A 72089-nucleotide genomic window follows, 5' to 3' on the forward strand; every position below is an offset into this window, starting at 1 on the left:
CAGAATGACCAAGTCATTCAGAATCTGTCAGGCCATGGCAAGAAGTTTCAACAATGTTCTAAATATAATAGATGCTTATTTAAAAGTGATTGGATTATCCATGGCTACAATGTGGAAAATGGACCGAAGAGTAGAAATTAGAATAGAAAAGAGGCTATTGTAATAGACAAGGCTCAAGATGATTAGTATTATCCTGGGGTATTAGCAGTAGTGGCATACAAATAGATTAATTTGAAAATTACTTTGGATGTAAAAAAGCACAGGACTTGGTAATGTATTGAATGTGCTTAAAGATAAGAGAAAGGTAAAATAAAAATAACTGAAAATCTTCTGTTTAGTGTTAACGATGTATGATTGCTCCAACATCAAATAAGAGAACACTGGAGATGTAGTTTGTGGTGGAAGATTTAGAGAAAGAAGATCATGGATACTCAGGTAGGTCTATTGAATTCGAGTACCAAAGTTGGAGTAGACATGTCCAGAGAAAGGAAATGAGCATGTGCACGTGACGAAGAAGAAAGAAAGGGATAGGGACAGAGAGACAGAGAGAGAGAGAAGCTTGAGATCCCATTAAATATGGCGAAAAGGTAGGTTTTTTTGTTTGGTTGGTTGGTTGGTTTTGCAGTTTGGTTCCATAAGTCTACAAATCTTTCCAAAAATTCTTATTTTCCAGTTTGTAACTTTCCATTACTTGTAACCAAAGAATCCTGGAATAACAATCAAGAGGTCTTTCCCTCATTAGTACCTCAAAGTCAAAATAATCATATAGCATTTATAATAGGAATGTTTCAGTAACAAGTGACAAAAAATGAAATTAAATTAAAAGTTCTAAAGTCAAAATGTTAAAAATAAAAGTTAAAAATAGTTAAAAATAAAAGGAATATTAACCTATGTTACTGAAAAGTTAAAACGAGGCTTGATTTCCCACCTCAAATAAGATTTCCCAGGACTTTCTATCTCATAGTCGTTCTACTCTGCTTCTCCGTTAGCTGTATTACCACACTGCCCTGTATTAGTCCACTGGGAGTTCCAGAGTATTCCTCAATTTTTGCAAACGTTTGTAGCAACTCCAGATGTCAGACCCTCACAGAAAAGCTCTCAAGGAGGGAAGAGTCTCTTAACAGTAGAAGCTGCTGTATAAGTCCTGGGAATCACTTCCTCTAATTGGCCTGAATTGGACCACATGCCTTTGCTTGAAACAATAACTATGGCAACAAAGTTACAATACTCTGGATAGGCTTTTAGACAGCAAATGCTCACCCCTAAAGCAAGTCATATATTCAGTCTTTCCCAAGTTGCTTGATTACAAAATTGGAGGGAGCAAATTTCTCCCTCAAACATAAAGATATTCTTGGCTAATTTACATTCACACCAACAGTGTAAAAGCATTCCTGTTTCTCCACAGCCTCACCAGCATCTCCTGTTTCTTGATTTTTTTAATAATCACCATTCTGACTGGTGTGAGATGGTATCACACTGTGGTTTTGATTTGCATTTCTCTAATGATCAGTGATGATGAGCTATTTTTCATATGTTTGTTGGCTGCATAAATGTCTCCTTTTGAGAAGTGTCTGTTCATATCCTTTGCCCATTTTTTGATGGGATTGCTTTCCTTCTTGTAAATTTAAGTTCCTTGTAGATTCTGGATATTAGCCCTTTGTCAGATGGGTAGATTGCAAAAATTTTCTCCCATTCTGTAGGTTGCCTGTTCATTCTGATGATGGTTTCTTTTGCTGTGCAGAAGCTCTTTAGTTTAATTATATCCCATTTGTCAATTTTGGCTTTTGTTGCAATTGCTTTTGGTGTTTTCATCGTGAAGTCTTTGACCATGCCTATATCCTGAATGGTATTGCCTCAGTTTTCTTCTAGGGTTTTTATGGTTTTGGGTTTTACATTTAAGTCTTTAATCCATCTTGAGTTAATTTTTGTATAAGGTGTAAGGAAGGAGTCTAGTTTCAGTTTGTTGCATATGGCTAGCTAGTTTTCCCAGCACCTTTTATTGAATAGGGAATCCTTTCCCCATTGCTTGTTTTTGTCAGGTTTGTTGAAGATCAGATGGTTGTAGATGTGTGGTGTTATTTCTGAGGTCTCTGTTCTGTTCCATTGGTCTGTATCTCTTGTTTTGGTAGCAGTACCATGCTGTTTTGGTTACTGTAGCCTTATAGTATAGTTTGAAGTCAGGTAGCATGATGCATCTAGCTTTGTTCTTTTTGCTTAGGATTGTCTTGGCTATATAGGCTCTTTCAACCATTGTGGAAGACAGTGTGGCAATTCAAGGATTTAGAACCAGAAATACCATTTGTCCCAGCAATCCCATTAGTGGGTATATACCCAAAGGAATGTAAATCATTATACTATAAAGACACATGCACACATACATTAATTGCAGCATTATTTACAATAGCAAAGACATGGAACCAACCCAAATGCCCATCAATGATAGACTTGATAAAGAAAATGTGGTGCATATATGCCATGGAATACTATGCAGCCATAAAAAGGAATGAAATCATGTCCTTTGCAGGGACATGGATGAAGCTGGAAGCCATCATCCTCAGCAAACTAACACAGGAACAGAAAACCAAACACCACATGTTCTCACTCATAAGTGGGAGCTGAACAATGAGAACACATGGACACAGCGGGGGGAACAACACACACTGGGGCCCGTTGTGGGGTGAGCAAGGGAAGGGAGTGCATTAGGGCAAACACCTAATGCATGAGGTGCTTAAATCCTAGATGAGAGTTTGATAGGTGCAGCAAACCACCATGGCACATGTATACTTATGTAACAAACCTGCACATTCTGCCCATGCATCCTGGAACTTAAAGTAAAATAAAATAAAATAATAATAATAATAAAAGATATTCTTGGCTTAAAAAAATAGTAAGGGGAAGAGAGAATACATGCCAGAAAGGCAAGAAAAAATATCCTTCAAAATGATTTCCAGGCACCACTCTGTAATATAATATCAAAATCGCTGTCTAGAGACCGGAAGTCTTACTGATTACCGTATACTATTTTCATCTTTGGATTAACAAAAAATAACAATGGAATATTTTTATTTCCCTATACTGCACAATGAAGTAAAGGCTTGAAATTGTGGTAATGAAAATTAGCATGCAAAGTCAGTGCACTGAATATATTGTCTATTCCCATCTTTCATTCAAATTCCTTGCATATTTAGCAAGGGTCACTCAAAAGTACCCATGCAAATCAAAAAGAAAAAACTATGGTGTGGCACGCTATAGATGGCCCCTTTTCCTGGATGACTAAACAGCATTTAAAGTTACTTGACTCCTTTATTGCACCCAAAACCCTGCAGGTGTGTTAAAGGATTAGTGTTCCTAAGACAGAAAAATATTAGTGAAAATATGTTGATTTATCACACTCCTTTACGAAAAATATAGTTTTTACATTTTTAAAATTAGAACATTTAAAACTACTAATACTTCCAAATAAGTGCATTAATAAAATTACTTTGTTTCTTAAAAGGGTTAGAGGAGCATTATTACAAATTGCACTCTTGGCTTTGTCTCTTTAAATGCACAAGGCATTCACACTTGCTTCCTTTATGCAGTCAGATGAACAGAAAACTGTAAAACCAGACTATATAAAAATAGATCTTACTTTTAAATCATGTTATAGTCAAGTTTGTCATTAACAATTTTATAAAAATATACAATGTTCATGTTTCACTGGCAAAAGTATGATATAAAAAGCACTATATGCCAATTTTCCAATTTGTACTTATAAGTGCTATACTAGATAAAAAAAGAATTAACAGTAATGTACATCACTATAAATATTCTGTAATACTCTGCTCCAAATAACTATGCCACTGCAATGTAGATTTTATAAATGTATTCTGGTTCATCATTCATATGATTTAGTCAATAAATTTTATTTTTAAAAAATAAGTTCATTAAAAGCACAAATTTTGTTACTGTTCTTAAGTTAAAATTAAATGCTACAATATTTCCTCCTATGAGTTTAAGGTATATTTCTGACTCATATTTACCTTGCTTTAGAGGAAAACTTTAATATGCGAAGTTTAAAGAATTCTATCTATGTAAACTCCGCTGTAAAGTTACTTGGCTTGAACTATGAAATGTTACTGATTCATCTGAACAATAACCACTCAAGGGAAGAATAAATGTGATCCACCAGTGCTCTGTATACAGAACCAACCAGGGCAGGAAAATAATAATGATAGTATAAAATTATTTCATTGGTAAAAATTATTAAGCAATCCTAATATTTGGATTCATATCACAGAGTAAACAGATGATTGACTAAAATATCTAACTTTCTCTATTCTGATGTCATAGTTTCCTGTAATTCCTTCAAAATATTTTAAACTGTTGCTATCACATTTCAGTATTTGATCTACATAGAATTAATTATGGTGCTTGGTTAGGGACAGGGATTCACAGTTTTCTCTTCCATATGGATAATCAAAGGTCTGAACACTGATTCACTGGTGGGCGGTATCTCCTTTGCCATCTATCAGGTTTCCACCTGTGCACTGCCGCATTTCATCTCCCTGTTCAGTTCCACAAGCTTATCTTTCCTAGAACAATGTACACTGTCTTTATTGTTTATGGGTCTATATCATTTATAGTTTATAATAAGTAGTCGTATATGTTAGAGGAGTCCTCTTATATTGTATTTGTCTTCAAAAATTATCTTGACTATCTTAACCATTTGCACTTTCATATATTTTAAAATCATCTTGTCAGGTTACAAGGAGGAAAAAAAGGCTGGGATTCTGACTGAAATTTTGCCTTATTTTGTCTTATTTTATTGGCTTAGATATCCAGTTTTGAATGGGGGTTCGAGGAGTGAGATTTTTAATCATCATTTTGGTCTTTTTCATCACAAAGAATTAGGTTTATAATTTCTTCTTGAGTCGCCTAGCTATATGTCTCCAAAAAATTGAAAATTTTGCTTGTTTTCAATTTTAAAGGCTTAAAATTGTTGTATCTTCTTCTTAAAAAAAAAATCTGCTCTTCTGTTTCTGGGGTTATGACACTACTCTTTTTCACTGCTAATATTCTTGAATGGATTCTCTTTTTCTGCTGTTGTTCTTACTCAGACTTGCCAGAGGGTGTCCATTTTATTAAACTCTTCAAAAAGTGAGTGGCTTTGTGGGCTCTCTTTATTTCTTGTTTTTCCTATTTAATTAATTTCTTTTCTTATTGTTATGTTATGATTTCATTCTTTCTACTTAGTTTGAGTTTATTCTGTTGTTTTTCTAACTCCTCTAACTTTGGTACTTAGATTACCAAATTTCAAACTTTATTTATAATACAAATAATCAGGGTGTTAAAACTATTTTAAGTAGTGGTTTACTTATATCCCCTGTCTTTCAGGGTGTAATGTTTCTGTGCATTTTCAGTTTAAAATATTTTCTAATGTCCATTATGGTTTTTTCTTAGGACCAAGAATGATTTGGAAGTGTATTTTATTGTAATTTCTAAATAGATTTTAAGTTAGCATTTTACACTTCTAAATTAAATACTTTTTTTCACAAAGATAGCATCTCACTTTATTGTACAGGCTAGTGTCAAACTCCTGGCCTCAAGCGATCCTCCAGCCTCTGCTTCCTAAAGTCTGGGATTACAGGCATGAGTCACTGCCCCTGGCCTCAATACATTTTTAAAGAAAAGATAATATATTTAACAAAAAAAAACTGATATTTTTTGATACCTGACTCATGTTCTAGAATATACTCAGTTCTTACAAATGGTCCATGTGTATTGTGAAGAATATACATTCTCTAATTGTTGGCATAGAGTTGTAGGTGCCCATTAGATCTTGATTTGTTAATTGTGTTGTTCAAATCCTCCATATCCTTACTAATGTTTTCATCTGCTTTCTCTATTATATATTAAGAATAAGTTAAAGATTTCTTATGAATGTTAATCCATTAATTTCTCCTCACAATTTTGTCCATTTTTCTCTCTCTCTATATATATAAAATATATTACATTTACAACAAAACAGGTTTAAACTACGTGGATCCACTTATACACAGATTTTTTTTTTCAATAAATGCAGTTGACCTTCCTTAACTGTGGGTTCTGAATCAGCAGTCAAATGATGATCAAAAAATCAATATTTGTGGGTTATGAAACCCATGGATAGGAAGGTCCAACTTTTCCTTTATGCAGCTACCATAGGGTCAACTTCAGGACTTGAGTATGCAAAGATTTTGGTATCTGCAAAGGTCCTGGAACCAAACCAATTTTCTGTGGATATTGAAGGAGAACTGTATATACAGATATAAAGACTATGTTTTTATGAGCTTATAAATTTATATTTTTTTGTATTTTCCTGTGAGAATTGTACCTTTCATCATTAAATATTGACACTCTTTACCTCCCAAAAGAAAGTTTTTACTTTGAAGATAATTTTCTCTAATAGAGATCTATATATCTACGTAGTTATACCAGGTTATTTTGTTTAGTATTTGCCTAACATACTTAACCTTTAAGTTGGAACTTTTATGTGTCTAATGCACAGGTATGTTTTAAAAATAGCGTATACCTAGATTTTACTAATTATCTAAACTGAGAATATTTATATTTTGTCCTGCATATTTACTCCATTGACATTTATTGTGTTTAATAGTACATTTTGAGTTATTTCTACCACTTGGTGCTCTACATTTATCTAGCTATTTCTCTGCTTCTTTTTCTTTTCTCCTCTCCTGCTTGCTTTTGAATTTGTCAGGCATTTTACATTCTATTTTCCCCCACCAATGGCTAGGTAGTTACATAATACATGCATTTGGGTAGTATAAAACCAGCTTTTGTAACCAGTCTTCATGTTTCAGTTGCTTAATATAATGTAAATATGTTCCTTAGACATCTGTCAGCCCAATGCAAGTGTTCCTAACCTGCAAATGGCTTTCCTTTATGGGATAAATTAGGAATCCAGGTCCTTTCGCTCTTGTGCCTTCATCATCCCCAGGATGTAGGTAATCTCTTAATTTAATAGAGTAAGAAGCCTGAGTCCCTTCTTAAGAGCCATGGCTGCTGGGTGACCACCATCATTACCTTTTATATTTTACTGGATACAATAACAGTCTTTGGTGGACAGCCATCCCTCCCAGCATCAACTCTATACTATGTCTGAGAACAAATTCTTGGTGCATGGCTAGCCATGTCTACAACAGCATATTTAACCAAATCTGAAGTTTTCAAATCTCTATCTCTACCCAAACATTATAAGGTTTTCAGAATGTTTTAAACTTGGTCATTGCCTCCATTTTTACAAATTATAATTTTTTTTTAGTATTTTAGTTTTTTTAATTTTATCAAATCATTCATTATTATTGTGTATTTAGTTGTATACAAATAGACCCTGTTTATAGCATTTTATCAATATTAGGTCATTTAAGCCTCATAGCCACCCCCTGAAGTTTTAGCACTTATGTAATAGGTACTATGTTCTCCTTATATTTTGGATATGAGAAAGTTGAAGTAGAAAGCAGTTAATGAACTTGCCTTATGTCACCCAGTTGTGACCACTTAGTTAAGTGGTGAAGCCAGGATTCAAAGCCAGTCAACCTGGCTCCAGAGGCCGCTCATGACCCTGCTTTACACTGTCAATAGTTGTTTATATTTATCCACATGTCACTGTTCCCTGTTTAACTATACAGAGATTTCCCATGGCAAAACTTTTCTGTATAGGATCAGAGAGTAAATATTTAAGCTTTGCAGACCATATGGTCTCTGTCACAATTTACTGTACTCTGCCTTCATAACACAAAAGTCGCCAGAGTCAATAGATATGAGACCAGCACTTTAGGAGGCCAAGGTGGGTGGATCGCCTGAAGTCAGGAGTTCGAGACCAGCCTCACCAATATGGTGAAACCCTGCCTCTACTAAAAATACAAAAATCAGTCGGGCATGGTGGCATGCGACTGTAGTCCCAGCTATTATGGAGGCTGAGACAAGAGAATTGCTTGAATCCAGGAGGCAGAGGATGCAGTGAGCTGAGATAGTGCCATTGCCTTCCAGCCTGGGTAACAGAGTGAGACTCTGACTCAAAAAAAGAAAAAAAAAGCAGAATGAGCATAATTCAAATAAACCTTCATTTGTGGATGCTGAAATTTACATTTCATGTAATATTCATGTACCACAAAATATTATTCATCTTTTATTTCAACCATTTTAAAACATAAAAAACATTCTTAGAGGACTTCTTATTTCAGATGAGACTTATCAAGAGTTCTAAAGTCATCACTCCTACCCTCATAACGAGTTACAAAACTGAATATCAACAATTCCTTTTAGATCCATCAGAGAATTGAGGACACAGAACATACCACCACCTGGAAAACTAGAGAGAGAGGGCAATATAAGAATCACAACTTGGCCGGGCACGGTGGCTCACGCCTGTAATCCCAGCACTTTGGGAGGCCGAGGCGGGTGGATCACGAGGTCAGGAGATCAAGACCATCCTGGCTAACACGGTGAAATCCCATCTCTATTTTAAAAAATACAAAAAACTTAGCCAGGCGTGACTGCAGGCGCCTGTAGTCTCAGCTACTCTGGAGGCTGACGTAGGAGAATGGCGTGAACCCGGGAGGCGGAGCTTGCAGTGAGCTGAGATCCCACCACTGCACTCCAGCCTGGGACAAAGCAAGCCTCCGTCTCAAAAAAAAAAAAAAAAAAAAAACACTCACAACTTACTGGGAGCTGCAGCCGGTAACTGGTTGGAATACTTAAATGGTAATTGACGAATTGTTGGAGGCTGAGTGTGGACTAGCTTGAGAGTTAAAAATTCCTGGAGGTCCAGTCATAGGGAGATCCCTATACCCTTGTGAGTTTTATTTTCAGGAACCCAGACTGGAGGAAAATCTTCTCCCATTTTTTGGCAGGAGGAGAGAAAAAGTAAACATTTTGAAATATGCCCAGAGCATTTCATTTTTCTTAGCAAAGCCCTGGCCTCAAGGGAAACTACTGTAACAGGAATAAAAAGGACCGTTACATAGTGATAAAGGGGTCATTCTCCAAGAAGACATTAAAATCCATAATGTGTGTATTGGTAGAAGTATGTATATACATATGTATGTATGTCTGTATGTACACACAGTAATGTGTATGAGTATGTGTGTGTATAGGTGTATATATGTGTCTGTCAATATTGTTTCATCAATTTTAACCAATGTGCCACACAAATATAAGAACTAATAATACAAGAAACTAGAGCAGAGGTGGGGAAGCGTATATATAGGAACCCGCTGTACAAGCTCTTTACCTTTTCTCTAAATCTAATATTGTTATAAAATATAAAGTTATTTTTTCAATATTCTTAGCTCACAGGAATTACAAAATCCATCTGTAGATTGGATTCAACCTCTGAGCCATAGTTTCTTGACTTCTGATCTAAGAGATCTTCATTTTGAGGTCGGTTTTTATCTTTTTGAAGCATTTTAGAAATATCTTTGTGAGATATGGCACATTCTGTTGGTGGTAAACTCTATTTTTGTTTGTCGGAAAATTTTTTTATTGTATTCTTTCTTTGAATAAAGTTTAGCCAAGGAATTCAATTTTAGGTTGACAGCATGTTCTCTAAGTCTTTTGAAGATACTATGCTTCTGTCTTTCTTTTGTCTGTGAGACATCTGCTGTAATTTGTATTTTCTTTCTGACCACTTGTATTACCTCTTGTTTGCCTCTGGTGTTCTGCAGTCTCTGCAATAGGCCTGATTGCGTGTTCAAAAGGAGATTTCTCGTTATTCCTGTTTGAATTTTGGGAAGGATTCTTGACACTGAAGTTTTCCATCTTTTAATAATTTTATATCTTTTAAGTATATATATAATTAAATTGCACTTTATTTCTTTAAACATTCTTAGTGATCAAATCCTCATATTCCTGCTCCTAACCCTTTGACATTCACCTCTACATGCCAAAATCTGTTAGCTGGATCTTGCTATTCTCTGCCTGATTACTTTTTGCTTGATCCTAAGGGCACACTCAGCCCAGGCGCAAAGAAAATTCAAAGGGTGAATGCCAATGTTTCCAGAAACATCCTTTATTTAATGATGGATAAGAAGTTGATCAATAAGCATCCCCAGCTTCCTTATATCTTAGTTGGGATAACTCTGAAGCATGTTCCACCTCTGCTAGCAGCGTTCCCAGTGATCCTGAGAGGTGACAACACACTAGCAGCCCTCGCTCTCGCTCCCAAAGCCCACTCCGGCAGTGCTCGAGGAGCCCTTCAGCCCGCCACGGCACTGTGGGAGCTCCTCTCTGGGCTGGCCAAGGCGGGAGCAGGTTCCCTCTGCTTGCAGGGAGGTGTGGAGGGAGAGGTGCCAGTGAGAACCAGACCTGCACGTGGCACTCGCCGGCCAGCGCAAGTTCCAGGTGGGTGTGGGCTTGGCAGGGCACGCACATGAAGCAGCCGGCAGGCGCTGCCAGCGGGTGCCACTGGCCCCAGGCAATGAAGGGCCTAGCACCTGGCCCAGCAGCTGCAGAGGGTGCCTGGGGTCCCCCAGCAGTGTCAGCCCACCAGGGCTGTGCTGGAATTCCCACCGAGCCTCAACTGCCTCCCCATGGGGCAGGCCTTGAGACCTGCAGCCTGCCATGGCCGAGCCTCGCCCCCACTGTCGTGGCCCGAGTCTCCCAGACGAGTGCCGCCCCCTGCGCTGCGGCAGCCAGTCCCGTGGACCGCCCAAGGGCTGAGGGGTGCAAGGCACTGGATTGGCAGGCAGCTGTGCCTGCGGCCCCAGTGCGGGATCCATTGGGTGAAGCCAGCTGGGCTCCTGGGTCTAGTGGGCTCTTGGAGAACTTTTATGTCTGGCTAAGGGATTGTGGATGCACCAATCAGTACTTTGTGTTTAGCTCAGGGTTTGTAAATACATCAATCAGTACTCTGTATCTAGCTAACCTAGTGAGAACTTGGAGAACTTTTCTGTCTAGCACTCTGTGTCTGGCTCAGGGATTGTAAATGCACCGATCAGTACCCTGTCAAAACGGACCAATCAGATCTGTGTAAAACGGACCAATCAACTCTCTGTAAAATGGACCAATCAGCTCTCTGTAAAATAGACCAATCAGCTTTCTGTAAAATGGACCAATCAACAGGATGTGGGTGGGGTCAGATAAGGGAATAAAAGCAGGCTGCCTGCGCCAGCCCTGGCAACCGCTTGGGTCTCGTTGCAGGCTGTGGAAGTGCGGTTCTTTCGCTTTTTGCAATAAATCTTCCTGCTTTTATGTTTTGGGTCTGTGCTGACTTTATGACTTGTTTATGCTTGTAACACTGATGGTGAAGGTCTGCAGCTTCACTCTTGAGGTCAGTGAGACCACCAACCCACTGAGGATAGTGAGACCAGAACCCACCGGGAGGAACGAATAACTCCAGATGCGCTGCCCTAAGAGCTGTAACACTAACCGGGAAGGTCTGCAGCTTCACTCTTGAAGACAGTGAGACCACAAACCCACCAGAAGAAACAAACTCCCAACACATTCAAACATCAGAAGGAACAAACTTCGGACACAGCATCTTTAAGAACTGAAACACTCACCACGAGGGTCCACAGCTTCAGCGAGACCAAGAACCTACCAATTCCAGACCCAATGCTGAGATTCAATTGTCCACAGTAAAAACCCATTTGATAATATAGATCATCTACTGACTTTTTTCTCTTTTTGATGTAATTTTCCCAATCCTTTACTGATACATTCTGGGACCATCTACTACAGAAAATACTTGCATTTGAATCCTTCCCTTGCAGTCAGCTTCTGGAGGGAAACCAAAATTTTATTTTACATTCACCGTTTGATACTCCCATTGCATGATGCTCCCGAAGAGTACATTTGCTGTGTTTTTTTCCCCTCTTGATTCATGCTTTTGTTAGCTTATTACTGTGTGTGTATGTTTCTTTTGTTGTTTCTGTTGTTGTTTAATTGTGAATTTGTTTTGCATAATTTATGAGACTCTTGCAAGATTTGGGTTTTGAGTTTATTTGGGTTCTATTAAAAGAGATTTGTTTTTCGATTTCATCAGGCTTGCCAGAATGTTATGAACAAAATTATGATAATTATTTTAACTTGAATTTTCCAAACAATTGGTCATAGTGGTTTATTTGAATCCAGAATTGGTTAAGGGAGCCAGGTCTCCGTGGGTGCAATTGGTTGGGCCTGGTCTCCAGATCTGCTACGGCTCCAGTGAAAAGTGTAGCAATCATACAGAGGCTGGCAGATAAGGTGGTGGCAGCTGTGTCTGGTACAGAGGTAGCAGCCAGGGGTCCCACGAGGAAGCAGCCACCAGGCTCCCAAGGTGAGAAAGATCAACCAAATATGAGATTGTACATAAATTGTTTCCAGTGCATTGTGTCAAAGGTATAAATTGCAAGAGGGGAAATTTCTTTTATCTGGAGCCCAGGCTAATATAACTCACCTTCCACTACCCAACCCTCTGGCCCCCTCCTCACCTTTTCATTGAGGGAAGGCTTTCAAGTGCCTGTCTTTTCCGGGGGGGGGGTCTCAGTTCCAAGCCTTCATCTTCCACAGTTCTAGGACATTTTCTCCATTAGGCGTTGGGCCATTGCCACCCAACACTGGCCCCGGTGCATCCGTAGCGTTAACACAAGCCTAGAAATGTGTCTTTCAGCTCTTTTCAGTTTGATTTCTGGCAATTTCTGCTGATTTCTCAGAAATTCCTCCTTGTATTTATTCAAAAAGGGCTTTTTGATAGCAATTTCAGCTCTTGTACGAGGATTTCTATCATATTGTCAGGAAACAATAAATATCTCTTCTTTTGAAAAGATTTATTTTTGTATAAATTTGTTTTAATTTTATAATTAGAAAAATTTTATTTAAAAGCGTAACTATACGAATACATACATTTATATATATATATGCCACCCAAGAGCTGTGAACCAAATTTACGTGAATAGTGGTTAATTGATCAGCAATGTTAACCTACAACCATGGTTCTTAACCTTGGCTGCACATTTAAATTGACATAGGAACTATTAAGAAACCATAATGTCAGGATTTCACCCACAAGAGGTCTTATTTCACTGGTCTGAGGTGAAGCTCAAACATAGACATTTTCGTGAGCTACTCAAGTACTTCTATAAGCATTTCTGTTTAAGAACCAGAAATGGTCTAGACCCGTTAGAGAGACTCCTCTGTAAGGAAAGAGGAGTGATTAGACTTAGAAAGGATAGATTCAAATAAGACACAGAACGTTTACAACTCAGCATCAGCATGAGTGCCTTAAAGGAGAGATCCAGTACTCTCTACAACTAGTGACTTGGATCTCCTAACTAGGACCTTCAGTCTAAGCTTTGGAACCAACCCGGTTCCAAATCAGGTTCCTTTCTTGCTCCTATAACTTAACCTCTTCCTCATTTTCTATTTAAGAAAATGAGTTTCCGATACCTTCCCTTAAAAACAGTTTTTCGCTTCAATAACCTGTGTTATAATAACTATTCCAGCACCCTCTAGGATTGGAGCTCTATTTCTATGCTTGTTGTATGCTTTACAGATTCCTACATTGTAGTCATTAAGAGCCCAGATTTGAAGTATGACCAACCTGGGTTTAGCTCTCAGTTCTGTCACATACTAGTTCTGTGTCCTTAGGTAACTAACCTGACTTCTGTATGTCTTTATCTGTAAATGGCTATGGTAATACTGCCCGTATTATAGAGCCAATGTGATAAGAAAATGTGATGCTGAATGTAAGTTTTTTATTATAACACCTGCCAGATGGTAAACTCAAAATGTCATTGTTGATGTATTATTATTATTATTTAGTATCCCTTCCAAAAACTCAATTTCCCATGCTGCCTCATCTCATTCAGGGTAACTCTCAGGTTAGTCACTTCATATTGCTTAACTCATGACACCCTGACACCATTCTCCCTCTACTTCTACCTGCTCTGGCAACACCAGGTACCCCCTGACTTAGACCACCCATTCATTTATCCACTCAGTGTTTATTGAGTGCCTAATGTGTGCTAAGACCTTTGACAGAGCTAGGAATACACTGAGGAGAAAAATCTCTCATAGCCTGGAACGTCACTTCCCACATCTTACCTTATGTCCTGCATGGAGAGACAGAAATGTGTGAATTTGAAAAATGGCCCCCTAGCTACTGCTGAGTGATGCCTGCTCACCTCATCCCCCACCTCCCCTCCCCTCCCCACACACACGTACACTGATTATTGGTCCAGCTGAACATTTTCTCCCATGGTAAGATGCTGATCTTACCATGTGAAAGGGTCTTTCCTTATCATCCCCCTAAGTCCTTTTAAGATTTTCTAAAATTCTAGGCACATAATTGGCATAATATAAAACATATTAAAATTTGCCCACATCATACAATAAATACATAGTATAGTAACTTTATATAAGTTGGGCTAAGCTTCAGTGAAGCCAAAATTATTTTTTCAAGTCTCAAACCTCATTGTAGCTCTTGAAATCTTGTAGGCCCTTGACACTTTGCCTACACGCCATTACCTTTGCCCACTCACCTTATCACCATTTCAATTCTCCTTCTGCTCTGACTTAGTTTTCTGGAGAGAAAAGGGAAAAAAGAAATGGATAGATAAGTTGCTCATAGGAAAGTTAGAAATATTCAAATTCTGCCTTCTTTGCAATTTTGTCCAAGTCTCAGATAGCAACTGATATCAAATGCATAAATAAAAATATGCACATATATTTAATAAAAGGGAAACCTACATTCCCTTGTCAGTCCAATCTAGTGGGAACAATTTTCAGCTTTTATATAGTGCTCAACATTGAAAAAGTATCTTCATTTACTTAACATTAAAAACAAAATATAATTATAATCACATATCATGGTGAAATTGAAAATCAGAGAAGGAATATAACTTGCCCAGGATAACACAGGCAGGAAGAGGAGAGCTAGGATCTGACCTGTAGGCAGATGTGATGTCTGGAAATCCTGATTCCTTATTCTGTGACCAACTTCCTGCATAATGCACAGTGATCCCAAATAGAACAGGACACCTCCCTTGGAGGGAGCATATGCATATGTGTTCTCAAAGTACCACTTCAGTCCTCTCAGAGCTTTGAGACTACATCCCTAAAACGCAAGTGGCTGCTGATTCTAAGCCCTGACTGAAGTGGAGCTGCACCCACATGTGCCTATTCAGTGCCAAGATGCTGTTTTACTGCCGCTCCCCTGTCTTTAGCAGCAATCTAAGAACAAGGACCTCTAATCCCATATCAAATTTGCACTGCATCAAGGTCAGTATCTCTTTGTTACCGAAGTAGTAAATGCATTCTTCACAGTTTAAACCAAATAATAACCATTCCATATAGACTGAGTCTGGCTTCAACATTATTGCTTTTTTTTTTAAGGTCCATAACTGTCTTAAATTACTGTTCCTTCCAGCATCAGCAATGCTGTAATTTTCAGGGACAAGCCTTTACTGCCTCCCACCTCTTCCTGCTTTATTGTCAGTTGCAATTTTAATTCATTTCATTTCTGTGTCACTGTCACTCCAACTGCTATCTTCAGCTCTCTGTGGTGTCCTGAAGTTCAGAGTTAATGTAGAAACCTTTGCTTTAATAGAAAAATCATGTTATTTGACTTTTTCTTTAACATTAATAGAGAGTCAGCCAAGGCCGGCTCCAAAATTCTGCAAAATAAAATTCTTTCCAAATGCTAAGGGACTGTTACACTGTCTTTGAAAGAGTGCTAGTGAGGCAAGAATTACCATGGACCTGAAGCAAAGAAGAAAACAAGATTTTAGGGAATAAATGGAGTGGTTTTTCTGAGGCCTGGCTTTAGTTTCTTGCTTTATTGCTCATTGGATGAACCTGTGATTCCAGAAGAACATCTTAATCTAAGGTTCTCCCTCTCTCCTTCTCGACCCCTTTGTAAAAATTGAGATACAGCTATTGCCATTTATTTTCCACTCAGAGATGCTTTAAGTTTCAACCCAGTGGAAAACACACACACACACACACACACACACACACACACACACACGGCACAAATCGTTACTGCTGACAATGGATCTGATCTTGTATTGAGCTAAGATGAACAAAATGCTCTCTGGGGAAGAGAAAGGTTCACCTATGTGAAGTAAATGAATTCTTCCACAGCTCTAGGGAACAGTGAGATTGTTGTATGGTATACTGATGCCCCAAAGAGTTTATTATCTTTATCCTGTTTGTGGATAACTTGCCCCGACTTGATATAGAACCCAGTCAATAATAATGTCTTTTTTGGATTTACACAGAAAAACTGGATACTATGTTTAGTACTTTTTTATTTTTGTGTCAATAAGTACCTTGTAGCAGAGGCATAGAAAGAGAGGCAGCTATTTATCAGAGCCAACATCCGCCCCCTCCTTGTTCCCCACCACAGTCTAGGTTTGTGGGAGGATGGTTACCTGAGTTGGCACACAAAATTGAAAATGAGGAGTAAAGAGGAGGGAAACAGAATAAATGTTGATAGTAGCATTTTCCCATCCCCAGATATCTTTTCCTTATTTTCTGTCTCTGTATGACAAAGGCATTAGAAGGAAGGAAATGTACCTTCCCTAAGGAAGGTAGGGGATTTATGAAATTGTAATTATTTCTGGGCAACTGGTAGAGTTTCTGGTAAAAAAAAAAAAAAAAGAAAAAGAAAAAGAAAGAGATGAGTCATATGACTTATGGTCTTTATGTTGTGTGATACTTGAGTCACTGAAGTAGAACTGAATGAATCAATCCATATTAGAAATGGGGTCTTTCCTGGAAAATTCAGCTATATGACTCCTTTACCTCTGACCTGTATCTGAAATTGAAAACTTATCACTTCTGGCTTCTACTTCTCTTTTCTTGCTAGAAAATATGTTAAACAAATAATTACATCATGGTAACAATAGGCCAGGAACTTTTCCAAGCATTTGGCAAATTGTAAATCAGTAATTGATAGAATGGTTGATACTGAAGTTTCCCAGTCTCCAGGATTGTCTATTCTTTAATTCTGTAAGCAAATAGCTTTTCCTTTTCAGACTTCACAATTTCCACAGTAAAACTGAAATTCTAAGAAAAGCAAGGTAACATTTTTTCTGTAATCTTATAGATGGATTTTTGTTTGTTTGTTTGTTCTCTCAAGAAAAGTTTAACCCCTGTTTGACATATGTAGAAATGGTAGATTTCCCACTTCCTATCCCACTCATCTCAGAAGTGTGCCATTCTCAGATGATGTGGAAATTTTATACTGCTAGAAGTATTCACTTTAAAGAGATTCAAATGTTCTTTATTATTTTATGATCTTAACTTGAAAATAAAACGCAGTAGAAAAAATAGCAGCTACTGAACAATTGAAAATAATTATTTTTCTATCAAGAATTGTTTTTGCACTAAAAACAAACAAGTGTAAAGAGAGATTGGGATTAAACCCCAAGGCTATTTTTAGCTACAGGTAACATAAAACTCCAACTGAAGTCATTTAAATCACAGGAAATTAATTATATCCTATAACAAATGCTTGACAGCAGGAAATTCTAGGCTTAATTCAGCAACTTAACAATGTCAGGTTTCTCTATGATTTTCTCTTTGCTTTCACTCATGGTCACAAGATGGCTCCAATGGCTCCAATGATCACTTCCATACACAACAACATGTAAAGTTAAAAAGCACAAGCTTTTATTAGGTGTCTCTTTTTAAGGGTAAAGAAAACCTTCTCAGGTACTCCCAGGAACCCTCTTTCTTTTATTCAACTGACAAGTGCAGCACATGACCATCTTTTGCTGACATGAGAATAAAATGATTATGATTGGCCTCAACATTTATCCCTCTAGTTTTGAGAAGTGATCCAGGAAGCACTTAAGAACTCAATACTTGAATAAAATAAAAATTTTATTAAGAAGCCAGAAGTGGTGGCTCATGTCTGTAATCCCAGCACTTTGCAAGGCCGAGGTGGGTAGATCACCTAAGGCCAGGAGTTCAAGACCAGCCTGGCCAACATGGTGAAACCCTGCCTCTACTAAAAATACAAAAATTTGCTAGACGTGGTGATATGTGCCTGTAATCCCATCTACTCAAGAGGCTGAGGCAGGAGAATTGCTTGAACCCGGAAGACAGAGGTTGCAATGAGCCAAGATCAAGCCACTGCACTCCAGCCTGGGTGACAGAGAGAGACTTCATCAAAAAAAAAAAAAAAAAAAAAAATATATATATATATATATATATAAAGAATAATGAGGATGGGAGCTATTTACCAAAGGAGGAAAAGCAACAAAGGGTGGGGTAATACTCTAGAGCTGGTAATCACGGGAGCTGTCACCATATCTAAGGCATGAAGAGGCAGGAAAAGAAGAGAAAAGACCATGAAGCATGGGCCATCTAGCAAAAGCTGTAGCCTGCCACAGAGTGAGGCAGCTACATGTGACTCCACAGGGAGCAGCCAGGAGAATGAATTCCTCAACCTAAATCTTCTCCCTGTCCCTCGTTCCCTCTATAGACAGAGTCTAATCAGAAGCCAGAGAACATGGGAACTCAATGATGCATCCTGTGTGTCAGCCTCCTGGGCACAGAGCCAGATTGTAAAGCTTGAGGAAGTTGGAAGATGGTTCAGGAAAGACAGCAGCTCTCCATCACAGTTGCCATTCTTAGAGCACTTATCTTGTGCCAAGAAGTATGATAAGTGATCTATATGCATAAACCAGGGATTTCACATGACAACATCAACTGGGTAAATATGCTATTCACCACACCCCCCAGGAAAGAAATAGCAACATTGTTTTTAAAGATCCTTTGAAGAGAAATTACCTGGAAAATGTCAAGGCTGAGTGGAGAAAGTATGTAAGCAGAGAGGTCAAATATTCTGAACCTGAAAGACAGGGAGATACCCCAAACCTGGGAAGGGGTGGGGGTTTTGACTGGTTTTGCAGGTAGTGAAGATCCATACCTAATTCAGTTTCTGCTCTCTCAGAAGATACAAGGCCTTGGAGTGAATGTGTGCTGTACTAGGGGTACTAAAAGCTGAACCTGCCAGTCTTAGCAAAGGCCCCTACACCCAAACTTGACACAGAATGAGCAGAGCCTCTTCTATTAGAGTTGAACTATAAGCATCTAATAGCAACGACAAATGGGTTGAGGAGTTGAGAATTTTTTTCCTTCAAGACACAATGTAAGACTCCTAGATTCTTTGCAAACACCTATCTGTGGCTAGAGGCAAAGAACAAATATGAATGATAATAGCTGTCTCACTATCCTGGTGAATGGCTGGTCATAGTGAGATTTCGTTTTTATTTAGAAGAATCATATGACATTTCTTACCCCCAAGTGTGATAGGATAAAATCAATATCCTCAATACTTGTATCATCTGCTTTATTATATAAAATTTGTGAAATAAGAATTACTGTCTATTTTATTGATAGTGAAGGAAAGATTTAAAGAGTCCTAATAACTTGTCTATGATCATTCCACAGAAAAGTGGCTGACTAGGACTTCCACTTGCCACAGTGTGCTCCGGAGCCTCTGCTCTCAATCACTATTTTATTATTACACAGAACTGACTTGTATGGAAATGTGGTCATCTTCTCCAGGCATCATGGGGCATTCTCTCCAACATACCAGGTAACTTCATTGGATAATATTTGCTGCTACTATGCTTTAAGTAAATAGTAACCCATTGAATAGTTGTAAACATGATCCCACTTGATCCTTACATTTGATACCTGCCAAGTAGCCAAAATGTTACCACCACCACTATTCATCACCATTTTACAGATGATGAAACCAAAGTTTTAAAAAATAAGGAAAGGAAAAATGGAAGGAAGGAAGGAGAAAGAAAAAAAAGGAAAGGCTACCTAACTTGAGCAACCAGGAAAAGAACCAAAATCTTTTGACTCCTAGTTCTGTACTCAACCCCTCTCTGCTTTACACACCACACATTTTAAAAAGCAAAAAACAAAACATTGGTTTCTCCTTCCTACAGCACAGACAGTGATTCAGTGTTTGTGCAATGAGATTGAAAAGGCAAAGAGCCCTGTATATCTCAGTACAAGAATGCCAACAGACTGCTAATGGAAGTTAGAGAATGGGTAAATGTCAGACAAGGACCAGTGACTCTTTGAGGATCAGTTACCTTTTCAATACAGATCAAAATCCTTAGTACAAACTACTAATATGCCACATGTGTCAGATTACCCCTCCATTCTATCAACAATATCAATGGGGTGGCCTATCTTCCTGTCCGAGTAGCACTACAACTCCAATCTTAAAAACTGTATCTACGACGTAAGACTTTTCTTCTGGGCTGTGTTTTCGAAGCATGGCAAACATCTTTCTCTTTTGTTCTCTGTTCTTTGTTGTCTTGGATTAATTATCTTAATTGATGCCATATTAAGTTTCACAGTTTTCCAAGAGTAAAATTTGGTTAATCACCCTTGAAACTTATTTTCCATAATCCCTCAGAGCCAATCAGCCAATATCAGGTCTATGCTATCTCTGAAATACACCTTAAATCAGACCCTTCTTATTCTTTCCCCACCACCATTATTGCTATCCCCTTAGTCCATGTTTCTATTTTTCTTCTGCCTGACCCTGGTAATAGACCCCTCTCCAATCTCTCTACCAGTAATCTCTCCCACCTTAATTTATTATATATGCTCCTACCAGAGTTATATTTATAAAAGAAAGTTTTGATGACATCTGTCTCTTGCTTAAAAATGTATTCAGTGACATTCCCCTATTCGTTAAAACTCAGTTCCTTGCCAGGGCCCACAAGGCCTAAATGACCTGATTCCAACTTCCCTTACCAGCCCCGTCTCTTCTCATTCTCCCTCCTCTTCTACTCTAACACTACTAAATTCCTCTTAAGAACCTGATTGTATAATTCTATGTCTTTGCATATATACATCATTTTTTTTTTTTTTGCTTTCACTTCCCTCTCTGCCCTAAATTCTTCAGGATACCCTGTGAAATGAGCTTAAATATTCTCTCCTCCATGAATCCCTTCCTAACCACTTAGGCACGGTTAATCAGTCCTGTGTCAGGATTATAATATCACTTTGGCGTTGGACTGGGGATAGCAGCTGGAGCTTAAGCTGTGTTCATGGTGGGATCCAGTTATATCCAGGCAAGGCTGACAGCCTGGAGAGGAAAGATCTGTAGAAGCTATTTGCACTAGGAACCAGGGGCCTTGAAAGTATCAGGTCCAGACACTGACCAGAACCAGTTTCATGAGAAGCAATGTTTTATGAACAAATGGAGTCTGTTTCTCAAATATTTCCCCTGGTCCACAATAGCCCTAAACTCCTATCTGAATCCTTGGGAAAGAGGACTGCAAAATATATATATACTCAAAAACTATCTCATTGAGAGCTCAGTGGGCCACTAAAACCAGGAGCACAGATTGGGCACAGCCATGAAAAGCAAAAGGCACTTTCCTTAGGTTCATATAAAAGTAGTTCCATTACTGTTTGGATTCATTGAACTAGCTCGAGAAAGCTTGATGCAGCTTTAGAAATGGTCATGCTAAAAATGTTCATTGTCTGCCCCTCTGTGGGGGAAGTGAGGAGGGAAGAAGGGTTAGTTAGGCTGCAGAAACTCATCCCTGTGGCTATGGGACAAGAGGAGGTTTTAGCAGCAGGTATCCCAAAAGGGAAATAAAGCAAGATAAAAAAAAATGTGGGGATTGCCACATTTTAGGTCAAAAAACCATATTAATGAACCCAAATGGAATATACCTTAGAGACCTTCATCCATTCATTTACCACTTGTTCATGAGGGTCTACTCTGTGAATACATCCTATCAGGTGCCAAGGACATGGCAGAGAATAAGACAGACACAGGAAGGTGAAAGTAGATCATAAACCAGCCCACAAATAAAAGCCAAAGGGCATTTTAGTTTAATAAAATGAGTTTAATAAAAAATTAAACACGTTGATGCAATTGAGAGCTGGAGTCAGTGTGGGTCTCACCGAGAAGACGCCACTAGAGCTGAGACTTGAAAAGCAAAAAACAATCAGCCTTGTGAAGATCCTGAAGGAAGAACATTCCAGGTAGCATTAGCAGCAAGGGCACAGGCCTGAAGATCATAATAAGCTTGGCATTTCAAAGACCCAAGAGAAGGTCACAGGGGAAACCGCAGTGTGTGAGCAAGTGAGAGAGTGGCAGAAGGTGATGCATGAAGATGAGTAGGCATTGAGTCATGGAGAAACTGGTAAACCACGTCAGGCATTTGGACTTTATTCTGTGTGCAATAGGAAACTTCTAGAAGGTTTTAGCTAGGAATTGCCATGATCTGAATTTTGTTTTTGTGGCTTCACCATAGTTGCTCTGTAAAGCCTGGAATGTGGAAGGAAGTGGCAGCAGAAGGGGAAGTGGAGAGATCGGTCTAGAGACCATGGCAGTATTTCAGGAAAATGAGGTGGGTGCTGAGACGAAGATAGCAGCACTGGAAACAGAAAAATACTTAGCTGACTTAGGACATACTTTGCAGATACAGTAGACAGGATTTGCTGACATGTTGGATGTTGAGTGGAGAAAAAAACAGTGGTAAAAACACTTCATGGGACCAGGCACGGTGGCTCACACCTGTAATCTCAGCACTTTGGTAGGCCAAGGTGGGTACATCACTTGAGATCAGGCGTTTGAGACCAGTCTGGCCAACATAGTGAAACCGCGTCTCTACTAAATATACAAAACTTAGCCAGGCGTGGTGGCTGGCACCTGTAATCCCAGCTACTCGGGAGGTTGAGGCAGGATAATCATTTGAACTGGGAGGCGGAGGTTGCAGTGAGCCGAGATCGTGCCATTGCACTCCAGCCGGAGTGACAGACTCCACCTCAAAAGAGAAAAAAAGAAAAGAAACAAAAACAAACGAACAAACAAACAAACAAAACACTGCATGATTTCTAGCTGAAGCAACTCTTAGAGAACTGGCTAATTATTGAAAAGGGGAGAGAACTGGGAATAGATTCGGGGAGAGGGCTATTTATTTTGTGACCTTTTAGAAATTCAGAGAAGATGTCAGGTAGGCAATTGGATTGAAAAACAGTCTGGAGGTCGGGAGAGAGGTCATGGCTGCAGAGTTACATTCAGAAGCTATCAGAATATCAGTAATGGAAACAGTTCCAGAAATAAGTGAGGGAGATCTGGGGAAGCAAACTGAGGTTTCACAACCTCATAGAGTGTTATTTGCAAGATAATGTTAATGATTTTAGAGAAGCTTAAGGCGTGAACTGTATGAGGCACCGAGCTTAAATAACAGAGATCTAAAGCCAAAAAAAAAAAAAAAAAAAAAAAAAAATCCGCACCTATAACTTCTCTAACCTGTGATTTGATAACTCCTAAATATCCTCCATGCCTTTCCTTAAAGATGCTGCCTTCCGGTTCACCTTCAGACTTCTGTGGCATCTCCTTTTGTGATTACAGTAATATCATCGGGATAGAGTTGAAAAAACTATAATTTATTTATCTAATGAGTAATATTTGTGTGATTCGAGAAAGATATGTGTAAAATGACCAAGTGTCATATTAGTTAGCTACTAGGTTGCTGCAGAACTGATTGCAGTTTTTGCCATTACTTTTAATGTGGAACTGGACAATAAGCAATTAAAAGTAATGCCAAAAACTGCAATTACTTTTGTGCCAACCTAGTTTCTAGAATAAAAAAAAAAGGAAGGCAAAATTTTAGTAATCAAAAATTATCCTTGAAAATCTTCCAAACTGTCCATCTAAAGCAGAATACTTTGTATATCAACCCTATACAGATACAAATTTCTCAATAAGTCCAAAGAAGACTGGTTTTGCTCCAGCACTAATACAAACTACTCCCGGGGTTGAGTACCAGATAAAAGCTGTGGTTGTACCAAAGAATACTAGCAGATAGATTTGAATTCATGAATGTTCCGAGTTCATGTGAAATGAATTCACATTATAACTAATACTAGTCTAAGCTTCTTTCTAGTCAGATACGTAGATTCTAAAGGGGAGTTTTCCGGTGGTAATGGAGGGGAGCTTTGTGCAGTAGGTATCAAGGGTCCTAAGAACGCAGAAATGAGACTGCTGAGAACATATGTCCCTGATTCAGGAGCAAAGAATTCATTTGCTTATTATGGAATATGAGTGGGGTAATGTGTAAGAATTTGTAAGCCACAACACAGGATTAATGTCAACGTTACTTATAATTTTCTAAAACAAATTCTATGTGTTTTGAGTTCCTATTCCAAAAAGCTGGCAAGAAATTCAATCTTTGTTATCACTGAGTTTGCTACACAGACTCTAGGATCTGCTACACAGACTCTGAGATCCGCAGAGCCAAGCCCACTGCCTGGGAAGGGCCTTCTGGTTTCCTGTTCGTGAAGTTCATTGCCTGTATGCTCATTATTCAAGCCAGCAGGGTCTCTTTGAGAGCAGGGACTCCAATATGTCTTTGTCAGGATCAAAGTATCCAAAATTTCCACTTGCACCACAGGTCTCATCAGAGATTCCACAGCCACCCCAAGTAGATAAAATGTGCAATTCTTTTAGAAACTGTAAAGCCCAGGGCTGGCCTCCCCTTTGCCCCCACCCCTCTCCATAATGGTGTTTCAACCTCCAAGCTTCAGCCTTAACTTTGCCTGCATAATGGCTCCTTCCAGCAAAGATCCAGTACAATATTGAGGTTGGGCTTTAAAAAACAAAACTAGTTTGTTTTTATGGCCCATGGTACAAAAGACCCCCCAGACAGAGAATCACAAAGACTTGGTATATAGGAAGGAAAATACATGCAAAAGAAAGGATGTTACAGTACAAATTAATATTTTCATAGATTATCCTGCTACCATTTCTATGGTAGAGGGAAATGGCTTTACTGGATGGGGATTACAAAGTATTCTGCAAATATGGAAAATAGATATAATCCATTGAAACCACAAACATGTACAGATCCAATGACTTGCTGCAAATTTAGTTCTTCGAGTCAGTCTTGAGTTGTCACATTGCTTATTGTCATCTCTAAAGGGCACCGAATTCAAAAAGTCTTCCTAAACAAGTTAGAGGACATTGTTATCACCACATTATCCCAGAATACAAGAGGCTACAGCTACCAGAAGACCGTACTGGGACTGGCAAGAAGTTAACCACATTTTCATGCTGAATTTGATGGAAAATTGGATGCATTCCAGTCTGTTTACAGTCTGGGTGGGAGGGACAGATTTGCCAATAGCACATTTAGCGTGTTGCAGCATAGTTTATCTGTCTGCAAATCTGTCCATCCCACCAGGCTATCTCTGCCTTGAGAAGTGGAATCCTGACACGCTCATTTCCACAGTTCCAGCAAGTCTTATGGTCTGGCATACAAAGGGCACTCAGTAAGTAAAGCCCACTACCATGGTTGGGAAAAGGCTTTTTCTGCTTAGTTTTCTGTTTGTCATGACACCCCTTCTGCAATTAAAACCGTCATTTATTGCTTATACTCTACAATCCATTGACTTACTAGTTTGGGGCCAATTTTTGGGAGCTCTTCGTGACAAAGTCAGCCATGCTTCAACCCCTTGGCTGTTCTCCCTGCAGAGCTATTCCAGAAGCTACAGAGGATGCTTTTTTAATCTCAGACCTTCTGCTGCTCTCTAGTTGACTCTGGTTAAAGAATTCTCCCATAATCCCATTAGGATCAGCTTTTCTCCGTCTGTTCCTTATCACGAATCATTATTAGATGAAAGACAAAAATCCTATCACTTTAGTTAACTGGGTCACTAAGAACCATATGAGTCCTGTGTTCCTGTTCTGAAAGCATAATTAAAGCCCTGACTAATTAGTATTAAAGTAACCTTAATTAACTAACCTAACTTACCACTAATCAAGGGAATGGGCCTTCCGAGATCTCATGGATCATTTTCTAGTCAGTACACGATATAAGCTAATATACATACATACCCCTATGGATGCACTCATTAAAAAAAAAATTAAAACTCTTCATTGTTGGGAGTATAAGTTGGAGGTTACTTGCTTACTTGCTTATTTATTTATACTCTGCCTCTTCCCACAAAGGACTGGACTCAGAGGACATTATCTTGCATTTGTACTGCAGAGCTCTTGCCATGATTATGAAACAAGAAGGTATTTAGCATGCTCTTTACTTGCTTTGGGTTATTAGTAAGCCCATGATAATTATGTTACCAAAATAATGTAGAGGCTGCTGTATCTGATTTCCACATTACAGATAGTCCCTAGTCATCTATGTGACTTAGAATGCATCACTTTACCTCCCTGGAACCCAGCTTCCTCATCTATGTAATGAGGCCAGTTCAGTCATGCACCCATAATGACATTTTGGTCAACAACAGACCACTTTTATAATAGTAATCCCGTAAGATCATAATGGAGCTGAAACATTTCTGTTATCATGGTGATGCTGGTGTAAACAAATGTGCTGTGCTGTCAGTCAAAAATATAGGTTAGTACATAATACTTGATAACGATGATAAGCAACTGTGTTACTGGTTTATGTGTTTACTGTACCACACTTTTCATCGTTATTTTAGCGTGTACTCCTACTACTTATTTTTTAAAAAGGTAACTGTAAAAGAGCCTCAGGCAGGTCCTTCAGAGGTGTTCCAGAAGAAGACATTTTTTTACAAGGGATGACAGCTCCATGCATGTTATTGTCCCTGAAAATCTTCCAGTGGAATAAGACATGGAAGTGAAAGATAGTGATATTCAGGATCCTGACCCTGTGTACTCCTAGGTTGATATGTGTATTTGTGTCTTAGTTTTTAACAACAACAAAAAAAAGTTTAAAAAGTAAACAAAAAAAAAAAATCTTTGAAAATAGAAAAAAGGCTTAAAAAATAAGGATACAAAGAAATTCTTCTTTTTTTGTGAGACAGAGTCTGGTTCTGTTGCCCAGGCTGGAGTGCAGTGGTGAAATCTCAGTTCACTGCAACCTCCACCTCCTGGGTTCAAGCGATTCTCATGCCTCAGCCTCCAGAGTGACTGGGATTACAGGCGCGTGCCACCATGCCCAGCTAATTTTTTGTATTTTTAGTACAGACAGGGTTTCACTACGTTTGCCAGGCTGGTATGGAACTCCTAGCCTCCAGTGATCCACCCACCTCAGCATCCCAAAGGGCTGGGATTACAGGCGTGAGGCACTGCGCCCAGCCAGGAAATATTTGTGTACAGCTGTATAATGTGTTTGTGTTTTAAACTAAGTGTTATTACCAGAGTCAAAATGTTTTAAAAACATTAAAAGTTGATAAAGTTTAAAAGTCACAGTAAGCAAAGGTTCATGTATTATTAAAAAAGAATTTTGTAAATTTAGTGTCACCTGAGTGTACAGTGTTTATAAAGCCCACAGTAGTGTTTAGTAATGCCCTAGGCTTTCACATTTACTCACCAGTCACTGATTCACCCAGAGCAACTTCCAGTTCCACCAACTCCATTCATGGTAAATGCCCCATACAGATGTATCATATTTTGTTTTTCATATTGCCTTCTAGTTTTTTGTTTGTTTGTTTTGTTTTGTTTTGTTTAGACAAAGTCTAGCTCTGTTGCCCAGGCTGGAATGCAGTGATGCAATTATAACTCACTGCAGCCTTGCATTCCTGAGCTCAAGTAATCCTCCTGTCTCAGCCTTCCAAGTAGCTAAGACTACAGGTACATGCCACCATGCCCAGCTAAAAAAAATTTTTTTTTTGAATTACATTTTGTAGAGACACAGTCCCACTATGTTGTCCAGGCTGGTCTCAAACTCCTGATGTCAAACTATCTTCCCACCTTGGCCTCCCAAAGTGCTGGGATGCAGGTGTGGGCCATCACGCCTGGCCAATATACCATCTTTTAACTGGTCCTTTTCTATGTTTGTATGTGTTTAGGCACACAAATACTTACCATTGTGTTACAATTGCCTACAGTATTTAGTACAGTAACATGCTATATAGGCTTGTAGCTTAGGACCAATAGGCTGTATGTTATATAGCCTCAGTATGAAGCAGTCTATACAGTCTAGGTTTGTGTCAGTACACTCTACAATGTTCACAATGAAATTGTCTAACAATGCATTTCTCATATAATTTCTTTGCATGATTGGATATTAAGGCCCCTCCCAACTTTTGACATGCTCAGTTATTCTCTGAGCGTAAAGTTTCTCTTGATCTCTAAGTTCTCTATCTTGCAAACCTAACAGACGTGATGTCTATTCTCTAATACAGAGCCATTTTTTTGTGACTAAACTTAATTATCGACCCTTTTGAGAGCTTATATCATACAGTCTGCAAGACTGTCTAACAAGAAAGCAGAATAACAAAATGCCTTTTGCAACTAATTTCAGAAACACGGGAAAGGATCCACCAAAGTATCTATCTTACGCAGCTCTGATATTGTCACAGTAGTTTGCTAATCAAACATGGACAGGGCAGGAGAGGACCCCCCTGCCCTGCACCAGGAATGTCAGTCAACCAACAGGTGACGGTCAGGCAGTTGCTAAGCTGTCTCTCTAAAATAAGAATTAGTCTCAGCCAGTGCCAGGGAAAAGCAGTCCCCCAATAGATAGAAAAACCTGAGGCCAGGCATCGTGGCTTATACCTGTAATCCCAACACTTTGGGAGACTGAGGCAGGTGGATCACCTGAGGTCATGAGTTCTAGACCAGCCTGGCCAACATGGAGAAACACTGTCTCTACTAAAAATACAAAATTAGGCAGGCAGTGGTGGTGCATGCCTGTAATCCCAGCTACTTGGGAGGCTGAGGCAGGAGAATCGCTTGAACCCAGGAGGTGGAGGTTCCAGTGAGCCAAGATTGCACCGTTGCACTCCAGCCTGTACAAATGCGAAACTTCATCTAATAATAATAAGAAGAAGAAAGAAAGAAAGAAAGAAAGAAAGAAAGAAAGAAAGAAAGAAAGAAAGAAAGAAAGAAAGAAAGAAAGAAAGAAAGAAAGAAAGGAAGGAAGGAAGGAAGGAAGGAAGGAAAAGAAAAAAGAAAAACCTGAAACTGTTGATCAGCTTTCCAATAAGACCTCAGGAGTTGGGTGAGTGGGCTCAAGCATGTGCACTAAGGCAAAATGGTAGAGTTTAACTGATATATGACCTTACAGGAGCACTTGACTGGTAAGTGGGAAAAAAAGCCTCAAGAGAACATGCATACAACTCCTGTAAACTACTGTGCATATGCCCCCCCACTGCCAAGCACTAGCAGGCCACTGTGCATGAGGACAGCCCATCCCAAGGGAAGAATCGGGAGAAGTAACACAAGACCCGGAAGCATGCCAAACCCTAAGGTAAAGTCAACCTGGGCACTTGATCTTTCAAGTTGCCTGACTGGCCCTCTTCCAAGTGCAATTTACTTCCTTTCATTTGTGAACCCCCGAGTACCTGAGACAGGTCTCAGTTAATTTAGAAAGTTTATTTTGCCAAAGTTGGGGATGTGCGCCCGTTACACAGCCTCAGGAGGTCCTGATGACAAGTGCCCAACGGGGTCAGAGTACAGTTTTGTTTTTATACATTTTAGGGAGAGACATGAGACATCAATCAACATATGTAAGATGAATATTGGTTCTATCCAGAAAAGGCGGGACAACTCGACACAAAGTTGGGACTACTTGAAGCGGGAGGGGGCTTCCAGGTCACAGGCAGGTAAGAGAAAATTGTTGCATTCTTTTGAGTTTCTGACTAGCCTTTCCAAAGGAGGCAATCAGATGTACATTTATCTCAGTGAGTAGAGGGGTGACTTTGTATAGAATGGGAGGCAGTTTGGCCCCAAGCAGTTCCCAGCTTGATTTTTCCCTTTAGTTTAGTGATTTGGGAGCCCCAAGATTTATTTTCCTTTCACACATTCTTGTTCTAAAGCCTTTTAATAAACTCGCCCTTCTGCTCTAAAACTTGCCTCCATCCCTCACTCTGTCTTATGGCCCTCGGTCAAATTCTTTCTTCTGAGGAGGCAAGAACTGAGGTGATTGCAGACCTGTACAGATTCACTGCCACTGACAGTATCTGAAGTACCACACTTCAGTTCTACAGTGTGAGATATTGTGCATTTATCTATCATTTGCCATTGATGTGAATGAGTTTTCAAGACTATTTCCTTAGCAGAGATTGGGAGTTACAGGGAACCAAAGAAAACATTATGATGTGGACATACCACTAAAAGAGACCAAAAGTGAAAACAAGGTGACCCGGCTTGATCAGCCTCTTAATAGTTCTCATATTTCTCAGGGCAGGGTGGGCTCTACAGCACTCCTCACCTCCCACCTCCTTGAATTTTCCATGATAAAGAAACTGTATCTGTTTTAACTCAGGAACTTATATTAAAGGAAGTGGTATTATTCAGCACTAGAACTAATGTTTGAAGGAGGCCACAAAATTTCCCATCCTAAACAGGTTTAAGGATAAGTTAGCTTTGTTTTGCTCTGGGATTGTTTAAAAGAAATCTGCAAAAAGTCTGGGGGTGGGGATGCTTGTGGGCAGTTCTTCCAGCACAATGTTCCTCTGTTTCCTGATTGCAGGGAGCATTGAGTCATCATTGGACAGCCATAAATAATACTTGAGAAACATATCCTGTCTTTGAAAATAGATTCCACGAATTCTTCAAGTTGTGTTTTTGCATTTTTACATTTTACATTTTCTACTTTATCCTTTGTCATCTATGAATAGTAAATAAACGTTTGAATAAAAAAGTGAGGGAGGTAAATGAACAGGTAAATTAAAGCTTTCTTTATTTCCACCTAACTAAGTACATCCATTTTACTGCTTTACTCATCTGTGTGACAAATGTGAAAAATGCACAAGAAAGGGTTTTTTTTTCCCAGCACTGTTGCATAAGCAATTCTTCAACTTTTTTGTCCGTAAGAATCACTCAGAAAACTTACTAAATGTGAAGATTTATGAGCCCCATATCTAAAGATTCTGATTTAATAGATCAGGCATAAACATACAGGAATGTAAATGGTAATATCATACACACAAACTTCAAAGTTGTGTCTGATGTGAATGGTCCTCAGGCCACACTTTGAGGAATATTGCTATCTAAGGGCTGTTGATCCTCTGGTCTATCATTTTGATATCAGAATCTTAAAAAATCGTGAGTTGCAATCATCCCACCTTTGGGACCAGAGCCAGCCAAATGGAAGCAAGCATTATCAAGTAAGAGAACTTCAGAGACTTGCCAAAGTGAGAAGTGACATTGCAATATCAAGACTTATTATAAAAAATATAGTAATCAAGACAGTATGATACCGACACGAAGACAGGTTACTCGAACAATGGAAAAGAATGGAGGGTCAAGAAATAGATCGATACACACATGAGCAATTGATTTTTAACCAAGGTGTAAAACAATTTTCACTTGAGAATAGTCTTTTCAAAAAATGCTGCTAGAACAATTGAATATCCATATACCAAGTAAGTACTCCTATCCACAATATTGAAAAAGTAACTCAAAATGAATAATATACCTAAATGTTAAACTGAAAGCTATAGAACTTCAAGAAGAAAACATAAAAGAAAATTTTTATGATGGTATTTTAGAAAAAGAATTCCTAAATACAATACCAAAGCCAAAATCCGTAAAACAAAAAGTGGTACGTTGGATTTTATGAAAATTTAAAACTTACCCTCTTCAAAAAACACTATTAAGAAAGTAAAAAGACAAGCCACAGACCAAAAGATAATGTTTGTAAATCACATACAAAATGACTTGCAAATTGCTTATCTGACAAAGGATGTGTATCTACAAAATGTAAATAACTCTCAAAACTTAATTTGAAAAAATCATTTATAAAAAGGACAAAAGATTTAAGTGGACACTTCATCAGCAAACATATATAGATAGCAAATAAGCACATAAAAAGATATTCAGCATCATTTGTCACTAACAAAATAAAAATTAATCACATTGAGATGCTACTACATACCTATTAAAATGGTTACAATTTAAAAGACTGACCAAATCAAATATTCACAAGGACAGAAAAACTAGAATACTACTACACAATAAAAGTAATAAACTATTAATACATGCAACACGGATGACTCATAAAATAACTATGGTGAATGAAAACAGACAGAGAAAAAAGAGTACAGATTGTAAAGTTCTATTATACAAATTCTGGCAAATAAAATCCAACCCGTAGTGACAGAAAGTAGATTAGATCTAAGGTTTCAAGATCACCTTTAAGATAACTGGTTGTTGACAATATTGAATTCCTTGCAGTTGTACGACTGAGTTCTTATTTTCTTGTTGGTTGTTGAACAAGAACCACTCTCGGCTTCTAGAGACCGCTCTCAGGTCTTTGCCACACAGCTCCCTCCATAAGCAGTTAATGAGGTAATTTGCTTCTTTAAAGGCCAGCATGGAAAATCTCCCTCATGCTTCTGATCTCTTTTCTTAAGAAGGGTCCAGTTCCTTGTAAGAACTTTCCTGATTAAGTCAGGTCCACCCAGAATAATGTCTCTTGATTAAGTCAAAGTCAACTAATTTTGGTTAATTACATCTGAAACTCATTTCATCTTTGTCTTATAGTATATTCTAACCATGGGAGTGAAATCCTTTATAGTCACAGTCTCAACCACCCTAAAGCGGGGAGGTTGACGTAGGCTGTGTACACTAGAGCACAAGGAATTGTAGGAACCTTCTTAGAGTTCTGGGTGCCACATTCTACAACTCAGCATACCTATAGACACAGGTCCCAAGAGGCAAGTACAAGGATGCTTATCACAACATTGTTGGTAACATAAAAACTCATTACCTCCTAATATGTTCTGAATGTTTGTATCCCCACAAAATTTATATATTGAAACTGAATGCCAGTACAATGGCATTAAGAGATAGACATTTGGGAGGTGAATAAGTCATGAGGCCAAAGCTCTCATGAATGGGGATTATGCCCTTATAGAAGCGGTTTGAGGGAGTTTGTTCTCCCCTTCCACCACGTGAGGATAGAGCAAGAAGGTGTCTGCCATCTTTGAAGCAGAGACTAGGCCCTCACCAGTACCCCCAATCTGTTGGAGCCTTTATCCTGGATTTCCCAGCCTCCAGAACTATGAGCAATAAATTTCCATTGTTATAAATTACCCAGTCTAAGGTATTTATTATAGCAGCCTTAAAGGACTAAGAAAGCTGTCATCCAAATGTCCAAAATAAGAAACATAAATAAAATGAGAAATATTCTTTTTTTTTATTTATTTTTTATTTTTATTATACTTTAAGTTCTAGGGTACATGTGCATAACGTGCAGGTTTGTTACATATGTATATTTGTGCCATGTTGGTGTGCTGCACGCATCAACTTGTCAGCACCCATCAATTCATCATTTATATCATGTATAACTCCCCAATGCAATCCCTCCCCCACCCCCATGATAGGCCCCAGTGTGTGATGTTCCCCTTCCCGAGTCCAAGTGATCTCATTGTTCAGTTCCCACCTATGAGTGAGAACATGCGGTGTTTGGTTTTCTCTTCTTGTGATAGTTTGCTAAGAATGATGGTTTCCAGCTGCATCCATGTCCCTACAAAGGACGCAAACTCATCCCTTTTTATGGCTGCATAGTATTCCATGGTGTATATGTGCCACATTTTCTTAATCCAGTCTGTCACAGATGGACATTTGGGTTGATTCCAAGTCTTTGCTACTGTGAATAGTGCCGCAATAAACATACGTGTGCATGTGTCTTCGTAGTAGAATAATTTATAATCCTTTGGGTATATACCCAGTAGTGGGATGGCTGGGTCATATGGTACATCTAGTTCTAGATCCTTGAGGAATTGCCATACTGTTTTCCATAATGGTTGAACTAGTTTACAATCCCAACAACAGTGTAAAAGTGTTCCTATTTCTCCGCATCCTCTCCAACAACTGTTGTTTCCTGATTTCTTAATGATTGCCATTCTAACTGGTGTGAGATGGTATCTCATTGTGGTTTTGATTTGCATTTCTCTGATGGTGAGTGATGATGAGCATTTTTTCATGTGTCTGTTGGCTGTATGAATGTCTTCTTTAGAGAAATGTCTGTTCATATCCTTTGCCCACTTTTTGATGGGGTTGTTTGTTTTTTTCTTGTATATTTGTTTGAGTTCTTTGTAGATTCTGGATATTAGCCCTTTGTCAGATGAGTAGATTGCAAAAATTTTCTCCCATTCTGTAGGTTGCCTGTTCACTCTGATGGTAGTTTCTTTTGCTGTGCAGAAGCTCTTTAGTTTAATGAGATCCCATTTGTCAATTTTGGCTTTTGCTGCCGTTGCTTTTGGTGTTTTAGACATGAAGTCCTTGCCCATGCCTATGTCCTGAATGGTACTACCTAGATTTTCTTCTAGGGTTTTTATGGTATTAGGTCTAATATTTAAGTCTCTAATCCATCTTGAATTAATCTTCATATAAGGAGTAAGGAAAGGATCCAGTTTCAGCTTTCTACTTATGGCTAGCCAATTTTCCCAGCACCATTTATTAAATAGGGAATCCTTTCCCCATTTCTTGTTTCTCTCAGGTTTGTCAAAGATCAGATGGCTGTAGATGTGTGGTATTATTTCTGAGGACTCCGTTCTGTTCCATTGGTCTATATCTCTGTTTTGGTACCAGTACCATGCTGTTTTGGTTACTGTAGCCTTGTAGTATAGTTTGAAGTCTGGTAGCGTGACGCCTCCAGCTTTGTCCTTTTGACTTAGGATTGTCTTGGCAATGCGGGCTCTTTTTTGGTTCCATATGAACTTTAAAGTAGTTGTTTCCAATTCGGTGAAGAAACTCATTGGTAGCTTGATGGGGATGGCATTGAATCTATAAATAACCTTGGGCAGTATGGCCATTTTCACGATATTGATTCTTCCTATCCATGAGCATGGTATGTTCTTCCATTTGTTTGTGTCCTCTTTGATTTCACTGAGCAGTGGTTTGTAGTTCTCCTTGAAGAGGTCCTTTACATCACTTGTAAGTTGGATTCCTAGGTATTTTATTCTCTTTGAAGCAATTGTGAATGGAAGTTCATTCCTGACTTGGCTCTTTGCTTGTCTGTTACTGGTGTATAAGAATGCTTGTGATTTTTGCACATTAATTTTGTATCCTGAGACTTTGCTGAAGTTGCTTATCAGCTTAAGGAGATGTTGGGCTGAGATGATGGGGTTTTCTAAATATACAATCATGTCATCTGCAAACAGGGACAATTTGACTTCTTCTTTACCTAACTGAATACCCTTGATTTCTTTCTCTTGCCTGATTGCCATAGCCAGGACTTCCAACACTATGTTGAATAGGAGTGGTGAGAGAGGGCATCCCTGTCTTGTACCAGTTTTCAAAGGGAATTTTTCCAGTTTTTGCCCATTCAGTATGATATTAGCTGTGGGTTTGTCATAAATAGCTCATTATTTTGAGGTACATTCCATCAATACCGAATTTATTGAGCGTTTTTAGCATGAAGGGCTGTTGAATTTTGTCAAAAGCCTTTTCTGCATCTATTGAGATAATCATGTGGTTCTTGACTTTGGTTCTGTTTATATGCTGGATTATGTTTATTGATTTGCGAATATTGAACCAGCCTTGCATCCCAGGGATGAAGCCCACTTGATCATGGTGGATAAGCTTTTTGATGTGCTGCTGAATCCAGTTTGCCAGTATTTTATTGAGGATTTTTGCATCGATGTTCATCAGGGATATTGGTCTAAAATTCTTTTTTTTTGTTGTGTCTCTGCCAGGCTTTGGTATCAGGATGATGTTGGCCTCATAAAATGAGCTAGGGAGGATTCCCTCTTTTTCTATTGATTGGAATAGTTTCAGAAGGAATGGTAGCAGCTCCTCCTTGTACCTCTGGTAGAATTCAGCTGTGAATCCATCTGGTCCTGGACTTTTTTTGGTGGGTAGGCTATTAATTATTGCCTCAATTTCAGAGCCTGCTATTGGTCTATTCAGGGATTCAACTTCTTCCTGGTTTAATCTTGGGAGAGTGTAAGTGTCCAGGAAATTATCCATTTCTTCTAGATTTTCTAGTTGATTTGCATAGAGGTGTTTATAGTATTCTCTGATGGTAGTTTGTATTTCTGTGGGGTTGGTGGTGATATCCCCTTTATCATTTTTTATTGCATCTATTTGATTCCTCTCTCTTTTCTTCTTTATTAGTCTTGCTAGCGGTCTGTCAATTTTGTTGATCTTTTCAAAAAACCAACTCCTGGATTCATTGATTTTTTGGAGGGTTTTTTGTGTCTCTATCTCCTTCAGTTCTGCTCTGGTCTTAGTTATTTCTTGCCTTCTGCTAGCTTTTGAATGTGTTTGCTCTTGCCTCTCTAGTTCTTTTAATTGTGATGTTAGAGTGTCAATTTTAGATCTTTCCTGCTTTCTCTTGTGGGCATTTAGTGCTATAAATTTCCGTCTACACACTGCTTTAAATGTGTCCCAGAGATTCTGGTATGTTGTATCTTTGTTCTCATTGGTTTCAAAGAACATCTTTATTTCTGCCTTCATTTCATTATGTACCCAGTAGTCATTCAGGAGCAGGTTGTTCAGTTTCCATGTAGTTGAGCGGTTTTGATTGAGTTTCTTAGTCCTGAGTTCTAGTTTGATTGCACTGTGGTCTGAGAGACAGTTTGTTATAATTTCTGTTCTTTTACATTTGCTGAGGAGTGCTTTACTTCCAATTATGTGGTCAATTTTGGAATAAGTGCGATGTGGTGCTGAGAAGAATGTATATTCTGTTGATTTGGGGTGGAGAGTTCTATAGATGTCTATTAGGTCCGCTTGGTGCAGAGATGAGTTCAATTCCTGGATATCCTTGTTAACTTTCTGTCTCGTTGATCAGTCTAATGTTGACAGTGGAGTGTTGAAGTCTCCCATTATTATTGTATGGGAGTCTAAGTCTCTTTGTAAGTCTCTAAGGACTTGCTTTATGAATCTGGGTGTTCCTGTATTGGGTGCATATATATTTAGGATAGTTAGTTCTTCCTGTTGAATTGATCCCTTTACCATTATGTAATGGCCTTCTTTGTCTCTTTTGATCTTTGATGGTTTAAAGTCTGTTTTATCAGAGACTAGGATTGCAACCCCTGCTTTTTTTTGTTCTCCATTTGCTTGGTAGATCTTCCTCCATCCCTTTATTTTGAGCCTATGTATGTCTCTGCATGTGAGATGGGTCTCCTGAATACAGCAGACTGATGGGTCCTGACTCTTTATCCAGTTTGCCAGTCTGTGTCTTTTAATTGGAGCATTTAGTCCATTAACATTTAAGGTTAATATTGTTATGTGTGAACTTGATCCTGCCATTATGATATTAACTGGTTATTTTGCTGGTTAGTTGATGCAGTTTCTTCCTAGCCTCGATGGTCTTTACATTTTGGCATGTTTTTGCAATGGCTGGTACCGGTTGTTCCTTTCCATGTTTAGGGCTTCCTTCAGGGTCTCTTGTAAGGCAGGCCTGGTGGTGACAAAATCTCTAAGCATTTGCTTATCTGTAAAGGATTTTATTTCTCCGTCACTTATGAAACTTAGTTTGGCTGGATATGAAATTCTGGGTTTAAAATTCTTTTCTTTAAGGATATATAAAATTCTTTTCTTTTCTTTGAGGGATATATTCTTCTGGTGTGCCCGTTTGCTTAGAGGGCGGTATTTGGGTGGGAGTTACCCGATTTTCCAGGTGTTGTGTGTCTCAGTTCCCCTGGCTAGGAAAAGGGATACCCTTCCCCCTTGCGGTTCCCAGGTGAGGCGATGCCTCGCCCTGCTTCAGCTCTCGCTGGTCGGGCTGCAGCAACTGACCAGCACCGATTGTCCGGCACTCCCTAGTGAGATGACCCCAGTACCTCAGTTGAAGATGCAGAAATCACCGGTCTTCTGTGTCGCTTGTGCTGGGAGTTGGAGACTGGAGCTGTTCCTATTCAGCCATCTTGCTCCGCCCCCCTCGAAATATTCTTATGTTAGAACATGACGTAAAAGTTCAACAGGAAAAATAAATAAGTAGGTAAATTATATGAACCTTAACATGCATATTCTTCTTTCACTGAATATGGCAGTGGATGAAATAAGAAAGTTAGGGGAATTTGGAGGGATTATGGTGGATGGGAGGTAGGACTAGATTACAGATCCCATGCAAACAGAGCAGTGTGTGGAAACTCACATGAACTTTTGCTCCAGAACTACTGCAGGAATAAACCAGAAAAGCTGACAGAACTCACAGACCCTCTGAAGGAAGTGGATTGCTCCTACAGGACCCAGGAGACATCCCAAATATTGTGGGTGCCCAAGCTATGGAAATAAGAAAGAGGAATTGTCCACCCCCGAACACACACCCTCACTGGGGAACCTGAAGGTCTAGGTCACGGGAGAAGATTCTGATCTTACCTGGACCTGAGTCAATTTAGAGAGCCGAGCAAAAAACAAGGGTAGAGGAAGCAGCAGGAAATGTCCTGTGGACTCTCTGGGTCCCCTGGAAAACAATTTCTGCCTTGTCTCACAGGGTCCTTGGGGAGGGCTGCCAAAGGAACTGGGAAAGGTTGACAGGGAAAAGAAAATCTCCACCTGCTCTTTGTAACAATTCCACCCAAACACGAGGTCTCTTGGCCTGGACTTGGGGGAGGGTGTGACTCCCGTGTGCAGACTCCACAGGTGGGGAAGCATGAAAGTCCTGCTTGTTTTTGCAGCTGGGAGACTGGTAGCCTGGGGCAAGTTCTCAGCCTTGCTCACCACTGCCTGGAAACAGACTTGGTACTATTGGTGGGGGCACGATGGGAGTGAGACTGGCCTTTTGGATAGTGTGGGAGCTGGGTGAGGCCTGTGACTGCAGGCTTTTTCCCACTTTTCTGACAACCTGCATGACAAAGCAAAGGCAGTCATAGTCATCCTGAAAACATAACTCCATTGACCTGGGAACCACACCCTCATCCCCCACAGCAGCTGTGGCAAGACCCACCCAAGCAGAGAGTCTGAGCTCAGACAAGCCTAGCTCTGCCCCCACCTGATGGTCCTTCCCTACTCACCCTGGTAGCTGAAGACAAAGGGCATATACTATTGGGAGTTCTAGGGCCTTACCCACTGCCTGACCCTCCCTATACTACCACAGCTGATGCTCTCTTGAAAGCACCACCTTCTGGCAGGAGGCCAACCAGCAGAAAAATAGTACATTAAACAACCAAAACTAAGGACTCTCATAGAGTCCATTTTGTCCCTGCCACCTCCACCAGAACAGGTGCTGGTATCCACGGCTGAGAGACCTGCAGATAGTGCACATCACAGGACTCTGTGCAGACAACCCCCAGTACCAGCCCGGAGCCTGGTAGACCTGCTGGGTAACTAGATCCAGAAAAGAAATAACAATCATTACAGCTCAGCTCTCAGAAAGCCATATTCCTAGGAAAGCCAGGAGAGTACTACATCAAGGGAACACTCATGGGACAAAAGAATCAGAACAGCAGCCTTGTGCCCTAGACCTTCCCTCTGACACAGCCTACCCAAATGAGAAGAAACCACAAAAACAATTCTGGTAACATGACAAAACAAGGTTCTTTAGCAGCCCCCTAAAAAAAATCACACTAGCTCACCAGCACTGGATCCAAACTAAGGAGAAATCCCTGATTTACCTGAAAAAGAATCTAGAAGGTCAGTTATTAAACTAATCAAGGAGGCACCAGAGAAAGGTAAAGTCTAATTTAAGGAAATCAAAAAATGATACAAGAAATGAGGGAAGAAATCTTCAGTGAAATACATCACATAAATAAAAAACAATTAAAACTTCAGGAAATATTGACATTCTTAGAAAAATGCAAAATGTTCTGAAAGGTCTCAACAATAGAATTGAACAAGCAGAAGAAAGCTTCAGAGCTCAAAGACAAGGTTTTTGAATTAACTCAATCCAACAAAGTCAAGAAAAAAGAATAAGACAAATGAACAAAGCCTCCAAGAAGTTTAGGACTATGTTAAATGACCAAACCTAAGAATAACTGGCATTCCTGAAGAAGAAGAGGAATCTAAAAGGTTGAAAAACATCTTTGGGGGATTAATCAAGGAAAATTTCCCCAGCCTAGCTAGAGATTTAGACATCCAAAAACAAGAGGCTCAAAGAACACCTAGGAAATTCACCACAAAAAAATCATCACCTAGGTAGATTGTCATCAGGTTATCTAACGTTAAGACAAAGGAAATAATATTAAGAGCTGTGAGGCAACAGCATCAGGTAACCAAGGAAAGCCTATCAGATTAACAGCAGATGTCTCAGCAGAAACCCTACAAGCTAGATTGAGGACCTATCTTTAGCCTCCTTAAACAAAACAATTATGAGCCAACAATTTTGTATTCAGTGAAACTAAGCTTCGTAAATGAAGGAAAGATAACAGTCTTTTTCAGACAAACAAATGCTGAGAGAATTTGCTACTACCAAGGCATCACTACAAGAACTGCTAAAAGGAGCTCTAAATCTTGAAACAAATCCTGGAAACACATCAAAACAGAACTTCTTTGAAGCATAAATCTCACAGAACCTACAAAACAAAAATACATTAAAAAAAAAAAGAAAACTAAGGTATACAGGCCACAAATAACATGATGAATGGAATAGTGCCTCACATCTCGATACTAATGTTGAATGTAAATAGCCTAAATGTTCCACTTAAAACATACAGAATGGCAAAATGTATAAGAATTCACCAACCAAACTGTCTGCTGCATTCAAGAGACACATAAGGACTCAAATAAACTTAAGGTAAAAGAGTGGAAAAAGACATTCCATGCAAATGGACACCAAAAGCAAGCAAGAGTAGCTATTCTTACATCAGACAAAACAAACCTTAAAGCAACAGCAGTTAAAAAGAACAAAGAGGGACATTATATAATAAAAGACCTTGTCCAACAGGAAAATATCACAATCCTAAATATATATGCACCTAACACTGGAGATCCCCAATTTATAAAACAATTACTACTAGACCTAAGAAATGAGACAGACACCAACACAATAATAGTGGGGGACTTTAATACTGCACTGACAGCACTAAATAGGTCATCAAGACAGAAAGTCAGTAAAGAAACAATGGATTTAAAGTGTACCCTGGAACAAATGGACTTAATAGATATTTACAGAATATTTTACACAACAACCACAGAATATACATTCTATCATCAACACAAGGAACTTTCTCCAAGATAGACCATATGATAGGCCACAAAACAAGCCTCAATAAATTTTTCAAAAATTGAAACTACATTAAGTACTCTCAGACCACAGTAGAATAAAACTGGAAATCAACTCCAAAGGAACCTTCAAAACCATGTAAATATATGGAAATTAAATAACCTGCTCTTGAATGATCACTGCATCAACAATGAAATCAAGATGGAAATTTAAAAATTCTTCAAACTGAACATCAATAGTGGCACAACCTATGTAAACCTCTGGGATACAGCAAAGGTGGTGCTAAGAGGAAAGTTCCTAGCCCTAAATGCCTGCATTAAAAACTCAGAAAGGGCACAAATAGACAATCTAAGGTCACATCTCAAGGAACTAGAGAAACAAGAACCAACCAAACCCAAACCCACCAGAAAAAAAGAAATAACGAAGATCAGAGCAGAACTAAGTGAAATTGAAACAAACAAACAAACAAAATACAAAAGATAAATGAAACAAAACGCTGATTCTTTGAAAAGATAAAAAACTGATAGATCATTAGCAAGATTAATCAAGAAGAGAGAAAATCCAAATAAGCTCAATTAGAAACAAAAGGGAAGATATTAAAACTGAAGCCACAGATATACAAAAGATCATTCAAGGTTACCATGAACACCTATACATGCATATACTAGAAAACCTGGAAGAGATGAATAAATTCCTGAAAACTTACAACACTTCTAGCTTAAATCAGGAAGAATTAGATACCCTGAACAGACCAATAACAAGCAGTGAGTTTGAAATTGTAATAAAAAAAATTACCAACAAAAAAAAGTCCAGGACCAGATGAATTCACCACTGAATTCTATCAGACATTCAAAGAAGAATTGGTACCAATCCTATTGACACTATTCTGCAAGATAGAGAAAGGAAATCCTCCCCAGATCATTCTATGAAGCCAGTATCACCCTAATACCAAAACCAGGAAAAGACAAAACCAAAAAAGAAAACTACAGAAACAATATCCCTGATGAACATACATGCAAAAATTCTTTAAAAAATACTAGCTAACTGAATCCAGCAACATATCAAAAAGATAAACCACCGTGATCAAATGGGTTTTGCAACAGGGATGCAGGGATGGTTTAACATATGCAAGTCACTAAATGTGATACACCACATAAACAAAACTAAAAACAAAAATCACATGATCATCTCAATAAATACAGAAAAAGCATTTGACAAAATCCAGCATCTCTTATGATTAAAAATTTCAGCAAAATCGGCATACAAGAGGCATATATCAATATAGTAAAAGCTATCTATGACAAACCCACAGCCAACATAATACTGAATGAGGAAACACTGATAGCATTCCCTCTGAGAACTGAAACAAGACAAGGATGCCCACTCTCACCACTTCTATTCAATATGGTACTGGAAGACCTAGCCAGAGCAATTAGACAAGAGGAAGGAATAAAGGGCAGCCAAATCAGTAAAGAGGAAGTCAAACTGTCACTGTTTGCTGTTGATTTGATTGTATACCTAGAAAACCCTAAAGATTCATTCAAAAAACTGCTAGAATAAAAGAATTCAGCAAAGTTTCAGGATACCAAATTAATGTACACAAATCAGTAGCTCTCCTATACATCAACAGCAACAAAGCTGAGAATCAAATCAAGAACTCAACTCCTTTTACAATAGCTGCAAAAATAAAATAAATACTTAGGAATATACCTAACCAAGGACATGAAAGATCTATACAAGGAAAACTACAAAAAACTACTGAAAGAATCATAGAGGACACAACAAAATGGAAACTCATCCCATGCTCATGAATCAATATTGTGAAAATGGCCATACTGCCAAAAGTCATCTACAAATTCAGGCAATTCTCATGAAAATACCACCATCATTCATCACAGAACTAGAAAAAACAATCCTAAAATGTATGTGAAACCAAACAGATCCCTCATAGCCAAAGCAAGACTAAGCAAAAAGAACAAATCTGGAGGCATCACAGTACCTGATTTCAGACTATACTATAAGGCCATAGTCACTATAACAGCATGGTACTGGTATAAAAAGAGGCCCATATACCAATGGAACAGAATAGAGAACCCAGAAATAAAGCCAAATACTTACAGCCAACTGATCTTTGACAAAGCAAACAAAAACATAAAGTGGGGAAAGAACACCCTATTCAACCAATGGTGCTGGTATAATTGGCAAGCCACATGTAGGAGAATGAAACTGGATCCTCATCTCTCACCTCATATAAAAATCAACTTAAGATGGATTAAGGACTTAAATCTAAGACCTGAAACTATAAAAATTCTAGAAGATGACATTGGAAAAACTCTTATAGAGATTGGCTTAGGCAAGAATTTTATGACCAAGAAACCAAAAGCAAATGAAATGAAAACAAGGATAAATAGATGGGACTAGCTGGGACTTAATTAAACTGAAGAGCTTTTGCATGGCAAAAGGAACAGTCAGCAGAATGAACAGACAACCCACAGAGTGGAAGAAATCTTCACAATCTACACATCCAACAAAAGACTAATATCCAGAATCTACAAGGAACTCTAACAAATCAGCAAGAAAAAAAAATCCCTCAAATAGTGGGTTAAGGACATGAATAGACAATTCTCAGAAGAAGATACACAAATGACCAACAAGCACATAAAAAATGCTCAACATCACTAATGATCAGGGAAATGCAAATTAAAACCACAATGCAATACCAACTTACTCCTACAAGAATAGCCATAATTCAAAAATAAAAAAATAATGGATGTTGGCATGGATGCATTGAAAAGGGAACATTTCTACACTGCTGGTGGGAATATAAACCAGTACAACTGCTATAGAAAACAGTGTGAAGATTCTTTAAAAGAATTATAAGTAGAACTACCATTTGATCCAGCAATTCCACTACTGAGTATCTCCCAGAGGGAAAAGAGTCATTATGTGAAAGACACTTGTGCATGTATGTTTATAGCAGCACAATTTGCAATTGCAAAACTGTGGAACTAACCAAAATGCCCATCAATCAACAAGTGAACAAAGAAACTGTGATAAATATATATGATAGAATTCTACTGAGCCATAAAAATGAATGAATTAGTGGCATTCACAGCAATCTTGTTGGGATTGGAGACTATTATTCTAAGTGAAGTAACTCCAGGAATGGAAACCCAAACATTGTATGTTCCAAATACCCCTTGTTTCCCTAAAAACCTACGGAAATTAAAAATTTGTTTAAAAAGCATACTGCTTTTAACTTGGAATTAAACAAAAGGAAAAAGAAAGGTATATAAGATTTTAAAATGCACACAATGCGAGAACAAAGTGGGAGGACTGACGCTACCCAACCTCAAAGCTTACTATGAAGCTAAAGTAATCAAGACAGTTTAGTACTGGCTAAAGGCTAGACAAATAAATCAATGGGAAAAAATAGAGAGTCCAGAAATAGGCACATATAAATATAGTCAACTAATCTTTGACAAAAGAGTAAAGGCAATACAATGGAGCGAAGAGTCATTTTCAACAAATGGTGCTGAAACAATTGGACATCCACACGCAAAAAGAAAAAAAGTGAATCTAGACACAGACCTTACACCCTTTACAAAAATTAACTCTAAATGCATCATAGACCTAAATGTAAAGTACAAAATTATAAAACTCTTAGAAGACAATATAGGAGATGATGACGTTGGGTATGGCAATAACTTTTTATTGTATTGTACTGAAGGCATAATTCATGAAATAAATGATTAATAAGCCAGACCTCATTAAAATTAAAAACGTTTGCTCTGCAAAAGACAACTTTAAGAGAATAAGAAGACAAGCCACAGACTGGGAGAAATATTTGCAAAAGACACATCTGATAAGACTTAACCAAAAAACACAAAGGACTCAAAAAATTCAACAATAAGAAAGAAAAGAAACTACTAAATTAAAAATGGACCAAAGACCTTAACAGACACCTCACTAAAGAAAATATACAGATGCTAAATAGCATCTGAAAAGATGCTTTACATCCCATGTCACCAGGGAAATGCAAATTACAACAACAATAAAATACCACTACACACCTATTCAAATGTCAAAACTATAGAACACTGACAACAACAAAGGCTGGAGAGGATATGGATCAACAGGAGCTCTCCTTCGCTGTTAGTGGGAATATAAAACGGTACAGCTACTTTGGAAAGCAGTCTGGTGGTTTCTAACAAAATTAAGTATATGGTTGTTAGACAATCAATAATAACACTCCTTAGTGCTTGTCCAAAGAAGCTGAAAACTTACCACCACGCAAAAACCTGCACACAAATGTTTATTGAAGCTTTATTCATCATTGCCAAATCTTGGAAGCAATCAAGAGGTTTTTAAAAAGGTGAATGGGGCCAGGCGCGGTGGCTCAAGCCTGTAATCCCAGCACTTTGGGAGGCCGAGACGGGCGGATCATGAGGTCAGGAGATCAAGACCATCCTGGCTAACACGGTGAAACCCCATCTCTACTGAAAAATACAAAAAAACTAGCCGGGCAAGGTGGCAGGCGCCTGTAGTCCCAGCTACTCGGGAGGCTGAGGCAGGAGAATGGTGTGAACCTGGGAGGGGGAGCTTGCAGTGAGCTGAGATCCGGCCACTGCACTCCAGCCTGGGCGACAGAGCAAGACTCCGTCTCAAAAATAAATAAATAAATAAAAATTAAAACAAAAAGGTGAATAGATAAAAAGATGGTATATCCAGACAACGAAATATTATTCTGCACCAAAAGAAAACAAGTTATCAAGCCATGAAAAGACAGAGGAATCTTAGGCCGGGCGTGGTGGCTCATGCCTGTAATCCCAGCACTTTGGGAGGCAGAGGCAGATGGATAGCGGGGTCAGGAGATCAAGACCATCCTGGCTAACACGGTGAAACCCCATCTCTACTAAAAATACAAAAAAGTAGCCGGGCATAGTGGCAGGCGCCTGTAGTCCCAGCAACTCGGGAGGCTGAGCCAGGAGAATGGCGTGAACCCGGGAGGTGGAGCTTGCAGTGAGCCACGATCGCGCCACTGCACTCCAGCCTGGGTGACAGAGCGAGACTCTGTCTCAAAATAAATAAACAAATAAATGACAGAGGAATCTTAAAAGCAAATTACTAAGTGAAAAAAGTCTACGTGAAAACGGTATATATTGTATGATTCCTACTACATGACGTTCTGGAAAAGAGAAAATTCCAGAGACAATAAAGAGATCAGTGGTTGTTAGGGGATTGAGGAGGAGAAGGAGAGATGAATAGGCAGAGCACAGAGGAGTTTTAGGAAAGTGCAACTATTCTGTATGATACTACAATGGTGGAAACATCATGATATATTTGCTCAAACCCGTGGAATGTACAATACCAAGAGGGAACTCTAATGTCAACTACACACTTTGGAAGATAATGATGTGTCAATGTAGGTTCACCAATTTTAACAAACATACCACTCTGATAGGGGATGTTGATGATGTGGGAGGTGATGCACATGTATAGGACAGGGGATATATGGGAAGTCTCTGTACCTACCACTCAGTTTTCTGTGAGTCTAAAACTTCTCTAAAAACAGTCTATTAAAATGCATGGAATGTAATACCTTATTTATAGATATGCAACGTTGTAGTAATCCTGTTTTTTTATTTTCTATGTTTCTAATGCTTTGACATGGTGGGAGCTTTGCTGACCCTGAAGAAACTGGCCTTCCCAGGGCTAGCTAGTTGCTAGAGACAGTAAAAGACTTTCCTGTGAGTGTACTTTTCATATGCAAACCAACCAATCCAGAGCCCAGACCACCCCACCACCACCTCCTTTATATAGCACCCATAGGGCTCTTTCACTTAGGGCCACCATTCCCCTGCCCTAATCACCCCAGGGCCTACCAGACAACTAGAGACAACCCCTATACCCTTGAGCCAGCTGAAATTATTCAAATTAGCCAATGTTAAGCCCATTTATCCTGCCTCACCTGTTTCTGCAGAACCCACAATAAAGACTTTGCCAGTGATTTCCCCCAGCTCTCTCTGACTCCTGACTGACCTTGGTGCTTCCCCTTGTGGCCCCTGCATGGTGAGGTATAGCCTTCCCGTTGGGGACTGTAATAAACTATCTTTCAATGGCATTTGGGTCCTGATCTGTTGGCCTCACCATACCCAAATAATAATAAAACCTACATTTTAAAATAACTGTTTATAAACATAGTATTTTAATATATTTTTATAAAGTATTGGCAGGATTTACACTAAATCTGTCAAATGGCTGACCCCAGGAATGAGAGGGGTTATGAGATCGGGGAGTTGGGAGATCAGAGGGTCACAACTTTACATGTAGGAGTATGCTGTCATAAAACAGGAGACTTGAAGCAAATGTAACAAAATGTTAAGAACTACTCATTCTGTGTGGTGGGACAGAAGTACTTACTATATGATTTTAAAATATTCATTTTTTAAAATAAAAGTTATTTTTAAAAGAGTAATGTTGCCTACAACATTCAAAAGATGTAGTAAAGATAATACTAAATAAAGAGCAAAGATATTCAGGAGATTCATATACAAGTTAGGATGCAATTTTCAAAACAAGTTGAGGCAAGAAATGCAGAGAAGAGACACAATAGCAGGGGCTTTTAGGTAAGTAATAGTGTTCCAGACACTCCAATTTATTCACAACTTGTTCACCATCCCTTCTCAGCTGGATTAGTGTATCAGTTATCTGTTACCACAGTAATGCCATGTAACAACCATGACAGAAAACACAAAATCTCCCTGGCATATAGCAATAAACTTTTGTTACTCACAAGTGTTTAGGTTGACTAAGCATTTTGTTGATGGAAGCTGAGCTCATCAAGACTTACTTGTGTGTCTATTGCTAGCTGTAGGGTAATTAAATAGTCAATCCTGGATGAACTTGCTCACAAGCCTATGCCATCTTGCTGTATTCCACATGGCTGCTCACCAGCAGGTTCATCCATCCTTATTCTCATGGCAAAGGGAGAGGAGCAAGAGGCAACAAGAAGACACACACAGGGCCTCTAAAGACCTGGACTCAGAACCGGCACACTGTTGGTTCCACACAGGATCTATGCCGAGGCTAGTATAGACTCAGTGTCTCTAATGGAAGGAGTAAACAAATCAAGACCATTACTACCATCAATCCACCTCAGTTAAACAAAAACTATCTTGGTGGATAATTTTTCCAGTATATGTCGTTCACTGTGAGAATTAAGAGTCGGACAGAGCAGAGATTAGCTCTACTTAGGGTTTGTTTGTTTGCTTTAAATAGATCCTTATGTGTTCCTGCTTGAGATCTTTCCCTGATACGGCAGCATCCTTATCAGTTGACCGAGACCTGCCTAGAGTATTGTAACCTAAGAAATGTAAGGCCCATTTTCTTCAGAAATGCAGTATGAAAAAACCTATTGTCTCTGATTATTTACCTAAGAGAGGACAGAATTATATGCTGGGAAGATTAAAATCAGTGACAGGCTACCTTCCGGTCATGATGTTAATTATGTTCTTGCCAGAATACCTGTAAAGCCTTCTCAAAGGAAATCTTGAAAAACAGAGTGAAGAAATAACACATATGACTATATTCCCCCTTTTGGGAAGTCACAATACACCTTAGTTTTATGCACTGTTGGTTGCCAGACCAATACCCATTCCCTCTTCCTCTCTTAACTAACAGATCCTTGATTTTGCTTTAGGGCAGCAATGCATCAATTAAAAATACTCCTTATTCCAGACTCACTTACAGCTAGGGATAGCTACATGACCTATTATTTCCTGGCAGTGAGACATAAGCACAAGGTAACTAAGTGGACAACTGAGAAAAATATATTTCTTTCCAGAAATAAAGGGACATATTTCCTGTTTTCCACCTTCTGCCCCTGAGTCTTTCCTGTGTTTCCTGCCTAGAAGTACAGCAGCCACTGTGTGAGCATGAGAAAGAAAGGCCCACACTATTCCAGGGAGGCTGCAGGAGAATTCAGAAAGGAGACTGCACACCGGAGGCATCCTGGAACTGACGTTCCACTCTGGATGCCTGTGTCTGCATTTATTTTTCTACATAAGAAAAATAAACTCCTACTTGTTTATATCTATGCAATCAGATTTCTGTCACATGCAGCCAAATGCAAATCTAAATAATTTGTGAGTTCTAAGAATTTCTGCACTGAAAGAAAAACCTTCCTGGCTAGATTTAGTCATTCCACAACATGTGTATATTGTACACCATAAATATATACCATTTTATCTATCAATTTAAAAATAATATTAATAAAATAATAAAGATGTGAAAGACCTAAATAAATAAGAGGCAAAAAAGCTCAGTCCTTCCCAAACTCATTTGCACACAAGCACTTTTTTTAAAAGTAATTTATTTTTACCTCCTATAATATATGAACAATGCTTCACAGAATATCTGGTTGGAAAATTCCATTTTCTTTTGTATTATGTAACCTTTACCTTGAATGGCCCATTTCCTGGTTAAAGTACTGCATTAATGAAATGAATGTGTAAAACAGATCTGTATATGGACAAACCATCTTGTAACACCAGCTATCTCAGAATAGACATCATTTGCTTATCCATGATCCCGTTCATCAGAAAATATTTATTGGTCACCTAATAGGTTCCAAACTCTGCTAGGTCCTGGGAATAGAAAGATAACTTAATCCAGTTCTCAAATCTTTGTTAGTTTAAGGTTAGTGTGACAAAATAATTTTTTATAATGTAATATATCTAAAATTCTCTGTTACCACAATTTAAGGACATTCCAAGCATCCAGGGCACACCATCATGATTCTCCCGATTCATGAATATTAACCTAACACTGTCAGGTTCATGGGGGAAAATATTGGATACTCAGGAAGGATTTGAGCCAACTATCCAACATTTACATATTTTTTAAAATTATTTTTATTGAGACATAATTGATGTACATATTTTCAGGGTACATGTGATAATCTGATACATACATATAATCAACTCAGGGTAATTAGGATATCCATCACATTAAATGTTTAACTTTTCTTTATGCTAGAAACATTCAGATTATTCTCTTCTAGCTATTTTGAAATGTTTAACAGACTAATGTTAACTATAGTCACCCTACTGATCTATCAAACACCAGGTCTTATTTCTTTTATCTATTAGTAGCTGTATAATTGTACCCATTAATAATCTCTCTTTATTCCCTCCTTTCCCACCCTTCCTGGCCTCTGGAAATCTATCTTCATGAGCTCCACCTTTTTAGCTCACACATGTGAGTGGGAACATCCTATATTTGTCTTTCTGTGCTTGGTGTATTTCATTTAACATAATGTCCTTCACTTCCATTCATGCTGCTGCAAATAGCAGGATTTTATTCTTTTTACGGCTGGATAATATTGTGTATATACTACATTTTACTTATTCATTTATCCATTGATGGGCATTTAGGTTTATTCTATATTTTGGGTATTGTAAATAGTGCTGTAGTAAACATGGGGGTGCAGACATCTCTTGGACATATTCATTTCCTTTCTTTTGGACCAGATCTCAACAATCCCTTCAGACCTCCACTAGGCAGTGTGAGGATGCCTAATGTACCCAATATACAACCAGCAATAGTGAAACCAACAGAGAAACATCCAGTTTATACACTGATTGCAAAAAATAACTTGTGTTGGCCCAAGCTGAACTTCTTAAACACCAAGAAGAAGTAGAAAGAAAAGATCATCGGGAACGAGATCATCGGGAATGAGAAATGCAAAACTTCACTCAACATGGTAGAAAAAATAATTGGCCACTTCTTAGCAATTTTCCTATAGAACTTTGTTTCTATCAGGATTTTTCTGTGACATTCCTATAGAGTTCCAAAAGACAGTAAAGCTTATATACTACTTCTGGATGTTCCATGCTGTAACACTGTTTCTAAATATCTTCAGATGCTTGTCTTGGTTTTGTGTTGATTTTGCAAGAGTGGTTGATTTTGAATTGAGTATCCCGTGGTTCTTGCTTTTTACTCCTTGTTCATTTGTCTGTTGGTACAGACCACTTTATGGAACTTTCAGGAGTGACAGTTCGTTCAGATTCTTTGTATTCTTCTTCGTCTATATTTGTTAGTTTGCTGTACATGCACTCCAGGCTGTAGGATTTCATAACTGGGGCAATTGTGGTTGAATTTCGACCCTTACTGGTCTCAACCAAACTGTTCCTGTTGGAATCAGTATGATAATCATAGCAGCACTTTTCACAGCATCAGCAGCCATCTCACTAGTTATGTTTTTAAAATATGATGGCCTCCAGCTGCATCTATGTTGCTACAAAGGACATAATTTCATTTTGGCGGCTGTGTAATATTCCATGGTATATACATACCACATTTTCTTTACCCAGTCTACCATTGATGGACATTTAGGTTGATTCCATGACTTTGCTATTGTGAATAGTGCTGCAAGAAACATATAAGTGCAGGTGTCTTTTCAAAAAAAGAAGGTACTAATTAACATTCCCACTAATGGTGTACAAGGGTTCCCCTTTCTCTACATTCTCACCAGCATCTGTTATTCTCTGTCTTTTTTGTAAAAGTCATTCTAACTGGAGTGAGATGATATCTCATCGTGGTTTTGATTTGCAGTTCTCTGATAATTAGTGGTGGTGACCAAATATTTCTTCATATATCGGTTAACCATTGGTATGTCTTCTTTTGAGAAATGTCAGTTCGATCATTTGCCCATTTTTTAATCAATTATTTGGTTTTTTACTACTGACTTGTTTGAGTTCTTTATATATTCTGATTATTAATTCCTTGTCAGATGGATAGTTTCCAAATATTTTCTCTCATTCTGTAGGTTGTCTATGCAATTTTTGATTGTTTTCTTTGTTGTGCAGAAGCTTTTCAGCTTTATGTAATCCCATTTATCTAGTTTTAATTTTATTTCCTGTGCTTTTGAGGCTTACTCAAAATATCTTTGCCCAGATCAATGTACTGGAGCATTTCTCCAGTGTTTTGTTCTAGTAGCTTTACAGCTTTTTTGTCTAGTAGTATCTTTATTTTTAAATAAAAGTATATTCTATGCCCATGGATTGGAAGAATCGATATTGTTAAAATGACCGTACTACCCAAAGCAATTTACAGATTCAGTGTAATCCCTGTGAAAATACCAGTGACATTCCTCACAGAAATAGAAAAAAAGTACTAAAATTAATATGAAACCCCAAAAGACCCCAAATAGCCAAAGAAATTTTGAACAAAAAGAACAAAACTGGAGGCATTATGCTACCTGACAACAAATCAGCTGGTACTGCATAAAAACAATGGAACAGAAGAGAGAGCCCAGATACCAATCTACACACTTACAGCCAACCCATTTTGGATGAAAATACCAAGAAAATACAATAAGGAGAAAGCAGTTTCTTCTATAAATGATGCTGAGAAAACTGGATAACCATACATAGAAGAATAAAACTAGACTCTATGTCTCACCATATATAAAAATCAAATCAAAATGAATCAATATTTACATCTTAACTCAGTCTTGATTTTCTTTAATTGTCCTCTACATGCAATGATTCATGTCAAAAGACAACAGTAGCAATTCTTTATGAAAACCCTAAGCAGTTAATGCCCTTGATAGAAGTGAAGAGACCTAATATATAAAGAATGAGAGAAAGGTGTAATTATGACTAAAGCGGGGTTCAAGTTCAAGGAAGGGATAACTTCGTATCTTGAATAGGAGAGGGATAAGAAAGGGACATGAGAGCGATGTGTTGTCGGAACGCAGGGGAGTTTTTAATGGAAAGGCAGAAGATGAAAATGCCAAAAAGAGTGTTTGGTTGATAGAGCAAAGTCTCAGAACACATAGAAGCTGTTGGAATAAAGAACAAAAACATGAAATTAACCTGAACAGAAAGACGCCATCATCCTTCCATACAAGAGGAGAGTGAAATGAGAGCGAATGTGGGTGGTGTGCGGTTGGAGGAGAGATTTCTATGGGTTGAATTGTGTTCCCCCAAAATATATGTTCAAATCCTAACCCCACTCCCTCAGAATGTGACCTTATTCAGAAATAAGGCTGTTTCAGATGTAATTAGTGAAGATGATATCATACTGGACTATGGTGGGCCCCTAATCCAATACAACTGCAATCTTTATAAAAGAGGGAAATTTGGACACACACACACACACACACACAAGGAAGACAATGTGAAGGCACATGAGGGATGATGGCCATGACAACTGAGGCAGAGATTGGAGTGCTGCATTTGCAAGCTAAAGAATCACCATGTATTGCCAAGAGCTTCCAGAAGCTAGGAAGAGGCAAGACAGAATTCTCCTCTACAGGGTTTAGAAGGAGCATGGCCCTGCTCATGCCTTGATTTCAAACTTCTAACCCCTAGAACTGTGACAGCATAAATTTCCATTGTCATAGCCCCCACTTGTGGCCTTTATCTTACTGATGACAAAGTTAAGAGACTAGCACCAAGATTAAAAGGGAGCATTGACTATAGTGAAGTTCCAAACTAATGCCTGAGGAGAATAAAAGTGGAAGCCAAGCATGAAGATATACAAATAAGTAATAAGGACTTGGCTGAAATCAGTGACTATGAATTTATTGCACCACTAATCTGATAAAAATTCCAGACACAAATATGAATTTAGTACATGATAAAGATATTTCAAATCAGTGCATATATGATGGATTGGTTATTCAATATAATACAATTAACAATTTGAGGGTAGAAAAAAATATCTACAGGTGGAACTAACTGTCCTCTTGATTTAAAAATAATGTTAAAGAGTTGTTTATAATAATAGTTTTAAAAAGGAAACAACCTAAATATCTAATAAGGGACAATATCATATGAATAACATCGGGTTGTTAACAAATTTTACACCATAATAATATATTCTTATTTTAAAACTGGAAAATGTCAATACACGCTATTGTCAACTACTATAGTTTTATAAAATGTATGTATATACATACACACATGTACATAATGTGTCTATACCTCTCTAAAGAAAATACAGGGTTATTGACTATTATCTCTATATGATAGAATTACAGGTGTTCTTTCTATATGATTTTCTTTCAAATTATATACTTAATATTTGGCTTTACTTATTTATGGCTTTATTTAGAAAAGTACTGTAACAATGGGAGTTCTAGAATTTGAGGATCCTATATAAGTTGTCAAAATAGCCCAGTGTTTCAACTCTCTTTTTTCAAGAATAAAAAACAATTCCTGAGATGGAGATCAGAAGAGCCATGTTTAAAAGAATAGTTGAAAACCAGAGGAAACTACAGCAGGGAGATACATACCTGGGACCACGTGTATATACAAGACATCTGGTGCATTGGTTAGGAACACTGCAAAGATAAATGAAATTTGAGAAGTATATTGCCCATGAAAATGTTTAAGCCATAGGAGGAATTTAAGATTTTGTGGTACAATTTGGTTTTGGTTTTAAATTTAGAGACTGGCAGTGACCTGTTTTATGCCATGTGAGTTTGGTGTTTACCTGCTGTGGTCTGAGTGAATGACCTTAAACTGTAGGTCATTTGGGATTTTGACCTTGTTCATTTCATGTCTGCTTATGCTGGTATTATGCAAAGGTAAGTAGCTGTTACACAGACAAGGACTCGAGGCACCAGCCTATGTGCCGGGGAGAGGAAGGTGGGGAAAGGGGGCGAATACGGAAGTTGACCACAATAGCCTCCTTTTATACAGGCCTTCTAGATGTTAGGGATTTAAACTTATTTTTTAGTTTTTCTGTGTTTTGCAGTCAGGCTTGCAGTCCAGGACTATCAAGTGATGCCAAGTTCTGTGGGAGCTTTAGTGTATGCAAGCTCCTAGCTTTAAATGTGTGTGCCAGACATAGGAGACAATGTAGATAAGCTGCCTAACATTCTATTTATCTTGTTCATCATTCAAGGCTAAGGTGGTGCTGTTGAGGGAATAGGCTCGTGGATCCATGAAGCATATATCCATAATCTCGTAAGAATTTACTCCCAACACACGGCTTCAGGTTAATTCTGGGTTTGTTATTTTGCATAGACTCTGGTCATGGCTATAGCTTTAGATTTCAGAGACCCAATCTGAATGTAGGGTTCAAATAGTTTGTTCACATTCTCCTCTCTGAGTAGAACAATCCCACTCAAGTGATTGTTCCCCATCAAACTGGACTCATTCTCTTTTGTTCCTGCCTGATTCCCCCATAATATGCCTCATTATTGTTGCGTCTTCCCTTAGAAGTCTATTCCATTTACTTATCCAGCATGAAGTTCATCCAAAACGTCATATTGATACCTCCCTTGTAATTCTTCCAGTATTTTCTACTGATCTTCCTACTCTTCTCTATAATCTGTCCAGAATCTTTGTAACTACTCAAAATAGCAGTCTCAATCCTTAAGATAGTGGGTTCCCAATTGTCTATATTATGAATTTTTCACATTCAGCTTTAAGAGCTACCTCTCAACAGTTTTTTTTTTTTTTTTTTTTTTTTTGGATCCTGCTTCTCAGCAGGGTCTACAGACAATTCAGTCTGCCCTCTCATATCTTCCCCTCTCTTTCTACCTAAGATTTCTTTGGACCTCTGCCACAGTTTCTGATCTAATAACGACAAGGCATCTTCCCCTTTTCTAATTCCTTTTTTAAGTATAGTTAGATTTGGGTATATATTATTTTCCCAGTTGTCTTTCCTGGTCATAATACCTGCTTTTTCCCTTTAACTCTGTCCAGTTTTCTGATTTCTGCAATCTCAACTTTTGTTACTAGGGAATTAGTTTCTTCCTCTAGATAAGTGTTTTTCAAGGAGGGTATAATTGATAACAGTGCAGGATAACTCCTTTTTGGTGAAGCTGTCCTATATATTGCAAATGGTTTACCATCCCTGGCCCCTGCTCACTAAATACCAGGAGCACTTTCTCAAATTCCACTATGGAAATCAAGAGTCCACAGCTATGTCTACATTACAATTTGTTGTTGTTGTTGTGGGGGTTGTGGGCAGTTGAGACAAAGTCTCCTTCTGTTGCCCAGGCTGGAGTGCAGTGGCGCGATCTCAGCTCACTGCAACCTCCGCCTCCAGAATTCAAGCGATTCTCCTGCCTCCACCTCCTGAGTAGCTAGGATTACAGGTGCCTGCCACCACACCTGGCTAATTTTTGTATTTTTAGTAGAGATAGGGTTTCACCCTGTTGGCCAGGCTGGTGATGAATTTTTAGTTAGTGGGTTCAAATGTGCCTGACCAATGTGACCTGGCCTGCTAATTCTGCCTACTCCCAGTCCTAGAGAGTCCCAGGAGAGGTTGGGAACACTGGAAAAGTGTTACTAGCTCCACGCTTGCTCTGGAAAGGAAGAAGTAGGAGATCTAGAAAACCTGCTTCTACAACAATGCCAAAACCAAAACCCACTTGGAATAGTTTGGGAAGAAAACAGGAAGTAAGGGTGATCAATGGAGATCAGTTTTCTTTTAGAAGGAGCGGAGTTGGAACAGAAACTGAAGTGGGATGCAGGGTAAACAAGGGTTTTTTATACAATGCAGATCACAGAATATATTTGTATGTATGACACCAGGAGCTGCCTCAAAAAATTGTGGCTTCTACTTTCTCTCCGTAACAGGATTTTTGAGAAAAGTTAACAAGAAAAATAATTTGCCCTAAAGAAATATATGTATGTTTGTGTGTATACATACACCTACTCACATATATATGCAAGTGCAACGGTGTGAAAGATTCTACATCTGTAATATGTCACTTTCATATCCCTAGATTCAATGAAAATAGAAGTTCTGCTGAAAACAAAATATTCTGGGAAAAAAAAAAAAGTAGGTCAGTTTAAGTACAATTAAGATCAAAAAAGTTTGAGTATTGTCTCAGTTGTGGAACACAATCCAGAGAAAGCACAAATTTGTAGAATATTCTCAGAAATGATGAGCATTTGAGATGTTTTATTTTGGTGCTTTCATTTTCTATAATGAAATGAGGTAACAAATCCCTAATTGCGTCCTAGTATTCCAAAATAGCTAGCAAGAATAGAAAAATCTGACAGTTGCTGAGAAAAAAGAAAAAAAAAACAAACATGAAAATAGCCAAATCTGTCCAATCTTGTATTTATCCATTCAGGCTATAAATGGTGTTATTGTTGAAAAGAAGTTAAATTTTCTTCAGAGAAAAACTTTTTTGTGGAGAAAATGGCATTCATTGCTCACTAAATAAATGTATGCAACATTAATTTGATTCCCTTCTATTAATAACCAGTAAAAATATGATAGTGGATTATCATTCATTCTTTCATTCTACAAATACTTTTAGGTCCTAACATGGGCTAGATCCAGGGTGCAACACTGATGAAAACAGGCTCCAGCAAAAATAAGATGTATTTCTGCCCTCAAAGCACCACTAATCTTCATCAATTAAAATTATTATGAAGAACACAAATAGGCAATTCACACAAGAATAACAAATTGTCTAGAAATGTATATAAAATACTCATCCTCACTAGTAATCAATAAATGCAACTTTAAAATTACAATAAGATACTGTTTTTCATCAACCAACTTAGAAAAGACTTTCTAATAATAATATTTAGGGTTGGTGCATAAAAATAGGCCCTCTTATTAATTGTTATTTGGAACATTAATTAGCAACATTTTTCTAAGATATAATCTGGCAACATGGATTAAAAGAATTAAAAGGTGTCATACTATATAGCACGAACCCACTTCCAGGAAATTCAGCTGAAAACCTAGATTACTGAAGTCTTTATAAATAGAAGAATGAGAATGTTCACCACACCACTAGATGTGTACCATGAAATGGAAAATTTATCAAAAAATATGGCACATTCTTATAGTACCATCTTACTAGTAAAAATTAGGTGGTAAAATAATACTGAAGGGGCGGAGCAAGATGGCCGAATAGGAACAGCTCCAATCTCCAACTCCCAGCGCGAGCGACAAAGAAGACCGGTGATTTCTGCATTTTCAACTGAGGTACTGGGGACATCTCACTAGGGAGTGCCGGACAATCGGTGCTGGTCAGCTGCTGCAGCCTGACCACCGAGAGCTGAAGCAGGGCGAGGCATCGCCTCATCTGGGAAGTGCAAGGGGGAAGGGAATCCCTTTTCCTAGCCAGGGGAACTGAGACACACAACACCTGGAAAATCGGGTAACTCCCACCCAAATACCGCGCTTTAAGCAACGGGCACACCAGAATATATTCCTCACCTGGCCGGGAGGGTCCCACGCCGACGGAGCCTCCCTCATTGTTAACACAGCAGTCTGCGGCGATCTAACCGCCAGGCAGCAGCTAGGCTGGGGGAGGGGCGCCTGCCATTGCTGAGGCTTAAGTAGGTAAACAAAGCCACTGGGAAGCTCGAACTGGGTGGAGCTCACAGCAGCTCACGGAAACCTGCCTGTCTCTATAGACTCCAACTCTGGGGGCAGGGCTCAGGTAAAACACAACAGGGGAAACAGCAGAGGCCTGAGCAGACTTGAAGGACTCTGTCTGACAGTTTTGAAGAGAGCAGTGGATCTCCCAACACGGAGGTTGAGATCTGAGAATGGACAGACTGCCTGCTCAAGTGGGTCACTGACCCCTGAGTAGCCTAACTGGGAGACATCCCCCACTAGGGGCACTCTGACACCCCACACCTCACAGGGTGGAGTACACCCGTGAGAGGAAGCTTCCAAAGTAAGAATCAGACAGGTACACTGGCTGTTCAGCAATATTCTATCTTCTGCAACCTCTGCTGCTGATACCCAGGCAAACAGGGTCTGGAGTGGACCTCAAGCAATCTCCAACAGACCTATAGCTGAGGGTCCTGACTGTCAGAAGGAAAACTATCAAACAGGAAGGACACCTGTACCAAATCCCCATCAGTACGTCACCATCATCAAAGACCAGAGACAGATAAAACCACAAAGATGGGGAAAAAGCAGGGCAGAAAAGCTGGAAATTCAAAAAATAAGAGCGCATCTCCCCCTGCAAAGGAGCGCAGCTCATTGCCAGCAACGGATCAAAGCTGGTCAGAGAATGACTTTGACTGAGATGAGAGAAGAAGGCTTCAGTCCATCAAACTTCTCAGAGATCAAGGAGGAATTATGTACCCAGCGCAAAGAAACTAAAAATCTTGAAAAAAGAGTGGAAGAATTGACAGCTAGACTAATTAATGCAGAGAAGGTCATAAACGAAATGACAGAGATGAAAACCATGACAAGAGAAATATGTGACAAATGCACAAGCTTCAGTAACCAACTCGATCAACTGGAAGAAAGAGTATCAGCGATTGAGGATCAAATGAATGAAATGAAGCGAGAAGAGAAACCAAAAGAAAAAAGAAGAAAAAGAAATGAACAAAGCCTGCAAGAAGTATGGGATTATGTAAAAAGACCAAATCTACGTCTGATTGGGGTGCCTGAAAGTGAGGGGGAAAATGGAACCAAGTTGGAAAACACTCTTCAGGATATCATCCAGGAGAACTTCCTCAACCTAGTAGGGCAGGCCAACATTCAAATTCAGGAAATACAGAGAACACCACAAAGATACCCCTCGAGAAGAGCAACTCCAAGACACATAATTGCCAGATTCACCAAAGTTGAAATGAAGGAAAAAATCTTAAGGGCAGCCAGAGAGAAAGGTCGGGTTACCCACAAAGGGAAGCCCATCAGACTAACAGCAGATCTCTCGGCAGAAACTCTATAAGCCAGAAGAGAGTGGGGGCCAATATTCAACATTCTTAAAGAAAAGAATTTTAAACCCAGAATTTCATATCCAGCCAAACTAAGTTTCATAAGTGACGGAGAAATAAAATCCTTTACAGATAAGCAAATGCTTAGAGATTTTGTCACCACCAGGCCTGCCTTACAAGAGACCCTGAAGGAAGCCCTAAACATGGAAAGGAACAACCGGTACCAGCCATTGCAAAAACATGCCAAAATGTAAAGACCATCGAGGCTAGGAAGAAACTGCATCAACTAACCAGCAAAATAACCAGTTAATATCATAATGGCAGGATCAAGTTCACACATAACAATATTAACCTTAAATGTCAATGGACTAAATGCTCCAATTAAAAGACACAGACTGGCAAACTGGATAAAGAGTCAAGACCCATCAGTCTGCTGTATTCAGGAGACCCATCTTACATGCAGAGACATACATAGGCTCAAAATAAAGGGATGGAGGAAGATCTACCAAGCAAATGGAGAACAAAAAAAAGCAGGGGTTGCAATCCTAGTCTCTGATAAAACAGAATTTAAACCATCAAAGATCAAAAGAGACAAAGAAGGCCATTACATAATGGTAAAGGGATCAATTCAACAGGAAGAGCTAACTATCCTAAATATATATGCACCCAATACAGGAGCACCCAGATTCATAATGCAAGTCCTTAGAGACTTACAAAGAGACTTAGACTCCCATACAATAATAATGGGAGACTTCAACACTCCACTGTCAACATTAGACAGATCAACGAGACAGAAAGTTAACAAGGATATCCAGGAATTGAACTCATCTCTGCACCAAGTGGACCTAATAGACATCTATAGAACTCTCCACCCCAAATCAACAGAATATACATTCTTCTCAGCACCACATCGCACTTATTCCAAAATTGACCACATAATTGGAAGTAAAGCACTCCTCAGCAAATGTACAAGAACAGAAATGATAACAAACTGTCTCTCAGACCACAGTGCAATCAAACTAGAACTCAGGACTAAGAAACTCAATCAAAACTGCTCAACTACATGGAAACTGAACAACCTGCTCCTGAATGACTACTGGGTACATAACGAAATGAAGGCAGAAATAAAGATGTTCTTTGAAACCAATGAGAACAAAGATACAACATACCAGAATCTCTGGGACACATTTAAAGCAGTGTGTAGACGGAAATTTATAGCACTAAATGCCCACAAGAGAAAGCAGGAAAGATCTAAAATTGACACTCTAGCATCACAATTAAAAGAACTAGAGAGGCAAGAGCAAACACATTCAAAAGCTAGCAGAAGGCAAGAAATAACTAAGATCAGAGCAGAGCTGAAGGAGATAGAGACACAAAAAACCCTCCAAAAAATCAATGAATCCAGGAGTTGGTTTTTTGAAAAGATCAACAAAATTGACAGACCGCTAGCAAGACTAATAAAGAAGAAAAGAGAGAGGACTCAAATAGATGCAATAAAAAATGATAAAGGGGATATCACCACCGACCCCATAGAAATACAAACTACCATCAGAGAATACTATAAACACCTCTACGCAAATCAACTAGAAAATCTAGAAGAAATGGATAATTTCCTGGACACTTACACTCTCCCAAGACTAAACCAGGAAGAAGTTGAATCCCTGAATAGACCAATAGCAGGCTCTGAAATTGAGGCAACAATTAATAGCCTACCCACCAAATAAAGTCCAGGACCAGATGGATTCACAGCTGAATTCTACCAGAGGTACAAGGAGGAGCTGCTACCATTCCTTCTGAAACTATTCCAATCAATAGAAAAAGAGGGAATCCTCCCTAACTCATTTTATGAGGCCAACATCATCCTGATACCAAAGCCTGGCAGAGACACAACAAAAAAAGAGAAGTTTAGACCAATATCCCTGATGAACATCGATGCAAAAATCCTCAATAAAATACTGGCAAACTGGATTCAGCAGTACATCAAAAAGCTTATCCACCATGATCAAGTGGGCTTCATCCCTGGGATGCAAGGCTGGTTCAACATTCGCAAATCAATAAACATAATCCAGCATATAAACAGAACCAAAGTCAAGAACCACATGATTATCTCAATAGATGCAGAAAAGGCTTTTGACAAAATTCAACAGCCCTTCATGCTAAAAACGCTCAATAAATTCGGTACTGATGGAACGTACCTCAAAATAATAAGAGCTATTTATGACAAACCCACAGCTAATATCATACTGAATGGGCAAAAACTGGAAAAATTCCCTTTGAAAACTGGCACAAGACAGGGATGCCCTCTCTCACCACTCCTATTCAACATAGTGTTGGAAGTTCTGGCTATGGCAATCAGGCAAGAGAAAGAAATCAAGGGTATTCAGTTAGGAAAAGAAGAAGTCAAATTGTCCCTGTTTGCAGATGACATGATTGTATATTTAGAAAACCCCATCGTCTCAGCCCAAAATCTCCTTAAGCTGATAAGCAACTTCAGCAAAGTCTCAGGATACAAAATTAATGTGCAAAAATCACAAGCATTCTTATACACCAGTAACAGACAAGCAGAGAGCCAAGTCAGGAATGAACTTCCATTCACAATTGCTTCAAAGAGAATAAAATACCTAGGAATCCAACTTACAAGGGATGTAAAGGACCTCTTCAAGGAGAACTACAAACCACTGCTCAGTGAAATCAAAGAGGACACAAACAAATGGAAGAACATACCATGCTCATGGATAGGAAGAATCAATATCGTGAAAATGGCCATACTGCCCAAGGTTATTTATAGATTCAATGCCATCCCCATCAAGCTACCAATGAGTTTCTTCACCGAATTGGAAACAACTACTTTAAAGTTCATATGGAACCAAAAAAGAGCCCGCATTGCCAAGACAATCCTAAGTCAAAAGGACAAAGCTGGAGGCGTCACGCTACCTGACTTCAAACTATACTACAAGGCTACAGTAACCAAAACAGCATGGTACTGGTACCAAAACAGAGCTATAGACCAATGGAACAGAACGGAGTCCTCAGAAATAATACCACACATCTACAGCCATCTGATCTTTGACAAACCTGAGAGAAACAAGAAATGGGGAAAGGATTCCCTATTTAATAAATGGTGCTGGGAAAATGGGCTAGCCATAAGTAGAAAGCTGAAACTGGATCCTTTCCTTACTCCTTATATGAAAATTAATTCAAGATGGATTAGAGACTTAAATGTTAGACCTAATACCATAAAAACCCTAGAAGAAAATCTAGGTAGTACCATTCAGGACATAGGCATGGGCAAGGACTTCATGTCTAAAACACCAAAAGCAATGGCAGCAAAAGCCAAAATTGACAAATGGGATCTAATTAAACTAAAGAGCTTCTGCACAGCAAAAGAAACTACCATCAGAGTGAACAGGCAACCTACAGAATGGGAGAAAATTTTTGCAATCTACTCATCTGACAAAGGGCTAATATCCAGAATCTACAAAGAACTCAAACAAATATACAAGAAAAAAACAAACAACCCCATCAAAAGTGGGCAAAGGATATGAGCAGACATTTCTCAAAAGAAGACATTCATACAGCCAACAGACACATGAAAAAATGCTCATCGTCACTCGCCATCAGAGAAATGCAAATCAAAACCACAATGAGATACCATCTCACACCAGCTAGAATGGCAATCATTAAAAAATCAGGAAACAACAGTTGTTGGAGAGGATGTGGAGAAATAGGAACACTTTTACACTGTTGTTGGGATTGTAAACTAGTTCAACCATTATGGAAAACAGTATGGCAATTCCTCAAGGATCTAGAACTAGATGTACCATATGACCCAGCCATCCCATTACTGGGTATATACCCAAAGGATTATAAATTATTCTACTACAAAGACACATGCACACGTATGTTTATTGCAGCACTATTCACAATAGCAAAGACTTGGAATCAACCCAAATGTCCATCTGTGACAGACTGGATTAAGAAAATGTGGCACATATACACCATGGAATACTATGCAGCCATAAAAAAGGATGAGTTTGCGTCCTTTGTAGGGACATGGATGCAGCTGGAAACCATCATTCTTAGCAAACTATCACAAGAACAGAAAACCAAACACCGCATGTTCTCACTCATAGGTGGGAACTGAACAATGAGATCACTTGGACTCGGGAAGGGGAACATCACACACTGGGGCCTATCATGGGGAGGGGGGAGGGGGGAGGGATTGCATTGGGGAGTTATAGATGATATAAATGATGAATTGATGGGGGCTGATGAGTTGATGGGTGCAGCACACCAACATGGCACAAATATACATATGTAACAAACCTGCACGTTATGCACATGTACCCTAGAACTTAAAGTATAATAAAAAAATGAAAAAAAAAAAAACTTCAAATAATACTGAATAAATTAAGAACTCTATGCTATAGTTAAAAAAAGGGAAACAATTAAAATTGGGTATAGCATAATGTCATTATAAGTAATAAATGTGTATATATTTGTGAAAAGACATATGTACGCATGTAGAAGAAAATACAGTTGTCCCCCCATATCCACTAGGAATGTGCTCCAAGACCCCCAGTGAATGTCCAAAGCCTTAAATAGTAGCAAATCCCTATATACACTATTTTTTCTATACATACCTACTCATTATAAAGTTTAATTTATAAATTAGGCACAATAAAATATACTGAAAATATACTGTAGTAAAATTTATGTGAAGGTTCTCTCTCTCCCTCTCTCTCTCTCAATATCTTATTGCACTGTACTCACCTATTTTCAAGCCACAGTTGGTCAGAGGTAACTGAAACTTTAGAAAGCAAAATTGTGGGTAATGGAGGACTACTGTAAACTGTAAACAAAAAGGTGAAATGAGTTACAAGAGAGAAGAAGTTTACAAGTCATTTAAATGTTCTTCTTTTTGTTTCCTTACACATTCTATACTTTTCATACTGAACATGTAACACATCTTCAGTTAAAAAATAAACTTTTAATTAAGCAACTTCAATATCGCTATGGTTTGGACACAAACTTTGTGTGGTTTTTCAGATTTTATTGACTGCCTTCTATCTCTGTCTTAGTTGACTACTTGCCTTCATTGAATTGCTCTCTGCTCTTAAAGTTGGATGAAATACTATACATTACACTATGGAATTGGGCTTCCTGAGAAGCTACTGAGGAGCCAGATGAAAAATAAGTATGATTCATGTCACAACATTAAAAAAAAAACTTGAAAAGACTATGTTAAGTGAAAGAAGTCAGTCATAAAAAATCATCTATTCTATGATTCTTTTTATACAAACTGGCCATAATGAAAAAATGTATAAGAACAGAAAAGTTACTGGTTGTCACAGCTAGGGGGAAAAAGAGAATGGGAGTGACAAGTAATGGACTTGGGGTTTCTTTTAAGGGTGATGAAAGCATTCTAAATTAGGAGATTTATACTTCCAAAATGACAGTGTAGACACAGCTGGATTCACTCTCTAACACAGAAAACCAAAATATATATATATACAACACTGAGATTATCACCAGACAACAACCTGTTTAGAGATAGGCAATCTAAAATTATGTAAATTGAGACAAACACAAGTCAAAATGTGGGGGAGATGGAGTTAAAGTGTATGGTGGTTTCTTTTTATTTGGTTTTTTACTTTTTTTGTTTGTTTTTACTCTTTTTTGTAATCTAAGTTTTTATCTCTTTAAATAATTTATTATATCTATAAGATGTTTTATGTAACCCTGTGGTAACTACAATGCAAAAACCTGTAATGGATACACTAAAAATAAAAAGGAACAAATTAAGACATACTACAACTAAGAAAATTACATAGCCACAAGGGATGACAGGAAGAAAGGAAGAAAAGAAGAAAGGAGTTATAAAGCAACCAGAAAACCAGAAAAACAAATGGCAGTACTAAAAATGGCAGTACTAAGTCCTTACTTATCAATAATGACACTGAATGTAAATGAGCTAAATTCTCCAATTAAAAGGCATAGATGAACTTTTTTTTCACATTTTTGTTGGCTGCTTATATGTCTTCTTTTGGAAGTCTCTATTTATGCCTTTGCCCACTTCTTAGTGGGGTTATTTCTTTTTTGCTTGTTAGTTTAAGTTCCTTATATATTTTGGATATTAGGTTCCTCTCAGATGGATAGTTTGTGAATATTTTCTCCCATTCTGTAGGTTGTCTATTTACTCTGTTGATGGTTTCTTTTGCTGTGCATAAGCTCTTTAGTTTAATTAGGTCCCACTTGTTAATTTTTGGCTTTGTTGCAATTTCTTTTTGGTACTTGTTCATAAATTCTTTGCCAAGGTCAATTTTGGGAAGGGTATTTCCTGGGTTTTCCTTTAAAATTTTTGTAGTTTGAGATCTTACATTTAAATCTTTAATTCATCTTGCATTAATTTTTGTATGTGGTGAAAGGTAAAGGTCTAGTTTCATTCTTCTGCACGTGGCTTTCCAGTTATCCCAGCACCATTTATTGAATAGGAAGTCCTTTCTCTGTGGCTTATGTTTTCCAGCCTTGTTGAAGATCAGATGATTGTAGGTGTGTAGCTTTATTTCTGAGCTTTCTAATGGGTTCCATTGGTCTATGTGTTTGTTTGTGGACAAGTACTGTGCTGTTAATCATCAGAGAAATGCAAATCAAAACCACAATGAGATACCATCTAACACCAGTCTGAACAGCTACTATTAAAAAGTCAAAAAGCAACAGATGTTGGCAAGGCTGTAGAGAAAAGTGAAGGCTTATACACTGTTGGTGGGAATGTAAATTAGTTCAGCATCTGTAGAAAGCAGTTTGGAGATTTCTCAAATAACTTACAACAAAACTTGAGACCATTATATTAAGTGAAATAAGTCAAGCACAGAAAAAAAATTATTGCATGTTTAATCAAATATTGAATGTAATCACTCATGCGGGAACTGAAAAGGTGGATCTCATGAAGATGGAGAGTAGATTCTCATGAAGATAGAGAGTAAATTGGTGGCTACCAGAAGCCAGGAAGGGTGGGAGAGGAGAGAATAAAGAGAGATTGATTAATTGGGTACAAATACACAGTTAGATTGAAGAAATAAGACTTGGTGTTCAATAGATCAGTAAAGTGACTGTAGTTAACACTAATCTACCATACATATCAAAACAGCTGGAAGAGAATAATTTAAATGTTTCTAGCACAAAGAAAAGCTAAATATTTAATGTGATGGATATCCCAATTACCCTAATTTGATTATATGAATGTATCAAATTATCACATGTACCACAAAAATATGTACAGCTATTAAATGGCAATAGAAAATTAATTAATTAATTTTAAAAAGGAAAAGCTACAACTTGCATATTGTAATTTAAATAGTAAAACAAGATAATCATTAAACTAAAAAAAAATTACATGGTGATGATGTTTGCAGAACTCTGTAAATAAAAACCATTGAATTCTACATTTTAAAATGGTGAACCTTGTGGTATGTAATTATACCTCATTAAACCTCTTATTTAAAAAAAAGATTTGTTGTGAAGATCAAAGATGATAATCTATGTAAAATGTTGGACACAGTGCCTAGTACATAGTCAGCACTCAATAAATATTAGCTATTACTATTCTAGAGTAACTGAATTTAGGAAGCTTTGTGTGACTCTAAAGTCACTGGGAAAAAGAAATTGATGAGACAACTGGCATCTGTAGAGAAGAAAATGATCACAAATCATGGTGTGTAGGGTCCTGTGTTCTACTGTGGCCATGGCAGCTTTGAAATCCCATTCCCCTAAGGCCAGCTGAATGGGGTATGTCTTGGTGACTGAGGGCAGGACAAGGGTCATTGTTCAGACCTGGAACATTTCTGGCCTGTTTTGCCCAGGTATGGTTAGGAACTTTCCAATTCCCTAAGACTGAAGGAGACACATTCAGACCTCACCAGAGACAATCTTGATGACAAGAAACCGTAAATGAGGGGAGAATTTCCCACTGAATATCAAGATGTTTTAACCAGGTTTATGAACACAATTTCTGCTACCAAGAGAGGAAAATGGGATTTAAGGAGAGAAGAACTACTTTAAAACTGAGCTTTCTACTCAATCTGGATCTATGTAATGCAATAAAAAGGCTTAATGTTTTTGCAGTATGTTCTGAAGGAGCCGCTTTACCATGGCAAGATGTTCTATTACATGCACAAGGCCCTGAAGGTGCACACACTGGATTATTTAGCTGTTGGATGTGTTCTCTTATTGAATTTTCTCTTGTAAAAGAAGGAACGAATGCATGAAGAAAGATCTGTAAATGACTAAGAAAATCATTTAAAAATTTTTTTTGTCATAATTTGTGGGTTTTTTTCCCCTGACTTCTGAAGCTCCAAATTCACCCTTAACAAATGCTCTGTTGAATTCTGACATTAACAAAACCAAATCAATTTAAACCACTTGCCAGCAAAATAAAAGCTAAATATTTGCTTAGCATTCCCAGCCTTTCTTTCATTGTGAAAACAAAGAAAATATGGACAAATTAATTATTAATGGTACTCTATACAATAATTTAGTGCTAGTATTTATATTAGAAATGGGGTTTTCCCAAATTAAGTCTGTGCTTGACTGAATCAAAGATAAGCAAGATAATACAGTATGTTATAAAAAGTACCCTATAAATGTCAAAAGACCATAATAGTAAAAACATATTAGAATGATACTAACAATAATAAATAGTGCTAGCTTTCCAAAGATTCCAAAAATCAGAGTTTTGGGGATTGACAGTAGTGCATGCCTAAAGAATACATGGCACTTGAATTCCTAATCAAGGGAGATCGTTGAAATTGCACTGATCATGCACATGCCTACACCTTGATTTATTACATGTCTACAGATGTGTTTAACACCAACACATACTCCCAATTGTCAATGATCTTTGACTTTTCAGCCAAGTTTTATGGTGACCTGCCATATACTTGTCACTGTGCTAGACATTGAAGGAAATACGAAGATATTGAGTACAGGATGTCTGTCATTAAAGCTTGAAATCTCGTAGAGAAGTTTCAACCACAGCACTAGCCTCCCCATTCTGAAAGTCCAATGCCAGTGCCAATAATAAGAGGAAGAGCTACAGTAACACTGACAGAGGCCGGTTGGTGGAGTGGAGACTAGTGAAGAGTTTACAGGTAAGGAGGTATTTGAGCCAGCTTTGTTATAGTGAAAATGATGATGAGGGCCAGGCGTGGTGGCACACCTCTGTAATCCCAACACTTTAGGAGGCCGAGTCAGGCCAATCACTTGAGGTCAGGAGTTCAAGACCAGCCTGGCCAACATGGTGAAACCCCATCTCTGCTAAAAAAAATAAAATAAAATTAGCCAGGCATGGTGGTGGGCGCCTGTAATCCCAGCTACTCGAGAGGCTGAGGCATGAGAATCACCTGAACCCAGGAGTTGGAAGTTTCAGTGAGCCGAGATTGGGCTGCTGCACTCCAGCCTGGGTGACAGAGCAAGACTCTGTAAGAAAGGAAGAAAGGAAGAAAGGAAGGAGGGAAGGAAGGAAGGAAGGAAGGAAGGAAGGAAGGAAGGAAGAGGAGGGAGGAAGGAAGGACGGAAGAATGAATAAGAAGGAAGAATAAGTAAGAAGGAAAGAAAGAGAAGAAATAAGAAGAAAGAAGGAAGAAGGACAGTAAGGAGGAAGGAAGTGAAGCTGCAGAAAGAATGAAAAGAAGAAAGCACAGCCCCCAAGAAGATAAATAAAGAAAGAAAGACAGCCACATAAAGCAACAGTCAAAGAAGACAAGAAAAAAATACAAGAAAGAAATAACTGACGGGGAGCCAGGAGGAAAAGAAAGTAGTTCTGGTTCTGGTATTGCTCTCTGTGTATCCATAATAATATATAACTTTTCTGGGCCTTCTAACTTATAAACTGAGAGAGCTGAACCAGATAATGCCAAGGTAATTTCAAATGTATCTATTAACAGTGATGTATTCATTAGTTCATCCAATAGAGGCAGATTTATTTTTTAATTATTCAAAGCTGTCACCAGCATAGCAAGATGGAAAATCCCATTCAATGTGGGTGGGAGCATCTTTATCAAAATTTTCTAGACCTAACTTAGGATAGGGTGGGGCAAAGGTGAGGGGAATTAGTGTTAAGGAGAAACTAGCAAGGATTTTTTTCTAAGAAAATCAAATAAGAATTAGATTTTGAGATTAAGTAGCAGATGTCCAGATGAAGAGGAAGATGGGGGGAAGTTTTGCTGTTTACAAGTGCATAAGTGGTGGGGTGCAGTGGCTCACACCTTTAATACCAGTGTTTTGTGAGGCCGAGGTGGGAGAATCACTTGAGGCCAGGAGTTTAAGACCAGCCTGATCAACACAGCAAGATCCTGTCTCTACAAAAAAAATAATAGCCAGGCATGGTGGGGTGCACCGGTAATCTCAGCTACGTGAGAGGCTGGGGTGGGAGGACTGCTTGGGACCGGGAGGTCAACACTGCAGTGAGCCATGATCATGTCACTGTACTCCAGTCTGGATGACATAGCAAGTCCCCAAGTCAAAAAAAAGTGCACATTGTTTATATGTACAGAGTAGTAAGAGAATATGCACAAAAAGGAATGCAAGTAGCCTCATTAGGAAAGTGTAGAAGAGAATAAATAGTTACGTTTAATTGTTTACTTTTTATTTTTGTGGATACATAGGTATGTATATTTATGGGGTACATGAGGTACTTGGATGCAGGCATGCAATGCTTAATAATCACATGCAATTGCCTCTTGGCTTCTTTTGCCACCTTCTCTTAGACCTCTGTAAAAGTTATTCTTAAAATGAAAACAATGACATAATTTGATTGGCGTCCTGGAACTATCACTTTGGTAGCAATATGAAGGAAGAACAGAAAGAACTAGAGTCAAGAAAAATTGAAGGCAAGGAGATCACTCATGGAGCTCTCATGGTAATACAGTTAGAAACAAGGGATAGAATTAAATCAGTGACTATAGAGATAGGAGAGGGCAGCTCTGTCAAATGACACAATACAGTATGTGTCAGAAGTCAGACATGGAACTCTTTAGAACCATAAGCGGGAGCTTCACATGAGGAACAATACAGGTAAAGAAGAGATGTGGCCACATCACCACATCCAACAACATGCTCCCACCTACAAAGCACAAAAGAGTGAAATATTTAAGACCAAACTAACAAACACTGTCTTTCCCTTGTTGCCCACACTTCCTTCTAAGTGAACTTACCTTTACCCTCATTGCCTTCTGAAATGGTGATTCCGTGTGGTCTTGCTTGTATCACAGCTGGGATGAGAGCTGTATACATTATTCAAAGTGGACCTATAGGCTACTTTTCTTTAGACTTTGTTCTAAGAAATACAGAGGTTGGGGAGGTAGAGACTGTCATCCTTGGTCATATAGATTTAGAGCTGGAAGTCCTTTTTATCCATGAATATTTTGAGAGAAGCAGAAATAATAGGTTTAGGGAAAGAAGCATGAGAACCAGTAACTTGATGTCACAAGAAGAGACAAAGGTCCATGGAGACTAAGAGAAGCCAAAGTTGTTTCTGATTTTCCAGTTCCTAGTTTAGGCTCAGCTCTGTTTCTGGTAATTGAGTCCCTTGAATTTAGGCTCATCATTACTTGAGGTGGTGTGAATTAATATCTGTTTCTTTTTGTTTGTTTGTTTGATTGTTTTACTTTGCTTAATTTTTTACTTTTTATTTCTGTGGGTACATAGGTGTATATATTAATATGGTACATGAGATATTTTTTGACACAGGCATGCAATGCATAATAATCACCTCATGGTAAATGGAATATCCATCCCCTTGATATCTGTTTCTTGAAACCAAACCATTACTAATTCCAGCACAACCTGATAGATTGCAAAGCAGATGGCCTCTTCTAAGAAAAATTTAAAACTTGGTATTTCTAGAGCCTTGCCAAGAAGCACTCACAATGGTCCCCCTGAGAAGCTATGTTCCAGCCAAATTTATAAATATCCAATACTTTGGCACCTAGTATGTAATGAAAGAGAGATGGGCCAGCCTGCCCCAGAGTTAAGAGTGGGTATTGCTAATCTTTCTAAGGCAGTCTAGTACAGTGGCCAAGAATGCAGTTTCTGGATATTAGTCCTTCAGTGGATGTATAGTTTGCAAATATTTTCTCCCATTTTGTAGGTTGTCTGTTTACTGTATCGATAGTTTATTTTGCTGCTCAGAAACTCTTTAGTTTAATTAGGTCATATTTGTCCATTTTGGGTTTTTTTGTTATTGTTCATGGTGGTTTTTGTTTGTTTATTTGTTTGTTTGTTTACAATTGATTTTGAGGTCTTAATCATAAATATTTTGCCTAGGCCAATGTCCAGAAGAGTTTTCCCTAGGTTTTCTTCTAGAATGTTTATAATTTCAGTTCTTACATTTAAGTCTTTAATC

The 72089-nt window shown here is 38.5% G+C and overlaps 1 pseudogene; it reads left to right on the forward strand.

Moving 5' to 3' along the window:
• The first annotated feature begins 21466 nt into the window (after positions 1-21466).
• On the forward strand, positions 21467-54853 carry LOC104674242 (annotated as a pseudogene).
• Positions 54854-72089: the final 17236 nt, after the last annotated feature.

The sequence above is a fragment of the Rhinopithecus roxellana genome, chromosome 8, assembly GCF_007565055.1.
Source record: "Rhinopithecus roxellana isolate Shanxi Qingling chromosome 8, ASM756505v1, whole genome shotgun sequence".
NCBI classification, from domain to species: domain Eukaryota; kingdom Metazoa; phylum Chordata; class Mammalia; order Primates; family Cercopithecidae; genus Rhinopithecus; species Rhinopithecus roxellana.